The 60,948-nt window shown below is 46.6% G+C and overlaps 2 protein-coding genes and 1 pseudogene across 11 annotated transcripts in view; 1 reads left to right on the top strand and 2 right to left on the bottom strand.

Moving 5' to 3' along the window:
- Positions 1-2,391: 2,391 nt before the first annotated feature.
- On the bottom strand, positions 2,392-40,276 carry ENOPH1 (enolase-phosphatase 1). Of its 5 annotated transcripts, none has more exons than XM_084760571.1 (6): positions 30,893-31,184; positions 13,555-13,656; positions 11,580-11,782; positions 8,962-9,094; positions 7,598-7,721; positions 2,392-2,462 (listed from the first exon to the last, which is right to left on the bottom strand). In XM_084760571.1, the coding sequence occupies exons 1-6, from the start codon at positions 30,974-30,976 to the stop codon at positions 2,407-2,409; spliced, it is 702 nt and encodes a 233-aa protein (XP_084616697.1). In that variant the 5' UTR covers positions 30,977-31,184; the 3' UTR covers positions 2,392-2,406. The 5 variants fall into 5 exon arrangements, with proteins under 5 accessions (XP_084616697.1, XP_084616700.1, XP_084616696.1 ...); XM_084760574.1 differs by lacking the exons at positions 2,392-2,462; positions 30,893-31,184 and adding exons at positions 2,464-3,378; positions 40,151-40,276; XM_084760570.1 differs by lacking the exon at positions 2,392-2,462 and adding an exon at positions 2,464-3,378 and having other exon boundaries at positions 30,893-31,173.
- Positions 31,886-36,429, top strand: HNRNPDL (heterogeneous nuclear ribonucleoprotein D like). 5 transcript variants are annotated; one of them, XR_014775217.1, is made up of 9 exons: positions 31,886-32,468; positions 33,183-33,351; positions 33,438-33,599; positions 33,899-34,030; positions 34,144-34,258; positions 34,481-34,651; positions 34,953-35,044; positions 35,415-35,519; positions 36,177-36,429. XR_014775217.1 is itself a non-coding variant. In XM_084760558.1 (8 exons), exons 1-7 carry the CDS (start codon positions 32,029-32,031, stop codon positions 35,021-35,023), a joined length of 1,260 nt encoding a protein of 419 aa, XP_084616684.1. In that variant the 5' UTR covers positions 31,886-32,028; the 3' UTR covers positions 35,024-35,044; positions 36,177-36,429. The 5 variants fall into 5 exon arrangements, 3 of the variants coding, with proteins under 3 accessions (XP_084616684.1, XP_084616685.1, XP_084616686.1); XR_014775216.1 differs by lacking the exon at positions 34,481-34,651; XM_084760558.1 differs by lacking the exon at positions 35,415-35,519.
- A 20,131-nt stretch (positions 40,277-60,407) lies between the features above and the next one.
- Positions 60,408-60,948, bottom strand: part of LOC311585417 (large ribosomal subunit protein eL28-like) — a 608-nt pseudogene continuing 67 nt past the window's right edge. Inside the window, exon 1 of the transcript in view lies at positions 60,408-60,948. This exon is cut by the window's right edge and continues 67 nt beyond it. The product of the transcript in view is annotated as a large ribosomal subunit protein eL28-like (transcript).

Genomic DNA, 60,948 nt, shown 5'->3' with positions numbered 1-60,948 from the left:
CTAGGTCTCCATCTCCTCCAAATACGACCTGAGTCACCAGAATCCTCTCCTCAGAAGTCTCCAGCAACTCCCTTCTCACCGCATTTATGATTAAAGTCTAATCATTTTATAAGGTTCCTAATGACCAGGCGACTTTTACACCTCTCTGTATCCAGCCACTGGGGCCCCTGACTCCCTGATCTGAGTGAGAACCACCTAAATCTCCAGTTTTACGTATAGTCTTTTGTGGTTGGATTCCAAGCTGCAGCCCCACGCCTTATTTTGTGTTGTCTTTGTTTAGAGTTCTCACATCTCCAAACATCTCCAGACTATGTGCATTCTGGCCATACGGAAAATATGTTCCTCACATCGAGAAGATGTTCCTCACATCTAACTCAGGACTCATATCTTGACAGAATAAATCTGAGTGAAACCCAGGGATTATTTTAATTCGCAAGACCTGCAGGATTTTTGCTGTTTTGAGACAGAGTCCTTGTAGCCCTAGCTGCCAGCCTGGAACTCCCAGTGTAAGCCAGGCTGGCCTCTACCTTCAGGGATTATAGATGTAAACCACCAGGCCAGCCCTGCACATTACCGCTGGGCACTGCTGAAGATAGTGTAATTTTGACATCACGGGACATATTATACTTAATGATTTTTCTTTGATAGGAATGAGAAACAGCTGAAACAAGCCCCTTTAAAAACACTGCTAGGTAAACTGTGGTTGGCATTACTGCCAAGCTTGCCCAACTACTCCGCTCTTGTAACAGCATGCTATTGGCTTAAAAATAAAAGAACTAGTAATTCATCTCCCCTCTCTCTCCCTGTTGCATCTGATGGGAAGGCTTACTTTTCACAAGGTCTGTGGGGAAACAGCACCACCTGCTGGGCAGAGCCTGTTCTGCACCTACGTAGGCATTTAAGACCCTGCTGTACAACTTCCTTTAGGCAACTCTATAAATCAGTCACTCGGAGCAACCAAGGCCAGCTTCAACAGCAAACCTCTCTGCTCCAGAATTACTGATTAGAGAATCAGCTTTTGAGATTTCTCTCCCTAAAACAACTTGGAAGTCAGTGCTACTGAGGGAGAAACAACCAAATTATATCTGGCTTGACACAGGCATAAAAAGCTACTTTTCCCAGAGTTCCTTGCCCCATCCTCTCTACGAAGAGGGGGTGACATTTTAATTTTATTATACATATATGAGTGTTCTACCTGCATGTATGGCTGTGGACCACATGCATGCTAATGCATCAAACCTCCTGGGATTGGAGTGACATGGCTGTGAGCCACCATGTGAGTGCTGGGAATCAACCCCCCCCCCCCATCCTCTGCAAGGGCAGCCAATGCTCTTAATCACTGAGCTGTCTCTAACCCTTTAAAGATGTTTTTGTGTGCTTTTTGTTTTGATGGCTGGTTGTTTGTTTACTTTGAGATTCTATGTAGCCTTGACTGTCCTAGAAGTCCTCAATACGTAGCCAGGCTGGCCTGGAACTCAGTGACCCTATTTCCACTGGGATTAAAGGCTTTTACCCTGGGCTAGGAAGCTCTGGGATTACAGGGCCGTGCCACACGCCGGGCTCGGTCTCTCAATCCCTTACTCTTCTAATCACTGTAACAAAAGGAAAATCTGCTCTGCCATCTGCCCGTGACCTTGTCTACAAATACATATATGAAGTCAATCCATTCATTAGTTTGTGACTTTATCATCATTTATAAATTATTCCCTTTTCTGACTTATATGAATTTGATTCTATTACCTGATGGAAAATGTCAATCATTACCTAACATTTTTTTCTATCCCCTTCTCTCTAGTATTCACAAGATTTTCCCCCTTATTCAGTGCATCCCCCAAATTACTCCTCCAGGGTTTTCTCAATTAATTAGAAAAATAACTGTTTCCTTCAAGTATTATCTTAGATACCTTTTTAAAAAATGAGATGGTAGTGATGGCGCATGACTTTAATCCCAGCACTCAAGAGGCAGAGGCAGGTGGATCTCTGAGTTGTGGTCAGCCTGGTCTACAGAGCAAGTTCCAGGCCAGCTGGGGTTTCACAGAAAACCCCTGTCTCAAAAATCAAAAACAGCAACAACAAAGAGATGGCTCAGTGCACAAAGACTCCTCCCACCACCAAGACTCGCAAGCAGAGTTTGACCCCTGGGCCCCAGCAGGTGTTAGAAGGAGAGAACCAGCTATCACGAACTGTGCGGTGTCACTCACACACGCACACCAAGTAGAATGTGGGGTGAAAAAACATGGTGATCAAAATTCCAAGAAACTTCGCTCATGCACTGATTGCTTACTGTCTGCATTCAGGAGCACTCAAATCCAAGTTCAAGCTGGGCAACGATGATGCTCATCTCTATTGTGTTAAAACAGACACGCATATTACACGCTCAAAGCAAAATGAGATAAAGTTCAATTCTCACTTTGCTTTTGCTTCTGGCAGTATGAGGTACAACCCAACACATCTATATGAAACTGGAAGAAGAAATGCCTTTATTAATGATTACGCAAAACTGACATGAAATCCTGTCAGAACCGTGTCAGGATAAACAATGCTGTTATAAAGTTTACACCTTCACATCTACTTCAGAGGAAACATTACACACTAGCGTTCTCTGTGGTGTTATACTGGTTTCAATAAAACATTTTTTTAAAAATAGTCATTAACATATAATCTCAAACTGTGCTAAGACATAAAAAGGCAACTATAAAACGGCACTAACACTGGCAGAGTTCCTGGAGCCCATCACCACATTAGTGTTCCACCAGCACTGCTCCAGAGGCTGGCGAGCGCCAGCGCCTGACTCATCAGAGCCACCTTTCCCCGGTTTACTCACTTCCACCGTTCAGGGGACAGGGACAGGGACAGTGGGCTCCTCACACAGGTGCCTTTGAAGCACTTCCAGTTCTTAAAATAAGGTCTCTGAATAATAATTTCTTAAAACTAGCTTTTCATCTTGGTAATAAATTTGATAAACATCACACATTTGATCTGTATTTTTGCAGTTTCTTCTATCAAACACACTGTGGCCTCGTAAGACTTAGATTTATGGTTTACACACAAAGCATCTTTACATGAACTTGGTCCTCACGGAACTGACAAATTTACTCACGTATGTGCCCACGGAAATTACTCTGAGCACACATACATTATATGCACTTGTATCTGTCTGTGTGTATACCTAAGTAAGTTACTTTGACAATTAGAATAAAGCTAGACACTAGGGGACAGTTCCTCGTCCTCAGAAGCTGCTCTATGTTGATGGCAGGTAGAGCTCGCTGAAGGACGTGATGAGGTTGTAATATGTTTTCTCGTCATCTGTTAGTCCTGCATTGCCAGGTCTCACCACCACAGCCACATGCACATCTGCTTCCTCAGCAGCGCTGGCCTCTGTGAAAATCAAAGTACAGGTGAGACCCACCAAGCCCGGGAGCCTGAGGTGACAGCTAAGGCATCAGGGAAAAGAGTACAAGGAGCAAGTCTGGCCTGGCTTTTATTGCAGCTGAAAGACAGGCACAGCAAGGAAGAGTGTAGCATTCTTCATATATATAAACTCTATGCTAGGAAGCACTTAACTGTATGCGGCAGGCAGACAGAAAACACAGCCGGTCCTATCCTGGGCTTTAATTAGAGCTACCGATGAATGCAGCACAGGCCGGCTCTGGCCCACGCCCTTTGTCCATTCTTGCAAATTAGCCCCAGAGAGCTGAGTTGCTTCTCAAAGGGCAGGCTGTGGGGTCTGACACCAACTGTTAAATAGATTAGAGCAAAGGAGGCCTATGATCTAATCTAGCTAAAGTATATGCTCTCACCTCAGGCCCCAACATGGCACGCCCCTGCCCACACTCCATATCTTTTTTATAAAAGGAGCTTTTATTCTCCTGAGCTAATTGTAGTCTTGGAGTTTTACCGCTTCCTTCTGCTAGCTACCCTAGGCCTAGTCCTGGAAGCTTCTAGCCTCCGTACGATCTAACCCAGGCCTAGAATGTTTTGACACTTAACTGCTTAATGAGGTCACTCGTACTGGTTCTTTCTGAGCCCTGGCCTGGCTGGTTCAACTCAGCTGTTGTGGCTCAAACTCCTCTCCTAGCTGACTTACTCAATCTGGCTTCTCTCTCAGCCCCTGAACTGCTCTGCTTGAACTCTAACTCAGCATCTGCTCTAATCTTCTGGCCTTTTCTCGTTCTTTGGCCTGTTCTGTCGTCACTTGTGTCTAGCTTGTTCTCTCATTCAACCTCTCTCTGTAAACCTCTCCCAGTAAAACTGTCTCCTCCCCCCCATCTCTCCCCTCCCCCCCCCTCTCTCCACTGCCCCTTAAGTAGCTTCTCTTCCGCTCTCTTCCCATGAGAGTTGGGCATATCCTACTCTTTCAATTTTTTCTTTGATTGATCACTTTTTCTGTCACTCAATTAGAAATCACTTTCAAACATGCGTGCTTCCCTCTATGAACTAACTTTTACCTTCACTGTTTGGGATTAAAGGTGTGTGCCACCACGCCTTGACCTAAGCTTTTCTTTACCTGAAACTTGCTCTATACCAGGCTGGCCTTGAACTCAGATCTGCTTGCCTCTGTCTCTTTAATCTCTGGATTAAAGGCTTGTTTGTACTCCAGCCAGATCACACAGACCTAGAAGATGTGATCTCTTGCCAGAGCAGCCATGTTCTGAATTAAAATTCCTCTATACCTACTCTTCAAGATTCCACTCAAAACACGCAGCACCATCCCTCTATCAGGAGCACACGACACCTGTACCTAGCTGCCGTAACAATATGCTTTATTACTGTTCACCCCCTCCTTAGACTGTGAGTACGTTATAATCAGTGACTGGGATGGTGTTGGGTGGAAAAGAGTGGAAACAAGACCAGTCATATTAAAGTAGGTAAGTTTGGCAATTATAGGAGCCATCTCTAATATACCTTGGGTTATAGTCATCTTTCCATTGTGTTTTTTATTTGAAAAACAGCAGCTAATATCATCTCTAAAAACATCTACTATGTGCTAGGAACCATTCTTGGACAAAAGGTATGTAAACAGCATGTGGCTCCAACCCCCAACCCTCCCCCTCCCACCCCCCAGTCTACAGATGTGGAAACAGTTAAGCAAGCAGCAGGCCTAAACCATGCAACAGTCAGCCTGACACAATACCCAATGCTCTAAAACAAAGGCTGGCAATCACAGCATGCCACTTTTGTCAAGTTCTTTTGGCACACTGCTACACCCGTTCATTTGCATCCTGTTTTGCACTGTGAAGACAGGGCTGAACGGCGGTGACAGAGACTCTGCACTGAAAGGTGCACATTTACCACCTGGTCTTTAGAGAAAGGGCTTGCTCACTCTTAATCTAGACACCAATACTCCAGTATGTTCTACAGACACTATGTGCTACAATCCCAACAAGTTTCTTCTTTCATATTATAGAATCATTTGAAACATCAGCTTGGTTTTCTGCCCTGCCTTTGTAGTGAAGGGATCGACACTTGGTACAAAAAGCCACAGGACCAGAGATGACAGAAGAGTAAAGCAAGCAACCTCTTACCTTTTCCATCCCAGCAACAGATCACGCATGCTCTGGCCCTCCTGACTAAAGGGAGGGGTCCTTGTTGAACACCCAGATACAGCTCTTTTCATTTGAGGCAACTGATCCTACTCTTTAGCGCTGGGACTAGAGCCAGGCATGGCTTATCGTCCACGCCTTTAATCTCAGCATTTGGGTGGCAGAAGCAAATGCTAGGCCCTGTCTCAAGACAGTGAACAAAAACAGAGTTGGGACTGTATACTCTGATCTCTTCAGACGGTATATGTCTCCTTTTACTCAGGTTAGAGATTAATTTCTAGAACTTCAGCCCTAGGGAATGGCACAAGTTAAACAAGAAAGACTTGGAAACTGCAGGTGTACACAATTTTAAAAGTACCTAAAGACAAAGAACATGAAGAAAGCCTAAGTAGTCTTAGAGGAGTTGTGGACCAGAGCGCTAGCTCAGCCAAAATTGACGTCAAACCTGATGACACTACCCAAAACTCACATGGTAGAAGGAAAAAGTGATGCCCCATCTCCACCTCACACATTGTCTTCTATTCTGTGTGCAAGTACCACGTGTCCCCACTCCCATGATATGTATACAAATGTACAAGTGACTAGGAGTTAGAATTATTGTATGTGCATACCTGTGTGGATGCATGTGCATGGAGACAAGAGGACAACCTTGAGTGTCATTGCTCAGACACAGATGACACAGAGTATAGTGCAGGTGACATAGCTGTTGATTTCAATGGTCTGGCTATCTGTTCTAAAATAAGCCTTGGGCTTGAGAAAGGCTCAGTAGTTAAGAGCACTGGATGTTTTTCCAGAGGACCTGGGTTCAGTTCCCAGCACATAAATGGGGATTCACAACCACGTGAAATTCCGGTCAGACGGCCCAGCAAGCTCATCTGCCTTCCACAAGCACCAAGCATGCATATGGCAGACATTCACGCAGCCAAATCATCCATGAATATAAAATATAAAATAAAAAACACATCTTTAAAGAATAAAATAAGTCTTTGCTTGCTTTGTGCATGTTTCTCTTCCAGTGCAACCTTTCCAGAAGGGGAAGAATATAAGAAGTTTACAGAAGTCCAGCCCAGACAGACATGCAAGAGAGACCCTGGCCCTCACTAAGTCTACTGCTTCCAAACTCCAGAGTAACAAGCCACTGTGAATGGTGCTATCTGCCCAGACTACAATTTTTCTACCAAGCTACCAAGGACTGAAAATGTACTTTTCTTCTTATCTATATTAATTGTACATGGTACCAGGATCACTGTGCCAGGCTCATGCATGCATATAACCATTTAATCGTGTTCTTATGATCTGGCCTGTCTGTCTTGAAACAGAGGCTCTTCTCACTGAACTACAGCTGCTTGTCTGGGTTAGGCTGGGTGGCCAGGAAGCTCCTACAACACACCTCTCTTCACTAAGACTAGGATGTCAGCTAGGTGCAGTTATGGCTATTATGTTGGTGCTGGGGATTTGAACTCAGGTTCTCACGGCTGTACAGCAAGCACTCTTACCCACTGAGCCTTCTCCCTGGCCTAGAACCCTTCCATAATGGTCCCTTGGAGTGGCGAAACAGATATCCAATTATGTCACGTTAAGACAGCACACATGCTGGGCGGTGGTGGCTCAGGCCTTTAATCCTAGCACTTGGGAGGCAGAGGCTGGTGGATTGCTGTGAGTTTAAGGCCAGCCTGGTCTATAAAGCGAGTCCAAGACAGTCAAAGTTACATGAAGAAACCAAAAATAAATAAATAAGTAAATAAAAAGACAGCACACATAAGAAAACTGCCATGGTGAGATTCTGAACTGTCCCCTGCACACTTAGGTACTTCTCTGGGCTCTATAAGGTGATGCTGAGGCTGGGGAAGCTTCAGGAAACAGGGCCTACATGGCACATGTGGGCAGTAGAGGGTTATAGCCCATGCGTGACTATGTGAGGTAGTGCCACGCCTCTCCCCACCATGATGGCTCCATCCTCTGCACTGAAAGTCAAAACAAACCTCCCTTAAAGCTGCTACCCCAGTACTGCATCACAGTGACACAAGAAAACAAGCAAACAGCCTACTACTCACCTACAGTAACATCTGTGAGAAACAAGATGTTGTTGGTTGAGCAGCCAATGCTATCTGCGATCTTTCGGTAACTCTCACTCTCCACTTTGTGTCCAATCTTGGTATCAAAGTGGCCGTCAATAAGCTAAACAAGGAGAATGGAAAGGAACACTCAGTACAAACGCACCTGCAATCTACCATGTCTGTTCTTCCTCTGAAATGCACGCCAGCCACAGTGACTCCATCCCATAAACATTTATGGAAATATACCTAACAGAGTATTTTATAGAAGCTTCAAAAAACAAAGACACTATGGTAAAAATACTTGGAAGAAATCTACTAATTAAACATAAGCTCTATTTGATTGTCATTAGCATTGTTTTATGCCCAAAATCACTTCAAACATGCATGCCTGACATTCTAGCCTTAAAACACCATTCACATCCAAACTACTTGGACTGAGTTTTGCTCCGATGAAAAGGCTAGCCAGTGTGTTAGTGCATGCCTACCACCCCAGCAGCTGGGATGTGCTTGCCAACGGGTTTGCTGCCAAGGCCAGCCAGGGCTCCACACAGACCCTGCCTCAAAGGACTTATGGTTTCTGATCCTGAGAACTCGCCCGCCCAAGAGTTCTCACTTACCCCAGGGTTGCCGTGTTCAGTCTGTGGCACACTTGAGATATCACACGGTCCCCTTGTGCGATATTGCTTACTCTGTCCCATTTTCCATGCAAGTTGTATATAAGATGCTCTATTTCTTAATAAACTTGCTTTGCATGAGCCATCAGCTTGTGTATGCCAAACACCCCTGTCTTCTCCATCTTCTCTCAGGATCCTGACACTGAAGAATGACTCAGGCCACTCTCCCCTCTGTATAAGGTACCCTCAGTTTTCCCAAGTCTTTCTACAACAGTGAGTACTACTGTCTGGATGTTAATCTAGCTTATTTAGTAAATGTCTTTTACTATTTAAGATGCCATGTTTTGACAGTATCAAACAAAATAATGCAGTGTACTGGTTAGTTTTTTTCAACAAATTAGAGTCACCTTAAAAGAAAAAAAAAAAAGCTCAATTGAGGAACTGTCTCCCTCAGACTAGCCTCTGGGCATATCTGTGGGGCGTTTTCTGGAATAATGAGTAATGTGGGTGGTGCCACCCTCAGGCAGGTGGCCCTTGGTCTCATGAAAAAGCAGACTGAGCAAGCCAAGGAGAGAAAACCAATCAAGCAGCCCTCCTTTGTGGTCTCGGCATCAGTTCCTGCCTCCAGGTTCCTGTCTGAGTTCCTGCCCTAACTTCCCCAAATGACTTGATGGGGACCTATAGCCAAATACGTCCATAGGACTTGTCACAGCAATAGCAAGCCAAGTAGGACACCAAGTAACCTACCTCAAGAATGTCTCCCTCTGTGGAATGCCCAAAGAGCAGCTTCTGTGCCTCCACGCTCCCTGAGGAGTAGATATAGACCTTCATTCCAGCCTCTCTCCACCTTCTGACTGCCGGCACCACATCTGCAAAGAACCTGGAGGGAAACCAGGCGAGTGACAAGGCAGAAGAAACACACCATCGAGCCAGGCGGAAGTCAGACAACGTACAGATGCCATGTACTCCTCTGCCTGGTCTGAATGGTGAGCTGAGAAGCAACTCCACAAGACCGGGGATTCCTGTGGTTCTAATAAACAGGCCACTGGACCTGATCATCACAGGTCCAGGGCCAGGACCACAAATGAGAAGCAGCAAGTTTGGTGGAAAGAAGAGTACTTGGCGACAAGAAATGAAGGGGTGAAATAAGGAAGTGACTAGTGGGTGGAGCCAGAGCCCCGGCTGCTCTTGCAGAGGACCCAGGTTCTGTCCACACAGCTCACGGCTGCTCCTAACTCCAGGTCCAGGAGATCCAACGCCCCTTCTGACCACCCTGGGCACCAAGCACGTAAGTGGTGCACTTACATCTACGCAGACTAAAGGAGTATACAAATAAACAAATCTAAGGAGTGAGTAAGTTTAATTCTCAAGGAGCTAAAGTAAGAGTGGCACAAACAGTATTGTATTGTTATTATTGTTGAAGTGATGTAAATTACGAGAAAAGGCTAATTTACCTTCATTATGCTTCAAGAAACACGGAAATGCTTTCCACCCATTTTTAAAAGATTCATTTTCAAGTTTAGTGTTTTGCTTGTATATATGTAAGAGTGCTTCTTGCATATATGTAAAAACATACTGTGAAATTCCAATGCTTCCTTTAAAAGGCAGATCCTTGTAGGGCTGGAGAGATGGCTCAGAGGTTAAGAGCACTGGCTGCTCTTCCAGGGGTCCTGAGTTCAATTCCCAGCAACCACATGGTAGCTCACAAGCATCTATAATGAGATCTGGTGCCCTCTTCTGGTGTGCAGGTATACATGCAGGCAGAACACTGTATATGTAATAAATAAATAAATTTTTTTTAAAAAAGGCAGATCCTTGTAGCAACATAAAAAAATGACTTAACAAAACACATGACACACAAAACAAACACAGACAGCTGAGAATGGCCTTGAATCGACTTACATAAGGCAACTGACTAAAATCTTTTAAAAAACAAACAAACAAAAAAGATCAAAAGAGTCTCTAAGGTGAGTTAGGTGTGCAAGCACACATCTACAAATGCCAGCACTGAGAAGAGTGACATGGGAAACTCCATGAAGCCAGGCCGGGCCACACGAAAGGTCCAGGTCAGCCTGGGATACATATATATAGAGAGACCTTATCTTTAAATTTTGTTTTGTTAAGACAGGGTTTTTCTCTGTAGCCTTAGCTGTCCTGGATTCACTCTGTAGACCAGCCTGCCTCCACCTCCCTGGGTGCTGGGAGTGCTGGAATTACAGGCATGCAGCACAGTCCTCGGCTGTAAAACTTTTTTTTACATCATATTGTGTGTTGGGGGGGGGGGTGAGGTGCATGTGTACGTATGTATGTGCATGTGTTCTCAAGTGCACCCACACACCTGTACACACAAGCACATGCCACAGCACAAATATCGAAGCCAGAGGCTGTTTATCTCCTCCCACAATGTGAATCCCAGGGCTTAAACTCAAGTTGTCAGGCTTGGTGGCATTTGCCCTTACTCACTAAGCCATCAAAAGAGTGTTGTCTTATTTTTAAATCTCAGCAATACAATGCTCAGCAGGGGAGGCATCAGAAATTCCATACCCAATACTCTGAGATTATGACGGTGCGCAGGGGAGCAGAGGAAGTGACAATGCTAGCAACCTCAAAACAACAAACAGGGGCCTGGCCTCACAGCAGTCTTACTCTCTTTTTCTGGTTTTATTTATTATTTTACATGTATGAGTGCTTTGCACGCCTATATGTCCATATGTGCACTACCCGTGTGCCTAGTGCCCGAGTTCAGAAGAGGACACTGGGTCTCCTAGGAATGCAGCTATGGGTGCTGGGAATCAAGCCTGGGTCCTCTGTAAGAGCTACAAGTGCTCTTAACTGCTGAGCCATCTCTTCTCACTTCTCTTATCAGCAAAAAGCATGGCGGTTGTGGGAAGCAGACCAACAGTGCTGTCACTGGGTCACAGAAGGCTCAGCCAATCCAGCCCCAAGTGCTGGTATCACGCACGTACAACACCACACTAGGCTGAAGCTGCCACTTTCTAGGAAGCTGTTTTAAAATAGAACTAAAAGTCTTCCAACCAACCACCCACAAAGCCCCACATGCAGATCTTGGGGACTAAGCAGAGGAAAACGCTTATGAAAAAAGAAAACAACTCATTTGCTAACAAAAAACAAACCCAATACCAGTCTTCTCTTTTTTGAGACCAAGTCTCTTTAGTTAACCTTGGCTCACCTGGAACTCAAGAGATCTGCCTCTCTGCCCTATAAGTCCTAGGATTCAAGCTGTTCACCACTGTGCCTGCTACTTTCTCAATTCTTACTAACTGTGCAACTAACAGAGAGAGTGGATAGCAAGGGGTGCACGTGCATTTGCGGCCTGTGACATGCTCTGTCACTGCAGCACATACTCTGCCTTCACGCGGCCAGCTGTGAAAGCCGCCTTCCACATGTGGCCCTGCAGCTGTTTGAGCGCTGTGGTCTTGCGGTCATGAGACATCTGCCAGTAAACATTATCAACCACAGCCTGGATCATCTGCTGTAGGTCATCCACTGCGGGTCCAGATGCCACAGGGATTGGAACAGCCCCATCCAGGTGTGCATCTTCTTCAGCCTTTAAATCAGAAACAAATCAAGAAACAAACACATTTTAAAAGCATTATATACAAATATGCTTGCGCTTGCGTGCACATACATATATCCATGCATATAAGTGTTTTAAAAAAGATAAAGCAAAACCAGGCAGATCAATTTTCTCCAACTATCAATTTTCCTGAGAGCTGCTAAAAATTACTCTTAAGGGAATAATGTGGCAAAATGGACTGGTAGGTAAAAGTGCTGGCCACCAAGCCTGATGGCCTGAACTCAATCTCTGGGACACAGACAACCAAAAGCAAAGAAACGACTCTCTCAACTGTGCTCTGACCGTCACACATGCACCATGGCACAAGTATTTGCACATGCGTGCACACATGTGCACACACACAATAAATTAAAATAAACGATTATAAATATAGTTTGTATTGCCTTTCTTAAGATTACTAACCCAAAAGGTATGCTATATAAGAGAAAGCATGCAATGGTTATAAGACCTGGTTTGTTTAGTCAGTCGATAGCATAAACAACCCAGAACTTCAATTAATTAGATATCATTAATTAGTTCATGGCTAATGGAAAGAAACCCAGACAGTAACAGTACTGTTCTCTCCTGCCTCTCAGGCACGAGGCTGGAGACGTGGTTGGTGGTTAAGAGCACACGCTGCTCTTGTGGAGGACCCAAGTTCAGTAGCCACTATAGAAGATCCAAGCTGAAGCCAGCACAGTGGCGCATGCCTTTAATGCCAGCACTTGGGAGGCAGACGCAGGCAGATCTCTGAGTTCAAGACCAGCCTGGTCTACAATGCAAGTTCCATGACAGCCAAGGCTACACAGAGAAACCCTGTCTTGGGGGGAAAAAAAAGAAAAAAGAAAGAAAAACTCAAGTTCAGTTTCCAGCAGCCATGTGAGATGGCTGACAACTGCCTGTAAATACAGCTCCGGGGGTATCTGACACCCTCCTCTGGCTTCTGCAGGTAATGCATTCATGTGCAAGCATATCATTATAACAAATACATAAAAATTAAAAATAATATATTTACAAGTACCTTGTAACAACGCAATGCATTACCTGAACATAAAACATGTATGAACAGAACCTGTGTTGAGATAATAAAAAGATAACCTCAGGTTATCCAGAGAACTCGGAAAACCCAAACACTGCATGACTCAGAGGCCATTACGATCATCTCTAATCCAAACTTCTCGCCAAAAGTAGAAGACCTGTAGATAGCAGACTGCATCCTACAGCCCAGCGTGGGAGCTGCTGGGACATGCTACAGACATGGAAGAGCTCTGCCGCTGAAGACGGGCTACACAGCACGCCGTGTGGAAGAAGGAGAGAGGGTGCAGCCTGGCTACAGTGCAGAGAGCAGTCTGAAGCCTGAGCCGAGGAAACACTGTGGAGAAGTCTGTCGGGTATCAGGATGTGAGGACCTGCGAGCACTATAGATGGGGCAGTTTCATGCCATGAGGTGGGAGAGTAGAAAACGACAAGGGCTGTGTCACCTGGTGACATTAGTGAAATGTGACGAGACTGCACAAAACCTTTTGTATTCCACCAGAAAGGCTTGATTTCACAAACACATGAGGCTTTTACGCAATTTAAACAGTTGCTGGAAGAAGCAATTCTGCAGACACAAATTGCTATGACTTGCTTGTCTTATTACACGCTGTGAATTCCTAGGCAGGCAAGTCAGTGCAGTCGTCTATGAGAACCCAGGGCACTGATTTGCAACACGCTCGCAGCATGCTCTAACCCCAGGGACCTTGGAAGAAGATGGTCCTGACCTGCTTCCTCAGCAGGCTGACATCCTGCTGACACTCCTCCTCGTCCCAGTGTGCCTGCAGGTACTCTTTAACATTGTCTTTGATGTAAGGAAATAAAATGTCCTGAGGGGAGAATAAAACAAGAATTAAAAACAAGGGTTAGTTATTTTTTTTAACTGCACCAATGATCTGCGTCTTTTACAATCTTACTTTAACTAATAAAAAGTCTCAATGGGAATTGCTGCTGTGGGTCTACCAGAGGGACACAAAGAGAGGCAGGTTCACCAACCCAGGAACTGGCTGTGTTTGCAGTATTTTATTGGAATACAACCACAATTGTTCACTTCCGTAGCGTCGGGCTATTCTGGGGTCACAATGGTAGAGTTGAGACTGTTTAGCCCAGAAAGCCTAAAACCCATTCCCCAGCCATTTATGCGAACCTAACTCGCAGACTACATTGTCAGACCGCAGCTTTTCTTGTTTGCTTGATTTGTCTTTGTTTTTTAACTACCTGTTCTTATTTTATGTGTGTGAGTGTTTATCTTTGCACATATACCCACAGAGGATGTCAGAGCCCCGGGAACTGAAGGAGCCACCACGTGGATGCCTGGATGCTAGGGACTGCACATGGGTTAGCAAGAGCAGCAAGTGCTTTTAACCCTGGATCCTGGGGACATGGAATGGCAGTGCCTTACTCAAAGCACAGCACAGTATATGACTCGATATCTGCTGGAGGGTACCTATATGACGTTAACTGTGAAGTAGAGCAAGAAACTTGGTAGTCAGACTTCCTACAGAGCATCCTATGGCAGATGTGCAGGTAGGCACAGGCCTTAGACTTGTGAACAAGCACTCAGACACTAAGGCAAAAGCAATGCCTCAAGACAGACTTAATATGTGAGTTCCAGGCCAGTTTTGGCTACAAAGTAAGACCCTGTCTCAAAAAGAAGTGAGACAGAAGAGTAACTCATGCACTAAGAGCATAAGCTCTCATTTATCCAATATATTTGGGGACTACAGAAACGGCTCAACGGTTAAGAGAACTGGCTGCTCTTGAAGACCCAGACTGGATTCTCAGGACAGACTAGGTTGCTCACAACTATCTACTCCACACCCTCTTATCTTCCTAGAGTATTTGCAAACATATGGTGCACAGACATTCAAAAACACCCATACAAATAATTTCTTAATATTGTTTGGTGCCCAGGACTGAACTCAGGGCTGTTTGTCACCACCTTATCTTTTTATAAGATTTATTTTTACTATTTTAACAATGGATGGAGGTATCTGCACATAAATGCAAGTACCCACAGAGGTCAGAGGTTACCAAGATTCCCCTAGAGTTGGGGTTACAGGCAGTTGTAAACCACCTGACCGGGATGCTGGGAATTAAACTCAGGCCCCCAAAACAGCAATCTGCGCTCTAACTACTGAGCTATCCCTCTAGCCCTTTGCTTTCTAAGCTTACTCTACTGATGCACTAAACTCTTGGCTTCTCTTCAGTCAGAATCTCCAAGTGTGCATACCTCTCAAATTATATGGTACATTTAAAAGTTTCTCTTAAACATTTCCTGTGTATCAAGACACGGTAGCTGGTACTTACGTAAGGAGTGGAGAAGTGAGCTACCATAATTTTCAGACCATGAGAAATTAGGGTGCGCCTTATGGTCCGATTGCTGTTTTTACTGATTTTCTTGTTTTACTGCTCTAAAAACTGGGTGTATTTTACAGCCCGAAAAATATGATAAAAAGAGAAGTCCCAGTCAGTGTGGGTGGGAAAACACATTTCACTGCAGTGAAGTGTGGAACAAGCAAAGTGCAGGGTTCTGAGCAGGTTCAGGATGTACTGGTTGAGCCAGTCTTAGGAATAAATCTTAAAAACTTGAAAATAGATTTGTGCTTGAGTGTAGAACCCATGCACACACTGCCGAGGTCCTACATTTTAAGTGAAATTATAAATTATGAATCAAATTCAAGAACCATGCTTAAAATTTGTTCTCTCTACTTATTTAAATCTGCTGAATGCCTCCTCTTTTGTGAGATGGATTCCATTCAGCCTAGATTGGCCTCACACTTGCAATCCTTATGCCTCAGCCTCCCAGATTACAAGCATACACTCTATGCCTGACTAAAAGGTTCGTTAATTTAATAAATGCTGTAAACATTAAGATATACATAGGTTTGGGGTTTTTTGTTTTTCTGTTTGTTTGCTATGTCATCGAGGCTAGCCTATAACCCCCACCCTGCTGCCTCAGCCTTCTGAGGAACAACTGTATTACAAGCATAAGCTACCACACCTAGTTCACATGCTTTTATTTTGGCCCAGAAAAAGAACTGAAGGAAAGCTTGGGAAAATAGTAACAGAACCAACCAAAGGTTCTAAGACTGTAACTCACAACCCTTGATAGAATGTTCTGGACCCTTCTAGGGTCCAAAAAGTCAAAGTACTTTCAGAGGACACTAAGTGTTGATATTGTCAATGCTAATAAAGACGTCTTTTTGTTGTTATTGTTTTGGCTTGGTTTATTTTTTTGTTTTTGTTTTTCAAGACAGGGTTTTCTGTGTAGCCTTAGCTGTCCTAGACTCTCTTTGTAGACCAGGCTGGCCTCACAGAGATCCACCTGCCTCTGCCTCCCCGAGTACTGGGATTAAAGGCCAGTGCACCCGGCTGATAAAGACATCTTTATAGGGAAGTTAGCAGAGTGACTTTGAAACAAGAATCATTAGTTTCTGATAAATGTTGCCACTGCCCTCTTCCTTTCCTTCCTTTCTTTGCAGTGAGAGTATTCAATGGGGTTTTCCACAGGCCATCTCCACAAATACCAAATACAGACTTAAGAATGTGGACATTGGGGCTAGGGAGGTTGAGAGCTCTGGCTGCTCTTGGAGGGGACCCAGGTTCCATTTCCAGGTTTTTGTTGTTGTTGTTGTTTTGAATTACAAAAGTTTATAACAACGTACAATAGGTTTCAGGATAACACTTCATTCTAGCTGTAGGTGACAAAGATGTTATTATGGTGGGGAATCAAGATGTTTAAATAGGAATGGAAGAGGCCACCATCTGGGGAATCAAGATGTTTAAATAGGAATGGAAGAGGCCACCATCACCTCAGACATGAGGCACAGCTTACTTAATTCTTTCTACCCGTGGCCAGGGACCCTTCCCTGTGGCCTCGGCTTTCAGCTCCTCGAGTCTCTTCTGCTCCTCCTGTTTCTGCTTGAAAGCCTCATCTTCCTCATCCATCTCCTTGGCCTGCTTCTTGGGCTGTTTCAAGGGCATCCTTTTGCCACCTTTGTGGCCCAACATGGAGCCTACCAGATTCCCAGCTCTTACACAGTGGTTCACCAGCATCTCTAACCCAATTCCAGGGATACAGTGCCATTTCAGAACTCTGCTGGGCACTGCATGCACATTGTGCACATACACGGCATGTAAGCAAAACACCCATATACAGAAAACAAGTAAAAATTAAGAAATATAGATGTCTTCAATAGTAGATGTTCAAGGGATGTACAAAGACGCATTCCTTTTCCTGGCTTTAAATGGCGTGTTTAAACCAACCCCATTTCCTCCAGGTACAGGGAGCACGTCATGGAAGAGGAGGCAGAAGGTGGAAGGAGGGCTGTGAAATTGACATTGGACTCACAGCAGCAGTAGTTAGCTGTACAAGATCACGCCAGCCAAAATTCCAGCAAGAATGAGAAAAGGGTACGCAGAACCCACACCTAAGAGAGGACATACCGGCTGCTGCTGGCTGCTGGGGGTGGGGAGGGGTCATTTTTCCCTGAGGACATAACCAGGGGCAGGTTGCCCATTGTTCTAATTTCAATTGCTGCGATAAACCATCCTGATGAAAACCGAGTAAGAGAGGAAAGGATTTATTTGGCTTATAGTTCTAGGTCACAGTCTACCATTGTGCTGGTTAGTTTTATGTCCACTTGACACAGGCTAGAGTCAAGAGGAAGGAACCTGAACTGAGAAAACGCCTCCACAAGTCTAGGCTGTAGGCTGTCTACAGGGCTTTTTCTTATGAGTGATTTATGGGTGAGGGACCAGCCCACTAAGGGTGGTGCCATGCCTGGGCTGGGGGTCCTGTGTTCTATTAAAAGACGGGCTGAGCAAGCGAATAAGCAGCACCCTCCATGGCGTCTGCATCAGCTCCTGCCTCCAGGTTCCTGTTCTGATTTCCTTTGATGATGAACTATGATGGGGAAGTGTAAGCCGAATAGACCCTTTCCTCCCCAACTTGCTTTGGCCATGGTGTTTCAAACTAAGACAGGCACCGAGGTGAGGGCAGGAATTCAAGCAGCGTTTCCTGAAGCAAACCCTGAAAGGCAGCTGCTTGCTGGCTAACTTAGGCTCACAGCCAGCTAGCTTCCTTATCCAGGCCAGGATCACTGCCAATGATGGTGCTGTCCACAGTGGGCTGGACCCCCTGCATCAATTAATAATCAAGATGGTACCCTACAGATACAGCCATCAGCCAATCTGACCTAAGAATTAATCAAGGCTTTTCCTTGCTGAGGACTCCAAGCTATGCCAAGCTGATAACCCATCTAGGGACACTGTTATAGGATATTAGTGATTGCACACAGAAAACCTAGCTGTTAGCAGGATGTAAGGGCTAAACAGATACTGTGTCAGATGCAGTTAGGAGTGTCCGGAAGAGATGCTGCTCAGGGTGCCTCCGAAAGCCTCCATAGACAAGACTGCCACAGAATGGAAAGTCCCTGCCTATTTAAGGTCTCTGCTTGTGGTCTCTGCTCTATGACCTGAGGCAAAGTCAGCTGGGTGGTCTCCAGCTACCCCACCATACCGGTGAAATGTTTCTCGGGCCCCTACTAACTTGGCTTGGAGCACCAGCACCAGCATCAGCACCACTGCGATGACATGGCTGAGCCTGCCAAAGGTGTAGAGGAAGAGCTAGAAACTTCTTTTAAGTAACTGGACTTTATAATAGCACACTCTCCCCCCCCCCTCTTTTTTTTTAGGCTGCTGAGAGCCTTCTTGAGGAGCTCTGGGTAAGGGCTCTTTTGGGGCTTTCAGGAACAATAGAGAGGCAGCTGGCAGGATGCAGGTAAAACAGAATTTTAGGAAAGAGAGAGAAGGAGCCCTCGGGTTCGGAGGAGCTCAAGAGAAAGGCAGGTTAGCCAGGTAAAAGGACACAGATAGAAGGAGACTTCTACAGAGGTGGCAGTTTAGATGTAGAGTCAGGCTTGTAAATAGGTATCTTGTATATAGTACAGAAAACAGATCACCCGCAGAGCTGGCAGGGTTCTGGCTCAGTTTATACCTCACATGTCTTCACTGGCACAAATGCGAGATACATTAAACAGTAACACATGAAGGGGCCACATAAGGACTGGAAGGGAGGTAGAGGTATAAGAACACAATAAGATAGATTTTAAAATACGCCTACAGGACCCAGCTCCAGAGGCTGGCCCACCCACTGACCTCGCCACACCCACAGGACATCAGCTCCAGAGGCTGGCCCACCCACTGACCACGCCACACCCACAGGACATCAGCTCCAGAGGCTAGCCCACCCACTGACCACGCCACACCCACAGGACATCAGCTCCAGAGGCTGGCCCACCCACTGACCACGCCACACCCACAGGACATCAGCTCCAGAGGCTGGCCCACCCACTGACCACGCCACACCCACAGGACATCAGCTCCAGAGGCTGGCCCACCCACTGACCACACCACACCCACAGGACACCAGCTCCAGAGGCTGGCCCACCCACTGACCATGCCACACCCACAGGACACCAGCTCCAGAGGCTGGCCCACCCCACTGACCACGCCACACCCACAGGACATCAGCTCCAGAGGCTGGCCCACCCACTGACCACACCACACCCACAGGACACCAGCTCCAGAGGCTGGCCCACCCACTGACCACGCCACACCCACAGGACACCAGCTCCAGAGGCTGGCCCACCCACTGACCACGCCACCCCCACAGGACACCAGCTCCAGAGGCTGGCCCACCCACTGACCACGCCACCCCCACAGGACACCAGCTCCAGAGGCTGGCCCACCCACTGACCACGCCACCCCCACAGGACACCAGCTCCAGAGGCTGGCCCACCCACTGACCACGCCACCCCCACAGGACACCAGCTCCAGAGGCTGGCCCACCCACTGACCACGCCACACCCACAGGACACCAGCTCCAGAGGCTGGCCCACCCACTGACCACGCCACCCCCACAGGACACCAGCTCCAGAGGCTGGCCCACCCACTGACCCTGCCACACCCACAGGACACCAGCTCCAGAGGCTGGCCCACCCACTGACCACGCCACCCCCACAGGACATCAGCTCCAGAGGCTGGCCCACCCACTGACCCTGCCACACCCACAGGACACCAGCTCCAGAGGCTGGCCCACCCACTGACCACGCCACACATGGACCCAAGAGGATATTACATTTAAGAGAAGAGGATAAAGTTGGGAAGGACAAGTGTTGGGGGAGTAGGGTCTGGAGGAGCTGAAGAGAAGTGGTAGGTGGTATGGGGAGCCCGGATGAAAGGACAAAGGGAACTTTAGTCCTGTGTCCTTGACCAGGAGTGGACTTGGCAAGGCCGGTCTGGGGCTGGAGCCAATGCCTCAGAGGAACCAAGGTTGCCTTCTGGGGCCCACTCTGCCCTCTGGGCTGGGTTATCAGTCCTAAGGCAGCTGAGTCTGGAGTGTCCTCTCTGCTCTTTGCCAACACTGCCTGATATGGCTCTCTGCTGAGCTTGGCCATCTTCCCCTTGCAAACAGTGTATATGATGCTGTACCCTTTTTTTTCCCCCTTTTCAAGACAGGGGCTCTCTATATAGCCTTGGTTGTCCTGGACTCGCTTTGTAGACAAGGCTGGCCTCGAACTCACAGCAATCTGGCTGCCTCGGCCTCCTGAATGTGAGGATTACAGGCTTGCGCCATGGCTCCTGGCACCTATGGATCTCTTTGGTACACCAAACATCTAAGGGGTTTAGACTTAGCAGTACATAGAGCAAAGGGTTATGTGCAGGGCTACAGCGCAGTGGCAGAGTGCTTGCCTAGCATGTACAGGGACCTAGGATTACTCTGGGGGGGGGGGGGGGAAGGCTAGAAAACTAAATGAGAGTGTTTGCTTTTCAGGGAACTATGATTAAATTCCACTAAGTGCTGGCGGGGATATCATGAAAGTGGCAATTTATATTACTCCACACAGCTCAATGATAGCTCACGGAGAGAGGCGGTTAAGACGTTTCTGCCAATGTAACTGTAAAAGCTGCCACATAAATGTTTAGAAGTCAAAATATGGCTGTGTTTTATGGCTGTAGTTGTTTTAATGAGAAAAATCACAGAATCAATAAAAATAAAATAGTGGCTGCAATATTTACCTAAGTTCCCTTTGAAGAAAATGGGGATGAAAGATCCCTCCTAAGAACAGAGCTCAGCTACTTAAAAGTCTTTCGGGAGAACCACAGAGTGCAAGTGATAGTAAGTGAAACCTTAAAATTTTTTTACCCAGAAAAATAAAAGAATACAGAGGCAATACAAAGAGGTTACTATCCCACTAACCTCAAAGGAAAAGAAAATGGAAATTAAATGGCTTAATGCTTCGTAAAAATAAATAAAATTTAAAGCAAGAAATAAGAATCAATATTAAACAGTTTGCAAGGCAACGCCCTGTTGTGGGCAATACAGAAGGAAATGGAGGACACAGCCCTAACAAGACTCTGCTGGGTGGTCACACTGCACCAGGAGACACTTCATTCCACCTTCCATGAGGCTCTAAAAGCAGTTAATGGCATCTATTCAGTGCTGCAGCCACCTCCTGGGTCACCAAAGAGAGACACGACAAGCATAGGAAGGTGGCAAGAAGGGGCCACGGGGGCGAAGGCGATCAAAACACTCACAGGCATGTGGGAACCCATCGCAACGCAGCCTATCACTTATCACAGATAGGCTGTCTGTCTTTCTAGGCGAAGGTCTCGGTCTAGCTCAGGCCGGCATGGAGCGCACGCTGCTTCCCGCTCCTGTCCGACTTCCTAACTTGGTCTACAAGCTGAGCCACCATAACACGCTTTGCTTTCTGCCGAGTGTGTGTGTGTGTGTGTGTGTGTGTGTGTGTGTGTTTGTGTGTGTGTTTATACGCATGCGCACACACATATGTATGACGTGTGCATTCCACTGCATGTATGTATATGTGAACGTAAGGACTCAGTTCTTTCATTCTACCATGTGGGTCCTGAGAGTGACTTCAGGTCAAGAGGCTTGGCAGCAAGTGCCTTTACCATCTCACTAGCCCAAAAACATATAATTACAGTACAGCACAAAATTGACAAAATTTGCCAGGCGTGGTGGCGCAGGCCTTAATCCCAGCACTTGGGACACAGAGGCAGGTGGATCACTGTGAGTTCAAGGCCAGCCTGGTCTACAAAGCAAGCCCAGGATAACCGAAGCTACACAGAGAAACCCTGCCTCGAAAAAGCAAAACAAAACAAAAAAAGTCAACCCACGTGTGACAGCAACAGGACTATCATCCCAGAACTTGGGTGAAGGTAAACAAATCAGGAGTTTATAGTCATCCTTGGCTACATAGGAAGTTTGAGGCCAGCCTGAGATACGTGTGACCCTATGTCAGCAACAAAATCAGATTTCCCGGTGTGAGACAGACTCTTACCACAGAGCCCGGGCTGGCCTGAAACTCCTATGCCTCAAGCTGAGTGTTGGCTTTCCAGGCATGTGCTACCACCCTGGGCTTGCTGGTGTGTTTTAAATAAGCCACCCACTATACAAACAATTAGAAGACATTTGCCCTGAATGAAATTAGGAGAAAATAAGTGCCAGGGACAAGAGGAGCTAGGCATACATAACTATGGCTAAAGAGTTCAGTAAAACCCAAATTCCAATCAAAACGGTCAGACTGTGGACTCAAGAGAGCAAAGCCGCATCAACACAGGCAGAGAGCCGCTGGCCACTGTGAGTCTGAAGACACTTTGCTCACCACTTAGCACCTTCTGTGACTAAGACAGATGGACCTTCATATGTAATATCCCCACAGGGTAGTGTCACATATTGTGACAGTATAGTGGAACTTAGGAAAACCTGCTTTAGGTTACACTCTCTCTTTCAGGGATTGCGTAATGATAAAGTGAACGCCAGGAGCCATTCCCAAGCTCTTGTTTCCGAGAATCCTGGCTCTAGACCAGACTTGTTTCCCTAGAAGGAGACAAGAGGGCAGCTGTACAGATGCCATGGGTGGCCTTGCCAAGTCACCCCTGAGCAGTGAGGAGCCTCTTGTCTGCGTGCTATGTTTGCTGAGGCTTCCTGGGCAGGGGGACACCTGCACTTTCTTCTCCAGGATGAGTTCATTATGAATCATCCTGGCTCTTCCCAGTGTGTGCAGTCAGCAGAAGGCAAAGGGGGCAGATGACAAGCCATGGCAGCTAAACAGTCCTGTCATGTCAGAACAGTGAGGTTACACATTCTTCTTCTTCTTCTTTTTCTTTCTTCTTCTTTTTCTTTCTTCTTCTTCTTCTTCTTCTTCTTCTTCTTCTTCCTCCTCCCCCTCCTCCTCCTTGGTTTTTCAAGACAGGGTTTCTCTGTGTAGCCTTGGCTATCCTAGACTCGCTTTGTAGACCAGGATGGCCTCAAACTCACCTCTGCCTCCCAAGTGCTGGGATTGCTTGCCCCACCAGTGCTCAGTTTTTGTTTTTGTTTTTTTTAAGATTTATTTATTATGTATGCAGTGTCTTGCCTGCGTGTACACCTGCATGCCAGAAGAGGGCACCAGATCTCACTATAGATGGTTATGAGCCACCATGTGGTTGCTGGGCAGGGCAGACAGTGCTCTTAACCTCTGAGCCATCTCTCTAACCCCTAAAATTTTTTAAGAGTCATCTATTTATTATCGTGAATACATTGTTCTGCCCACAAACACAACTGCACCGCCAGAAAAGGGCATCACATCGCATTATAGATGGTTGTGAGCCACCATGTGGTTGCTGGGAATTGAACTCAGGACCTCTGTCAGAACAGCCAGTGCTCTTAACCTCTGAGCCATCTCTCCAGCCTTTAGACCTTCTTGACCAAGCAAGTAGAATGTGTTTTGTAAGACAGACAGAGCTCCTGCACACTGGTGTGATGACAAGCTTCTCAAAGAGGTTGTTGCCTTTAGCAAGCACAGCAAGAGTTGTCATAGAGGACAGTGTCACACAGAACAGATAAAAGAATTCCTGTGACTTTAGAGAAAGCTACCCACCCCTGCCAAAACCAGTTAGCTCTTTCATAGACGTAGGGTATAGTGTTGCCCGTCTCTCCCTTCAGGATTAGCTAGCTCTGTGGGCTGAGGGCACAGCTCAAGGGCAGGGAGTGGGATGGGCCTGTGTATCATATGCCCACACAGTTTCATCCCCAGCAGATGAAAGGAGGAAGATGGGAGAGATCCAACCACAGGCCTCAGAGCCTCACTTAATTCACTGATAATATTCAGCCCACAGAGCGGCTGGAAGGCTTATATCGGACAACTTACATCTTTGTACTCTCCGGCTCCCTAAGGTCTATTTAGCCTAACCATCTGACTCTGCAATAGGGATGCATGCCACTGAAAACCGAAGTCTATAGAAATGGTGGAGGCTGGCTCTAATCAGTGAGGAGTGAGACACCCATTACCTATTCTGCCGGGCACCTTCCTTGGTCCAAGGCAGTGTGACTCACCGGCAAAGGCAGCTCGGCTTTGACTGTGATTTTTGTTTTTATCATTGGAATTTTTAAAGGCAGGGACTAATGCGTATCCTACACTGCCCTCAAGAGCATCTGCCTCCAGGAGAGCAGGGATGCGCCACCATACCAGGCTAAAATACCTCTTAAGCAGCCTCCAAAACGTTGGACACTTGTAGCAATGTGCTTCACTTCATAGAACGGTCCATTCCTTCTGCCAGAACCATTCAGTTACAGTACCGAATACTAAACATCTTTCCTGAGGACACCAGAAACTAAGTCTGACTGTTTCTGTGCTCTGGGGGGCCAGAGGCTCTGTACTGTCTCTCTCTGTCCCTCTCTCCATGAGGCGAGTGAGGCAGAACCCAAACAACGGGTGTTCCCTTTGGAAAATGCCATCTGTGCTCCAAATCAATCAAGAAATGTGCTCATCTTGTAAATCCCATTAAGGAGGTTAATTGTAACTGAAGGAAGATAAATTCTGATATAATTAAGTGTGATAAATCTCAATGAACAAGGGCGGGTTAACATTACAACTCTCCTGGGACTAAGCAAGGTTTTAAAGGAAGCTCAGAAGACAGAATGTCAGACTCTCATGAGTTCCTGAGAGCCGGCCAGGGCAGGGTCCTAGTGGGGAAATAATTCACATTTATTGAAAGGAAACAAACGTCTTTTTAGTAGATGAAGAAGCTGAGGCTCAAAAAAATTTAAGAGTCAAATCTTTCTAGAAGATTATAGATGACGCTGGAAGCAGTGGCACATACTTATAACCCCAACACTCAGGGAGGCAGAGGCAGGTGGATCTCTGTGAGTTTGAGGCCAGCCTGGTCTACAGAGTGAGTCCAGGACAGCCAAGGCTACACAGAGAAACCCCGTCTCAAAAGAAAACAAAAAGATTACAGATCAGATTCAATACCATAAAAAATAACCGTTACATTTAACTGGGTACAGCCAAGACCTGAACTGTAATCTTGAACCATATGGTCCAAGCCCTTTCCTGAAATTATTACATTACATGGATAGCTAATTCTCCTCCTTGGAGAGAAAGAGTCTCTCTATGTAGCTTAGCCTGAGCTAAAACTCTCAATCCTCCTGCCTCAGTCCGTCCACTGCTTGGACATTACAGGCTTGTTATCAAGTTTAGAAAACAAAACAAACAAACAAAAAGCTGTTTTAAGCTTTCCAAGGTGCCCACATCAGTCGGGGATGAGCAAAGGATGCCTACTGAAGCTCCTCCCACACAGTAAACAATTAGCCTTTCCACAGTTTGTTGGCAGCTCTGCTTCATAAACGGCCCTGCAAGTGAGTGCTCACGTGCTGGTCAGCGCTTCCTCAATTCGAGGTAACTATGATGTAGCTTGTGGACAAGACACGAATAGCTGCACTGCAATATTAATGAATATATATACGTAGTATAATAACACATATGTATGTATTAAATAAGGAAAGCAGAAACATATAAGTCTGTGCATTGATCATTGATAAAAATAGGACCAGGGCTTGCAGGATTGAACCGTGTCGGGGTTCTGACCCAGCACTCACTAATGTGGCTATGCAGAAGGGAGCTATCACAACATGCAAGGACAACAGCAAGCATTTTATCAAATGCGAACATTCCTGCAGCTCGGAGGTGATAGCTGGGTCTCAAGGAGGAGACCACAAGGACTGCTGGCTGCCGCTAGTTTGCAACGTGAGCACAATGCCCAAGGAAATGCCCATTATATCACCACAGATTAAAAAAAAAAAAGACCAAGCGGTCATTCTATAGTAGTGTGTGCCCTAACATTCCAACAGGATAAAACATTTATACAAACCATTAATTATCAGTTAATTCAACTACATTAAATTACTCTTTTAAAACTTAATAGTACAGAAATGTGCAAATAGATTTTGTACTGGCAATGCGTACACAATTCTGCTGATGTACCTGACCAAAAATGTTGACAGATGAGAAACGCAGAAGATCAGTCTGATAGTTTGAGGGGGGGTGGGGGGGGCGTTGGTTTCCAGAGGCAAGGAGGGGCGGAGCTGGTGGCATTCAGGACAAAGAAGCCGTGGGAAACTAGGGGCTGCAGCTGCCAGGTGCCCAACCAGCTGTATGGCCCTTACCCAGGACAGCTCACTGGGGTCCATGTCTCCTAGAAATTATCAGGCCGCTGCACCATTCTCAAGACGTCATGCTCCAGAACTATTGTGAACTCAGGAAAATCAGACCGAAGAGCTGGTGACCAAAACTGCTCTGTGACACTGCCTGTTTTCTCCGTGCAGAAGCAACAGAGACCCAGCAGGAGAAATACTAATTCCCAAGCCAGGATGGTGGGGTCACACATCCAGGACTGTTGACACTGTATAGACATTTACAAGAATTTATATACAACAAGTTGGGTTTTGGTTTGTTTGGGGTTTTTTTTGTTTGATTGTTTTGTTTTGTTTTTCTTTTTCAAGACAGGGTTTCTCTGTGTAGCCTTGGCTGTCCTAGATTCGCTTTGTAGATCAGACTGGCCTCAAATTCACATCAATCCGCTTGGGCCTCCCACGTGCACACTGCCCAGCAAGTTCAACAAGGAGGAGGGGAAAACAGTAAGAGTGCCAGCAATCGGCTGCCATTCCACTCAGTGAGGGTGCTCAGCTCCCAAGCTAATCTCAGTTCCCCGGAATCTCTTACAGTGAGTGGCTCAGTGTAAGGCCAAAAATAACATGGTGTCACCCAAACCTCCAAACAGGTCTCCACCGATGATGCTCAAAGAGGGAAGCAGAGGTGTGCTTTAACCGAAGACAAATGGCTGCATTCGCCTTTCTTAAAAAAGGGCTGGGGAGATGGCTCAGAGGTTAAGAGCACTGTCTGTTCTTCCAAAGGTCCTGAGTTCAATTCCCAGCAACCACGTGGTGCCTCACAACCATTTATAATGAGATCTGATGCCTTCTTCTGGCGTGCAGGCACACATATGGGCAGAATACCATATAAATAATAAATTAATCTAAAAAGAAAAAAGAAAAAGAAATGGAAAATAAGGCTGGGTGTGCTTGCTCAGGCCTTTATCCCAGCTCTAGGGAGGCAGAGGCAAGCTAATCTCAGGAGTTTGAGGCCACCCTGGTTTATATACAGAGCTCAAGGACAGTCAGGACTACATAGAGAGACCTTGACTCAACAAAACAAAACAAAACAAAATTTGTAAGAAAAAAAGGAAAAATGAGTCTTTCCAAAGAGTACTGCCAAACTCCATTTTCTCAGTCCACAATAACCATAGAACCAACTATGCAAACAAAGACTACTTACTTGTTCTGGTCTAAGGGTTCACGTCATCAAACAGCAATATAAACTCACTTTTTTAGCCACATATGTTCACGGTATTTCATAGTAATTAAAGTGTTCCTTTATCAACTGTTACAATTTAATTAGTATAATAACCACTCAAAAGAGACGGGTAGAGGTCAAGAGTAGGTGCCGCTTTGGTAGAGCCCAGGTTCATTTCCCATCAGCCACTCCTAACTCCAGTTCCGTTATCTCCTTTGCCTCCATCGGCATCAAGAACACACGTACCATACACATACTATTGCACATAAATAAATACAGCTAATTAAATAATTTCTAGAGATGAGATAAAATACTTTTTCAAATGCAAGGTTCAATAACAGAAATAATAAGAGGGTGGCTTTGTTTTTTTTTTTTTTAAGAGAAGGTCTCATGTAGCCCAGACTGGCCTCAAAGTTGTTCTGTAGCCAAGGATAATCTTGAAATTCTGATTCTCCTATGTCTACACCCTTAGTGATGGGTTTACATACAGACCTCCAACGCCTCGCCTGACTTCATGCCTGGTTTTCTGCCATGGAACCTAGACCCTCACGTGTGTTGGGTGAGCTCCCACCCACTGAACCACATCGCAGCAGCCGTCACCACAACTTTAGCATACTCTCACCCCTCTCCCTAAGAACTTACCAGCAACTCAACTGTCTCTGTCTGCTCTCCCCAGTCCTGAGCATGACGATTTCGGTTAAAGTCCCAGGCACTTTATACAACTTTTTGAAGCCTTATTAAATTCAGATAGTACATACATCTTAGACAAGCTCAGTATCTTATATGTAAGCAGCACTCAAATTTCCTAGGAAATACGACAAGCTCCTAAGTAATGATAATGCTCAAAGTGGTTTTGAAACAGTGTCTCTAAGCACCCCTGGACGTCCTGAAAGCCACACTTTACAGACATCCACCTACTCCCGCCTCCTAGGGCTGGGATTACAGGTGTGTCAACATGCCCAGCCCTTAGTCTTTTAAAAAGGATTTTTTTTAAAAATTCTTTTAATGTGTATGAGTGTTTTGCCTGCACATATGTCCACGCACCACTTGTGTGACCGACGCCTACCCGAACCAAAACAGGGCATCTGTTCCCCTGGAACTTGGGTTATGGACTGTTGTAAGCCACCATGTAGGTGCTGGGAATTGAATGGGGTCCTCTAGAAATGCACCCAATGCTCTTAACTGCTGAGCCACATCTCTAGGCTCTATATTTAGCTACTTTTGAGATGAGGTCACATTATGTTGCCCTAGATGAGTTCAAATTAGCAATCCCCCTGCTAGCACCACACTTGGTTGCTAAAAGCTATACTTTAAAAGAGATTCCCAAATCAGGATTCTGTAGCTAGCCTTGAATGTGCATATATTCTGGTATCAAGCTGTTTTTTGGGGTCACTAGAGCATTTTTGTTACAAGACTTCAGAATAAAACTGCCCAAGGATTAAGAAATGGCTCATAGCCAGGCATGGTGGCACATGCCTTTAATCCCAGCACTCAGGCAGAGGCAGGCAGATTGCTGTGAGTTTGAGGCCAGCCTGGTCTACAAAGTAAGTCCAGGACAGCCAAGGCTACACAGAGAGACCCTGTCTCAAAAAACCAAAAAAAGAAAAAAGAAAAAAGAAAAAAAGAAAGAAAGAAATGGCTCATAGTCACCTACTGGAAGGCAGGGCAAAAACGGGTTTACTTTTTACAGGAGGAGAGGTATTACTGTTTCTAAGCTCACTTGTATGAGGTTATTCAACAAATCAACTTTCCAAAGTGGTTTGTATCTAATGCAAGCCACATCATGACCTCTGCTGCCACCAGTCCTGGTACCCAAAGGGACAACAGTCAGAAAGAGAAGAGAGCTAGTGAACGCCGCCCCCCCCCCACAGAGCAATTAATTATGTAACAAGAAAAACAAAGTAGACACAATTATCAGCATTTAGTCAGTCTTGAAAATTTCCACTGTAATTAAAATCCTGGGGAAATGGCCTACTAGACTTTTTCAGGACCTCTGCTACGTGTCCAAAGTACGGTAATTCTTCTGAGAAAAAGAGATGGCTCAGAGGTTAAGAGCACTGTCTACTCTTCCAGAGGTTCTGAGTTCAATTCCTAGCAACCACATGGTGGCTCACAACCATCTAAACCCTATAATCCCCTCTTCTGGCATGCAGGTATACATGTAGATAGAGCACTCATATACATAAAAATAAATTAAAAAAAAAAAAGAAAAGAAAACAACAAGAAGTAAACAGTTGCCAGGATTGGTGGCACATGTGGCGGTTGAGGCAGGATTACTGGGAGTTCAAGGCTAACGTGGGTTATACACAGAGGTAGAGTGACCATGTCTTAAAAATAAATAAATAAAAATGAAATCGCTGTTACATTTGGAGACCTAAAGTTGTGTACAAACATTATGACCTACACCTACAAAAATCAGGAAATTGTAAAAAGTAAACAATCAAAATAAAACTTAAAACAGGTTGCACAATTTACTGGACAGTGGGTTTTCCAACTCTTTTCCTATACTATCTCAAGTACTCTACATAAATATCTGCAGTTATTATGGGTGCTTAAGCCAGGCGGTGGTAGCGCATGCCTTTAATCCCAGCATTTGGGAGGCAGAGGCAGGTGGATCTCCTGTGAGTTCGAGGCCAGCCTGGACTACAGAGCGAGTTCCAGGACAGCCAGGGCTACACAGAGAAATCTGTCTCAAAAAACCAAAAACAAAAAAAAACCAAAAAGGGTGCTTAAATTGAGTACATGGAAGAAAGCAAAGCCCTGACCCTGTCAAACAGTGTTAACGGGACAGAGACTTCAAAGCGTCAAGATCTCATGCTTTTCCAAGGAAAATGAATGGAATTTGGGTGTGATAGCCTAGTAACCAGCCAAGTGAGATGGTGTGAAAACCAACTGCTATTCTGCACAAGGTACCAGAGCCACCTGAAAACTCCTCTCTTTCACTTTAGTCTTTGCATTGGGACGTACTAAACCTCAAGGACCACTAAATCAAGGCCAACACCTCTCCAGGCGACAAGGTACACACCAACCAGCCAGGCCTCCTGTCACCCTAACTCTTCCCAGTTCACCTGCCCCTCCCCAAGCCATTTCTGAGAACACGTCCACTTCTTCCTACTCTTCTCCACCTAACCAAAAGCAGAGACGGGGAGGGAGAAGATGGTGGCACGAGGAAAAGCACCCCACCCCCATCCCCACCCACCCCCCGCAAACCGCTGCAGCGTCTCTCCCCGGTTCCGGAGACGCAAAGCCACACCACCTCTCCTGAGCCTCGGGTCTCTAAGGCAAAATCTGCAACACTTAAAACTTCTTTTTCAGACGCTTTTAGGCACAAACAACTTCCCCGCTCCCTTCCGCCCCTCACCTTCACGAAAGCAATCGGGGTTGTGGTACCTTCGATATCTAACAGGATTACGGTGACTTCGGCGGGCACCGAAACCACGACCATTTCCCTGCCGGATGCTACCACGGGCTTGACCTTGCTGGATAAAGAGGGCTACACCGCCTGCGCCTCAGGACGACCCAACAACAATCGGGGCGCTGGCAACCGCGAGCGTAGGGAGGCGCGGAGTCCGGTAGGCTCCGCGGACCCGCAATTGCAGAGGAAGCCGCAGGAGGAGGTACAGCACCCGACCAGCGAGCGAGTGGCGCAGGCCCAGACCACGTGGGCAGCCGGAGGGGCGTGGCCCCAGGTGCCGAGGGGGCGGGGCACAGCAGGGCGCGCGCGCCTATTGGCCGCCTGCGAGCCGCGAACGCGATCCGTCAAAATGGGCCTGGCGTGGGCGGGAACAAAGAAGCGAACGCCGGAGCCCGGGAGCCTGGGAGCCCCGAGCGCGGGCGCCAGCCCTCCGCAGCCTAGTGGAGCGGGCGCGAGAGGCCCGGGGCACGTGCAGACCGCAGCCCCTTGCGTGGCGTGGCGTGGCGCGCCCGGGACGTGAGTGCCCCTTGCCTTCTCCTGCACCTGACCCCCCCTTCCCCGCCCACCGCGTGCGCTTTGGCGCTGCTCCAAGACTTCCGAGCAGGCCCCGCCCTCCGCCGCGGCCCCAGCCAGCCCGGGAGGCCGCCCGGACGAGGTGCGGAGATCCTGCAGCCAAAGCCCCCTGCGCTGACGCCGCCCCGAGGCGACGGCGGAAGGGCCGCCCCCTCCAGGACGGAGGGGGGTGGGTCATCGCGCTCCCGCCTTCTGTTCGGCTGGTTCCAGCCGGCACGGGGACACAACACGCGTGCGCCAGGCGGGCGGGCGCGCTGCGGCTTCAAGCAAGCAGCAGCTCCGGTGCACGCCGCCTTTCTACCGGAGCAGCCGTGCGGTAACAGCAGCAGCTCCGCGCTGAAGGACTGGGAGCGCAGCAAGGCGGTGAGCCGGACCGGGACGCGCGACACAAAAGACTTCTCAAGGCAAGAGGGACCGTGGTCCTGCGGCAGCGGTGCGCGGGATTGTCTGGCTGATTTCTCCTGTTATCTCCGCCTGGCGCGACTTGGCTTCTCCCCCGGAGCGCCGCGATGGAGGTCCCGCCCCGGCTTTCCCATGCGCCGCCGCCATTGTTCCCCTCGGCTCCCGCTACTTTAGCCTCCCGCAGCCTCTCCCATTGGCGGCCCCGGGCTCCACGGCAGCTCGCCCCGCTCCTCCCTTCGCTCGCTTCCAGCGCCTCCCGGCAGGGGGCGCGCCGGACCCAGCGCCACGTCACCGCCCAGCAGCCCACCCGATTGGCGGGCGGGGCGGCTATAAAGGGAGGGCGCAGGCGGCGGCCGGATCTCTTCCGCCGCCATTTTAAATCTAGCTCCTTACAACGCTCCGCCGCCACTACCGCCGGGACCCGAACCGCGCGCCAGCCCCTCGCCGACGGCTCCGCCACCATGGAGGACATGAATGAGTACAGCAACATAGAGGAATTCGCAGAAGGATCCAAGATCAACGCGAGCAAGAATCAGCAGGATGACGGGTACCGCACGCTCCGCTCTTCCCCTCCCCCAGAGCCCCGCGCGCGCCCTTCGTCCCTCTGGAGCCCCGCGCGCTGCCCCCAGTCTTTCCCCGAGTCGATTCTCCGCGCGCCCGCTGGACCCCAGTAGCTTCCCCACTAGTGGAAAGTAAGACCGGGTGACTCGAGAAGGCCCGCCGAGGGTGGGGGAAGGGAGAAGGGGGTTGGTGGAGGAGGGCGGTGCCGTCGGTGTCCCGAATGCGCAGGCGCCGCGGGGGAGGGGCCGGGTTCTGTGCGCCACTTGCTGCAGCTGCCGCCGCCTCTTCATTGTGTGTGTTGCTGCCCGGGCGTCTTGGCCTGGAGGTTTGGGGAACTTTTGGTTTAGGTACTAGCAGGCGACTGGTGATAAAAGTTCTTTAGGTGGCAAGTTGGCTGTAGAGCTGTGGACGGAAGTCTACGGAAGTTGTGGAGGATTCGGTGTAAAAGTTGAGCTTTACAACCCAAAGTAATGGGAGCAGAACCTCTACTAGATTATATTGGTTCCTTTCAAGCTTTATGTTTGCATAGTAGAAAGCAACCTGTCAGCTGGTTTGAGAAAGCGATCTTAACGATTTTCCTGGTCAATTGTTAGTGTTTGTAATCAAAACAGATGGCTTGCACTTGGTGAATAAGTTACTTTGTACTTAAGTCAGAAACCTACTGTTAAGCCTTTTTTTTTCTAAATGATTTTATTTCTAGTAAAATGTTTATTGGAGGCTTGAGCTGGGATACAAGCAAGAAAGATCTGACCGAATATTTGTCTCGATTTGGGGAAGTTGTAGACTGCACAATTAAGACAGATCCAGTTACTGGAAGATCAAGAGGATTTGGATTTGTGCTTTTCAAAGATGCTGCTAGTGTGGATAAGGTAGGGCTGGTTTTGCATTGTACCTATTGTGTTGCTTGCAAATCCTTCTAGGCTTTTAAGTGCTGTCAAACTAACTTGTCTTCTAGGTGTTGGAACTGAAAGAACACAAACTGGATGGCAAATTGATAGACCCCAAAAGGGCCAAAGCTTTAAAGGGGAAGGAACCCCCTAAAAAGGTTTTTGTGGGTGGACTGAGTCCAGATACGTCAGAAGAACAAATCAAAGAATATTTTGGCGCCTTTGGAGAGGTGGGCTGTGTTTGTATACGTGTGTCTGATTGTGCTCACACTTGGTCAAGTTGCATAGGGTTCACGTTAATGTTTCGCAGGCTAGGACTGGGTTACTCCTCAGTGTCTTCCACTGACTACATCTTGATTGCTGCTTTCTATGCTGCAGTAGAAACCAGCATCTGATCCCTTTAGCCAAATCCCAGGGGTTTACAGTGGTGGCCAGTAGACGGTCTGAGGGCATTTGTAGAGAGTCTGTGGCGTTCTCTGCTCCTCCGCTGATTGGTGGGTGGTTGTTTCGATTGTGCACCTGCTTTTAGATAGAGAACATTGAGCTCCCCATGGATACGAAAACCAATGAGAGAAGAGGGTTCTGCTTCATCACCTACACAGACGAAGAGCCGGTGAAGAAGCTGCTGGAGAGCAGATACCACCAGATAGGTTCTGGGAAGGTAAATCAGTGCAATGTGTGGAGATGGGGGGGGGTGCGGTGTGAAGCCTACTTGAAAAGACTGGTTTTGTGTTCAGAATGTAGAATGTCAGCAAAAATTCTGCTTGTTTTTAGTGCGAAATCAAAGTTGCACAACCCAAAGAGGTGTACAGGCAGCAGCAGCAGCAACAAAAAGGTGGAAGAGGTGCGACAGCTGGCGGAAGAGGCGGTGCTAGGGGACGTGGAAGAGGTGAGACAGCTCTGGGGAATGGTGTTTTTACACTGGAGCAGTGAGCTGCTGGGTGTCATGAGACAGCTGGCTAGGCCGACGCTTTTACAGTGGTTCCCACGTGGTGGCAGCTGGTGTGTGGGGAGGTTTTAAGCTGTAGTGTAGGGGACAGGAATGCATCGGTTTGTGTTAGGATTGGGACAATCCGAAGTGTTTCCTAACAATCATTGTGCATTGTTTCAGGTCAGGGCCAAAACTGGAACCAAGGATTTAATAACTATTATGATCAAGGATATGGAAATTATAATAGTGCCTATGGTGGTGATCAAAACTATAGTGGCTATGGCGGCTATGATTATACTGGGTATAACTATGGGAACTATGGATATGGACAGGGATATGCAGACTACAGCGGTAAGAATACTTAACTTAATTCTATAAACCAGTGGTGCTAAAGTTCCGTTTTGAAGTTGTGTGTATGAGATTTTTCTTAAGATGCTTGAGTTAAGTCATGTTGTGTAGTCATAGGAAAGTAACAGTGATGATGATTTTAAAATACAGTTCACAGCTATTGATTATTGCTGGGTATTACGTTGGTTTATTTCAGTGTTGAGCATGCACAGTTGTGTTTTGTTTTGTTTTTACACACAGGGTGCTTTTAACAATTTTATAGAGAACTTTCTCAGTAAATAAAATTTCTATCCTTTCAAAATAGGTCAACAGAGCACTTACGGCAAGGCATCCCGAGGGGGTGGCAATCACCAGAATAATTACCAGCCCTACTAAAGGAGGAAGTGGAGAAAGCAGGTGTGTGTGAGAGTGCAAGAAAACATTGGCAATGTCTAATTTAATTTAAAGATCAATAGACAAAATGAAAAATGCGAGTAACTCATATATTGCCTAGTCTTTACTAAATTGTTAATTTTTAATTGCTTTTATAAGCCTGTTTTGCCTAAAGTGTCTATAGATCTTTAACTTTAAAGTCTTACCTCACCTTTTTTAGAATTACAGAAAAACTTAAGAGTTTTTCTGTTTGCTTTGTGTACCAGGAGGTGTAGAGGAATAATTAAACTTTTTTAGAACTATTAACAGGTAAAGTACTGAAATGGGTACAACTTAAAGAAAACAAGAATGTTGTCTTCTAACTCTGACATTATACCTTGTTTGTACCCGCCAGCGGGAACTTCATTGCAGGCCGTGTGTCACCCTGACCACGTCTATCTCTGGGGGTCGCACGTTGCGGGCAGAGCGCAAGGCATACACCAGAAAACGCTGTCCTGTGGTATGGTCTCTTCCAACTTCATGTACCAGCGTAAAGATTAAAGTGGAAAACTTCAGACTTTGGCTTCTTTTTTAATCTTTTTGGAGATTAAGTGTCTAAACTTAACTTAAATGGTTTTTTACAGGAGTAAAAGTACATAAATGCCTTTTTACAGCTTAATCATTTTTGGTCTTCTGTTTAGTGTTGTATTTCAATTGTGGAGCCTCATTTTAAGTGTTCATTCTTTAAGATTTAATGCTTGCTTTTTCTTTTTATAGCTAATAGTGAAATCTACAAACCAAAACAACTTTTAAATCTGGGATATCAGTTAAAGATCATATGCACAAAGCAATTGTCATACTAATATTGTGGCCCTGCCTGAAGTCTGTTTGGTAGTTCTGCCTGGCTCACTAGAGGTGCTGCTAGTTTGCCTTCATCTGCTAGGCTGGCAACTGGGGAGATCAAATTCCCATGTTCTAAATTAAATCCATCTTGCACATCATTTGGGGACTCCAGTGAGTTTCAATTCCCAAATTCTATTTTGCTAATGACTATGCATGTGATCTTTAATTATTGAAGAAAAGGATAAAGTGAGGACTTAAAACAATTCATGAAAGTGGACCTTTGCACGCTTGTGAGGATTGCACACATCTAATGGTTGTTTTGTTTTTGTTTTAGGATGTGTAAAGAAACCATCTTACAGGACGACAACGAAGATTGCTTCATCTTCTGTTGACCTAAGATGACTATTTTGTAAAAGACTTTGTAGTGTATGTGACACAATTGTGTCCCTGTACATAGCTGCCAATTAGTTTCTTTGTTTTTACTTTGTCCTTTGCTATCTGTGTTACGACTCTGTGGATTTGTGTTTATACAAATTTTTATTTGTATGCTTTCATGTTAAACCTCAAATAAATGCTTCCTTATGTGATTGTTTTTCTGCGTCAGGTACTACATAGTTCTGTGGAAATGTAATTTTATTTTTTAAAAAAAAGCAATAATTAAGGCGCAGTTTATTTTGTAGGGGGTTTGGTGCACAGGAAGAAAATGGTCCTGGTATCCCCTTGCTCCTGGTTTCTGTGGTTGTTACTCTGTGCTTAAAGTCTAGTGCTTCATCTCTCTGTTATGTGAGATTCCTTCCACAGCTTTTGAACGATGTTTCCCCAGGTATCTGGAGATGGACACTCAGTCTGTTATTGGTTGGTGAATCTTTGTGCCACCTGGCATGCTTTCAGACTACAGTTCTAAGGAACGCGCCTTGCTGGGCTAGGCCTGTGCCTCCCTGGCAGTGTTCTTTATCACAGAAGATGGAAACTTGTTAGCACAATGCCTAATAATTGGCTTTTTTTGCTTTGTGCCTATCTGACAAACCATGTATAATTTAAAGATTACTTAATGGCTTGTCAGCTAGAAAAGCTTTAGCTGATCACCATGGCTGTTGGGTTTCAAGAAAGTACTATAGGTAAGTGTAAGGGAAAGGACGCTCTTAGCTGGTAACGAGTTTCATCAGATACATCTGGGATTGTCCACTAAAGCTTGGGTGCAGCGGGGTGAGTCTTTAGGAAGCTCAACATTAGTCCATCCCACCATAGTGCTTGAGCTAATTAAATTTAAGCAGTTCCATATTCAGGCAGAGAAGGGAGCAGTGGGGGGTAAATGTCATTGGTCTATCTTCTGGTGTGTTGAGAACTTTGTAGGATTCAAGGGTAATACAAGCTTTGAGTTTTCTACTGAATGCTTGGACTTAGAGATGGTGTCTCCATGGTTTCATGGGAGCTTCTGAGTTTGAGATATGTGTTAAAGAGTACCTGTTCTTACACCAGTGTAAGCTTTTTATACTGATAACTTTTTTTTTAATGCCTACAACTTTGTTCCAATGATACTTGTACATGCTAGGCTGTCGGGTCACCGTGCCTTGGCCTTGTTTTCCTCTGGCTGAACGCTGGTGTTGGTGATTAAAAAGAACTGTTTGGACACAGCAGCCAGTAAATGGGAGGGAGAACCTGTCAACGTGTTAGTAGGTACAGCATCCAGGATAAGACATACTGTGAGTTCAAGCTTGCAGGTGACAAGTTGACACTGAGATTGTCATTTCCCCTGATCAAAATGAATAAAGTCTTTTCAAAATAAAACCTCAATTAAGCCTTTATGTATGACTTTATAATTAGAGATGGTTTACTAAGGATTGAAGGGGTAAGTAAGGATGTACTTGGTCACTAAGGTACCTTGAACTTTGGAGATTCTTTGAGAAATGTGAGGCTGCCATGGTTAAATAGGAAATAATCTAGGCATTTCTTAGTTGGTTTAGCAGAGGTTGGTGCCAGCTCAGCTGACGTGAGTGAATGCTGAAGTAAGATGAGGACTATGTCATTGTTGGGCTGCTGAACTTGAGTAAGCAGCGCCTCCTACTGCTAGGTGTGTTTTACATATAAAATGGCGGCAGGGAGGCATTAGTAAGAGAATACAACACATTTTAAGTTATTACTAGGCGTCCACCACCACGCATAGTTTAAAATTAGCTTGGTTTGGTGGCTCACAATTTTAATCCTAGCACTCAGGATGCATAGGCTGATTGATGGCTCTCTGAATGGAAGGCCAACCTGGTCTATAAATGGAGGTTAGGCAGAGCTACATAGTGAGACCCTGTCTCAAAACCTATAAACAAATAAAAAAATACAAGTTAAAATTAAAGCTGGGTAGTGGTGATGGCACATGCCTTTAATCCCAGCACTTGGGAGGCAGAGGCAGGAGGATCTCTGTGAGTTCGAGGCCAGCGTGATCTACAAAAGTGAGTCCAGGACAGCCTAGGCTACACAAAGAAACCCTGTCTCATAAAACCAAACAAAGTTAAAATTCAAGTGACTCACTCTAGTTGCAATTCTCTGTTGCAGATGGAATAATTGGGGTGGGGGGGTTGGTTTGGTTTTTTGAGACAAAGGTTTCTCTGTAGCTCTGGCTATCTTGGAACTTCCTCTATAGGCAAGACTGGCCTTGAACTCAGAAATCCCTCTGCCTCTGCCTCCCGAGTGCTGGCATTGAAGGCGAGCGTGTGCCACCACTGCCTAGCAGGGATTAGTTTAATGTGCTGGGCCCCCAAAAGAATTTCATGATAGATTTTCCAGTGATGTTGCTACTCATCCTTTTGGCTAAGGTAGGTGTGGATTTTCCAGTGACACAGAGCCAGCACCGTGAGCTTAGCAGGCTGGAATATTTTACCTTTTTGCATTATTTTTGAGGGGGCTTTATATGTATATATGTATAAAAGCCAGAAGGTACTGACCCAGCCTCTATTGGTGCTGAAGGCCCTCCTATTTTGGGGGCAAGCCCTTTACTGGTTGAGCTATGTCTACAACCTCCAGTTTACTACTTTAAAATTACCTAAACCTTTCTCTCTTTCCCCCACCCCCCTTGGACATAAATATTCACCACTTGATAAACACATTCTCTACCTAAAGGATATCAAAGAGGAAGGAAGTGTCTAGCTTTGTTTGCAACAACCAAGTAGTGAGTCAACCAGAAAATATAGTCACTATTGATAATTTGGAGAACGTATGCAAGCAGGTAGTATAACCTGATTAAAAATGGTGGTTTAGGGCTGGAGAAATGGTTCAGAGGTTAAGAGCACTGACCGCTCCTCCAAAGGTCCTGAGTTCAATTCCCAGCAACCACATGATGGCTCACAACCATCTATAATGAGATCTGGTGCCCTCTTCTGGCATGCAGGTGTACATGCAGACATAACATTGTATACAAATAAAGAAAAAAATAATTTATTAAGAAAAAAAAAAAGCATAGTGGGCTGGAGATGTAGCTCAGAGGTTAAGAGCACTGACTGCTCTTGCAGAGGTCCTGAGTTCAATTCCCGGAAACCATAGAGTGGCTCACAAACATCTATAATGTGATCTAATGCCTTCTGGCCTGCACACGTACATGCAGGCAGAGCACTGTATACATAATAAATTTTTAAAAAGAATTGTGGGTTGGGCTGGAGACATAGCTCAGATGGTAGCATGGGTAGCATCTAGCTGAAGCCCTGGGTTCAGTTCCTGACATCTCATAAATAGTGTGGTGGTACTCCAGGAAGCTGAAGCAGGAGATCAGAAGTCGAAGGTCATCCTCAGCCACGTTATGAGTTTGAGGCCAGTGTGGGATACATGAGACCCTATCTATAATAGTACAGCTAGCTGTCACATTTTAACTATTGCCAGAAGTTGGCCTTTCCTCAAAATGTCAAAAGTCCTCAGAATTAGCCCAGAATTCACTATTTATGTTTAGAACTACATATTGTCCGTATCCGGTGTGATTTTAGGATCGGTCCTTAAGGCTTTGTTATTTACACAATGAAATACTACTCAGCTATTAAAAAACAAGGAAATCATGAGAGAGAAAAAAAAACTACATATTCACATTCACATACATTAGAGTTGCCCAGTATATATATACTTTTAAGAGTATGTGTGTAGGCGTACTGCACACATACACACATCTTCATATCATTAGATATCGGATCTTTTCAAGAGAATGAATATATGTGGCTCTACATTTAGAAGCTGTGGTCTAGGTTCAACTCTTTGCAAACAGAATGAAATAGTCAAAACAAAAACAAAACAACCCTGAAAGCCCTGGAGAATTAAGCAGATACTGGGACTCACCTGGCAAGCCTCGGGGCCAGGCACAGGGCCACACTCTTGCTTTCCCACGGTACAGGAGGAGGTTTCTGTGGATGTCTCAGGTTCCGGCCAACATGCGGAATTTAGGAAGACACTTCTCACGGTTTGTCTGCCAAAGAAGTTAGTTCCGTTACTTTTGAATCCAGCCCCACTCGGGTTCCCAGGATAAGTGCGGAAGGCAGCCAGACTCGCCGGTCACAGTGTAACGCGAGCGGCCTCCAGCCGGTCCGCTCGAAAACCAGCCTGTGCAGCATTTCTGTTGGCATTCCAGTCTCCCAGACTCCCAGCAGAATAACCCGCTCACTCAGTTCTTCTGACAACATTCTAGAGCTTTTCTAAATGCTTTGACATTCCTTCTGTAAACCAAGTGCAAAGGCCCACAGACCACGTGGTCAGTTTTGTCAAGGCTTTAGCCCACTCTTGATACCAGTTTTCCGTGTTTTACTGTTCTTGGTGCTATGCCAAATTTCCCAGCAAAAACAGCTTAAGAAACAGTGAGTAGTTAAGAGCACTTGCCACACCTGTAATCTCAGCGCTATGGAGGCAGAGGCAGGTGGATCTCTTTGAGTTCGAGGCCAGCCTGGTCTACAAGGAGAGTCCAAGACAACAAAAGCTACTCAGAGAAACCGTGTCTTGAAACAACAACAATAATAAAAACCACACAAACACAAAAAAGACGCACTTGCTACTGCTACAAAGGATCTGAATTTGGTTCCTAGCACTCACAGGGTGGCTCACAAGCCTAGTTCCAGTTGCAGAGGATCTGACACCGCCCTCTACTGGCCTCTGTGAGCACTGCACAAACGTGGTGCATAGACATATACACAGACACACATTCATACACATTTTTTAAAAAGGGTTTTTCTATGTAGCTCTTGCTGTCCTTGAACTCTGTGTAGACCAGGCTGGTTTCAAACTCACAGAGATCCACCTGCTTCTGCCTTCAGAATGTAAGGATTAAAGGGGTGCGCCACTCAAAAAGAAAAAAGAAAGAAGAAACTAAAAGAAGGATTTGTTTTGGCTTACAGTTTGAGGGTGCAGCCCACCACGGCAGGGAAATGACAGCAAAGGGATAAGCAGCTTGTTGCAGTAACCAGCAGACAGGAAGCAGAGATGAATGCTGTCTCTGTTTATTTTCTCTTTATTCAGCCCAGGACTCCAGCCCATGGATGGGGCCACCTACATTTTGAGTGGGTACTTCCCTCTTGAAGTTAGACCTTTCTAGAAACACCCGTACAGACACACTCAGAAGTGTGTTTCTATGGCCGTTTTCAGTCCAGTGTGATTACAATCAAGATTACTCGGCACGGAGCTGGAGAGTTGGCTCAGTGGTTAAGAGCACCGGCTGTTCTTCCAAAGGTCCCGGGTTCAATTCCCAGCACCCACGTGGCAGCTCACAACTGTCTGTAACTCCAAGATCTGACACTCTCACGCCGATGCACATAAATTTAAAAATTAAATAAAAATATTTCAAAAATAATTACTTGCCACATAAACATTTAGCCCATAGTAAGTATTGCTGGAATCTGAATGTGGTCTGAGCGTGTTCTCGGAAAGGATTCCTGCACGGGAAACCTGGTCCTCAGTGTGCGATGTTGAGGGCAGGGGATCTGTAGGGAGGGAAATTTATGCTGCAAGTGCTGCAAGTCTTTCTACCCACTGCCCCTCTCCAGCCCTCATGAGCGCTTCACTGTGACACTGTGTGTACATCGTAGTTTTGTTATGGGAAGGTTTTCATTTTGGAGGCTTAGTGAGAAACAGTGTGCCACACAATATAGAGAGGAAAGAGTCACCCTCCTGGACTTCTTTACACCAGAACCCAGATGTGTGAGGCCAGCTCTATCAGAAATCTCTCAGGCCAGGGCCTTGAGCAAAGTGATGGTGAGACAAAGAAAGAATGCTCTGGAACCAGTGCTGGGACAGGACAGTCATGGTGTGGCAACCACTGTTCAGAAAGCCCAGGGGCTGGCTTGCTTGCTTTCCTTTTTTCTTTTTTAAGATTTATTTATTATATATCCAGTATTCTGCCTGCAGGCCAGAAAAGGGCACCAGATCTCATTATAGAAGGTTATGAGCCACTATATGGTTGCTGGGAATTGAACTAAAGACCTTTTGGAAGCACAGTCAGCCCTCTTAGCCCCTGAGCTATCTCTCCAGCTCCCTCACAGAAGCTTTCTTTCTTTCTTTCTTTGTTGGTGGTGTCGTTCTTTTGTTTTGAGAGACAGGGTTTCTCTATGTAGCCTTGGCTGTCCTGGACTCACTTTGTAGACCAGGCTGACCTTGAACTCACAGTGATCCGCCTGCCTCTGCCTCCTGAGTGCTGGGATTAAAGATGTGTGCCACCACTCCTGGCTTCTTCTTCTTCTTCTTCTTCTTCTTCTTCTTCTTCTTCTTCTTCTTCTTCTTTTCTTCTTCTTCCTTTCTTCTTTCTTTCTTTCTTTCTTTTTAAGGTTTATTTACTTATTATTTATACAGTATGCCTGTATGCCAGAAGAGGGCACCAAATCCCAGTACAGATGGTTGTGAGCCACCTACCATGTGCTTGCTGGGAATTGAACTCAGGACCTTTAGAAAAACAGATAGTGCTCTTAAACTCTGAGCCATTTCTCCAGCCCCCACAGTAGCTTTTTTAACGACACCCTGTATTCAGCCTTGATGATGTCAGGGCTGAAAGCGGTGTCACCTTTTTGTAGCAAGAACAACAGCCACAGTAGAGACTGCCATGTGTGCAGAGCCCCTACTGTGTGGTTTTGAAAATAGTTCCTGCATGAGGATGACCAGATATGGTTTCCCAACTCCTTTTGAAAGTCTGAGATACCAAAATAGCCCCCCTCCTCTCCCTCTCCTTTTGAAATAAGCTTTCTCTTTCATGGAAATATGAGAAGCCTGTCCAGGATGGAAAGGTTCTAAGGTGTTCTAAGGTTCTAATGGTTCTGAGCCCTTTGTGTGCTAAGGTGGCTCAGGCTTTTGCTCTGGGTCTGGCCCTCTCAGGTGGCACTTGCAGCTGTGACAGTGACCATTAATAACCCCACAGTGTGCAGAGCGTAGCAGCTAGCTGACAGAAGCCAGTGAGTAGGCAGTGCCAGAGACCTCCTGCAAGCGGAGCGGCTGCACAGTCAGACCACAAGGGATCATGGTTGCCCTTGCCCTCTAAAAGTGCCGGTCCCCTAATGATTTGTCCAAGGCTCTTCCTCAACTCACAGTGTAGCCAAGAGTGGCCCTGAACTCCTGATCCTTCTGCCTCCACCTTCCAAGTGCTGGGGTCACAGGCGTGTGCCACCACAGCCAGTGCTGGGGACTGAATGTGTTCTGCGAATCCAGCCACATCCCCGGGCCTGTCATGGTCACTATGACAGCATTCCCACTGCGTTCACAGACCCAACTACACAGCATAGCCATGTTGTGGAATTCATTCGCAACCCCAGAAAATAAACAACTGGGGAAGGAAGACTGGAAACGTCATAAATTATAATTCAGTGACATTTCTAGGGGCTGGAGAGATGGCTCTGTGGTTAAGGGCATGTACAGCAGAGGACCCAAGTTCAGTTCCCAACACCCATGGCAAGTAGTACACTTCCTATGTCTCCAGCGCCAGGGGAATCCTCATACAACAACTTAAAAAATAAAAATAAATCATTAAAAACAAAAAAGCATTTTCATGAGAACAACAGTGTGGATGCAAAACTTGACTCCACACAAATGCAGAGGACAAATAGAGAAAATGCCCAAACCAGGAGTTTTCAGAAGCCTGAAAAGCCTTACAATCTGAAAAATATTTGCTTTAAATTTTTTTTAAATTTGATTTTATTTCAGCAGGAAACATGAGCTTTGTGACACTTTCAATGTCTATTGCTCTGGTCTCCCTTCTGAAGGTCCATCAGTGGCCTGGAGACTCACAACATCTCAGTACAGTAGATGAAAAGCGGGTACCAGCAGGCTCCTCCTCAGCATCCCATCCCTGCAGGTCCTCCTCAGCATCCCTTCCCTGCAGCTCCTCCTCAGCATCCCATCCCTGCAGCTCCTCCTCAGCATCCCTTCCCTGCAGCTCCTCCTCAGCATCCCTTCCCTGCAGCTCCTCCTCAGCATCCCTTCCCTGCAGCTCCTCCTCAGCATCCCTTCCCTGCAGCTCCTCCTCAGCATCCCTTCCCTGCAGCTCCTGCTCAGCATCCCTTCCCTGCAGCTCCTCCTCAGCATCCCTTCCCTGCAGCTCCTCCTCAGCATCCCTTCCCTGCAGCTCCTGCTCAGCATCCCTTCCCTGCAGCTCCTCCTCAGCATCCCTTCCCTGCAGCTCCTGCTCAGCATCCCTTCCCTGCAGCTCCTGCTCAGCATCCCTTCCCTGCAGCTCCTCCTCAGCATCCCTTCCCTGCAGCTCCTCCTCAGCATCCCTTCCCTGCAGCTCCTCCTCAGCATCCCTTCCCTGCAGCTCCTCCTCAGCATCCCTTCCCTGCAGCTCCTGCTCAGCATCCCTTCCCTGCAGCTCCTCCTCAGCATCCCTTCCCTGCAGCTCCTGCTCAGCATCCATTCCCTGCAGCTCCTCCTCAGCATCCCTTCCCTGCAGGCTTCTCCTCAGCATCCCTTCCCTGCAGCTCCTCCTCAGCATCCCTTCCCTGCAGCTCCTCCTCAGCATCCCTTCCCTGCAGCTCCTCAGCACCCCTTCCCTGCAGCTCCTCCTCAGCATCCCTTCCCTGCAGCTCCTCAGCAGCCCTTCCCTGCAGCTCCTGCTCAGCATCCCTTCCCTGCAGCTCCTCCTCAGCATCCCTTCCCTGCAGGCTCCTCCTCAGTATCCCTTCCCTGCAGCTCCTCCTCAGCATCCCTTCCCTGCAGGCTTCTCCTCAGCATCCCTTCCCTGCAGCTCCTGCTCAGCATCCCTTCCCTGCAGCTCCTCCTCAGCATCCCTTCCCTGCAGCTCCTGCTCAGCATCCCTTCCCTGCAGCTCCTCCTCAGCATCCCTTCCCTGCAGGCTTCTCCTCAGCATCCCTTCCCTGCAGCTCCTCCTCAGCATCCCTTCCCTGCAGCTCCTCCTCAGCATCCCTTCCCTGCAGCTCCTCCTCAGCATCCCTTCCCTGCAGGCTTCTCCTCAGCATCCCTTCCCTGCAGCTCCTCCTCAGCATCCCTTCCCTGCAGCTCCTGCTCAGCATCCCTTCCCTGCAGCTCCTCCTCAGCATCCCTTCCCTGCAGCTCCTGCTCAGCATCCCTTCCCTGCAGCTCCTCCTCAGCATCCCTTCCCTGCAGCTCCTCCTCAGCATCCCTTCCCTGCAGCTCCTCCTCAGCATCCCTTCCCTGCAGGCTTCTCCTCAGCATCCCTTCCCTGCAGCTCCTCCTCAGCATCCCTTCCCTGCAGCTCCTCCTCAGCATCCCTTCCCTGCAGCTCCTCCTCAGCATCCCTTCCCTGCAGCTCCTCCTCAGCATCCCTTCCCTGCAGCTCCTCCTCAGCATCCCTTCCCTGCAACTCCTGCTCAGCATCCCTTCCCTGCAGCTCCTCCTCAGCATCCCTTCCCTGCAGCTCCTGCTCAGCATCCCTTCCCTGCAGCTCCTGCTCAGCATCCCTTCCCTGCAGCTCCTCCTCAGCATCCCTTCCCTGCAGCTCCTCCTCAGCATCCCTTCCCTGCAGCTCCTTCGCCCAGACACAGCTCTCCTTCTTTACAAACACATACCCTGAGGCCCTTTCTCTCTCACACACAGCTGCCCTAACAAGGCAAAAGTATAGGGCTAATTACATGCTGTCAAAAAAATGAAGAAGAAATGAGCCAGTGAGGGCTTTTAAAAGCTTTCATAGAGAGAGGCCTTGAACCCTAGAAGGTCACATGGGTAGGGGAAGCCATACAGATGTCCAGAAAACAGAAAATAGAAAATAGCAGAGGATACTTTTTCTTTTCTTTTTCGTTTTTTCTCTTTCTTTTTCTTCTTTTTGGTTTTTCCAGACAGGGTTTCCCTGTGTAGCCTTGGCTGTCCTCGACTTGCTTTGTAGACCAGGCTGGCCTGGAACTCACAGTGATCCACCTGCCTCTGCCTCCCGAGTGCTGGGATTAAAGGTGTGCACCACCACTCCCAGTCTGATTTTTTTTTTTTTTTGGTTTTTGTTTTTAAGTTAAAACACAAAGTAATAGACTTGAAACATGAGTCATTATATTTTGCTTTAATTCTTTTCCCAGCCTAATTTACATCTCTACCAGGATTCTAAGTCCATGTTTAAGTCTAGGGGGAGGTACCCGGCCTCAAGAATAACTTCTCAAGTCAGAGAACTCCTGAGCACTGAGGAGACAGCATGGGCTGCATAACGAAAGATTCTGGCAGAAAAGCAGTTGGGGCTGGGCAGTGGTGGCTCACGCCTTTAATCCCAGCACTTGAGAGGCAGAGGCAGGCGGATCACTATGAGTTCAAGACCAGCCTGGTCTACAAAAGCAAGTCCAGGACAGTCAAGGCTACACAGAGAAACCCTGTCTTAAAAAAGAAAGAAAGAAAGAAAAAAGCAGTCGGGCCTGGGATGTAGCTATTGGTAGGGTACTTACTTGCCTTGTGTACACAGAGACTTGGCTTAGCTCCTCAACATCATATAGGGGTGTGGTGGTGCACACCTGCAATCCCAGAACGGTGAAGGCAGGAAGATCAGTAATTCTAGGCCAACCTGGCCTATATGAGAGTATGTCTCTTTGAACAGTTGTACCAAGTGAAAAAAAAAAAACAAACAAGAACTCTCAGTGCAGAAATAAAGGTGATCATCTTGATGTAGCTGGAACAGGATGACAGCTGTCAAGTAAGTCAAGCACTGTAACAGAGAGAGGGGCTCCAAACAGCCATGGGTAATGTTAGGTCTCAAAGCCGGGATCAGTGGCTAACTGAGGTGCCTAATTAATAGGTAGTTGAGCTTTAATCTGCAATTGGTGACTTTTCTATTATGGTCCTTCCATAGTAATTTTCCTGAACTCTGGCTCCGGCAAAATAAGTGTTGGAACTATAAAATAAAAAGTACATCACGGCGGATGTGTTGGCACACACCTTTAATTGGGAGGCAGAGGCAGGCAGATCTCTGAGTTCAAACCCAACCTGGTCTATGGAGAAAATTCTGGGCCAGCCAGGGCTACATAGTAAGACCAAGTCTAAATGTGTTCCAACAAACATATTTAGCCCATTGATCGACTCTGTCCTGCCTCACTTTTCTTTTTCTTTTTCTTTTTTTTTTTTTTTTGTTGTTGTTTGTTTGTTTGTTTGGGTTTTTCCAGACAGGGTCTCTCTGTGTTACACTTTTCTTATATTGGGTGCCAAAACATGGGACCCGTTTAGGATCGGTCCTCAGTGCAGGAAGTCCTTCCTCCCTGATTAGGAGCATGAACACCCTCTGAGCTCACCACACAAACCAAACAGCCACCAGTTGCCATCTGCGGTGCAACTACCAGAGGCAGAACCCTGGAATTGTACCGGTGCTCTGTGTAAACCCAGCCTGGCCCCAAATCCCTGCTCTCCTGTGGTCCTCCCACTCCATCTTCCTCCCAGAGTCTTTGAGAGTCTGAGCGGCCACTGTCAGCTGTGCACCCAAATTCTTCAGGCCAAGTCAAATCCCTGGGCTTGACGCCCCCTGACCAAACCCCAGAAGCCCAGGGGGGTCTCATTCATTCTTTCTCCAAATCACAAACTTGGAGGTCCTGGGGATCTCCCAAGTTTAACTGTGTGATTTCCCTGGGGTCTTACAGTTGGGGAGACGTCTCCTCCTAATACTCAGGTCTATCTTCCTCCTCTCCCGTTTGAACCTGAGAGGCCCCTCAGGTCGTGGGATTCGACTCTCCACCATCCCTATCAGTCATTTCAAATTTGAATCAAATTTTACAAAACTGGGCTCTAAATTATCATTCCCAAAAGACATACACACACTCTCTCTCTCCCTCTCCCTCTCAGCTTGTCTCTGAGGTAACCTTTATTTTTTTTTTTTTTTTTTTTTTTATTTCTTTGGTTTTTTGAGACAGGATCTCTCTGTGTAGCCTTGGCTGTCCTGGACTCACTTTGTAGACCAGGCTGGCCTCGAACCCACAGTGATCCACCTGCCTCTGCCTCCCAAGTGCTGGAACTAAAGGCGTGCGCCACCACTGCCTGGCTGAGGTAACCTTTAAAAGCTCCATCTTAGCGAGTTCAGCACATCAAACTCATTCTATTATCTACTCAAATTGTCCCTAACTCAGAACTTTAGATGTTGACGTTTTTACAGACCTAGACAAGTTTCTCAAACGAAGCGACAAGTGGTCTGAGGCGCCCAAGGCCTTTTCCACCCTTCACCTCTCCCCATCTTTCTGCAGCCACTAGGTCCTCCTTTGTCACCAAAAGCCTGAAGCCCAGCCCAACCTCCCCCCCGCCCCCCACCTCCAGTTTCTGGGTCTTTTGAATCCACTGATGAGCCTTCTCCCTATAACCGCCCCTTTCAGAAACAGCCACCACCACCACCCCCTACACACACACACACACACACACACACACACACACACACACACTGCACTGCCCCACCCTCATCCTCATCCTCCGTGCTGTTCCTACTCCTCCTGCTACCCTGGCTCCTTGCTTCTCAATTCCTGTTCATTGTCAGCCACTCCAACTTCCGATCTACCAGGACCTACAGACACAGCCCCACAGCCCCGCCCCACCACCACCTCACCTTTGCCCTCCCCTCTCCTCAGGGAAGCAGGAAAGGATGGCCCCGCCAAAGTCCACCAGCCCTTCATACTGCTAGAAATGGACAAATGAAATCTTGTGTTGTTCTCTGAAAACCTGCTCCATTTAGAAAACAATTCACCCAAATAACTCAAATCTATGACCTCATCTGGCATGGTTCCTCTCTCTCTCTCTCTCTCTCTCTCTCTCTCTCTCTCTCTCTCTCTCTCTCTCTTCCCTCAGGCGGGCTGAGTTCTGGGATTAAAGGCATGGACCACCACACCTGGTTATAATACATCACTAACTCTGCCCTCACTCAAGATGAAAAGGACTGTATATGGAAGGCAGCCAGGCACCATGCTGATAAACTCCATTAACAAAATGACACTTCCTCCTTTTAGGAGGAGGATAATCCCTTTAAAGTACTCAAATTAGAATTACCAGCACACAGGCATCAGGGTAGAACACCTGCTGTTAACGGTAATTTATTTAGCTGAGGGCGTGCAACAACGCCCAGTCCAGAGTTAACTTGGGCAAACTGAAAGAGGTCACTCAGGGATCCTGTGGAAACTCTGCTTTCCTCACCCGGCTTCACGGAGGAAATAAAGTATCAATGTGGACGATGACTCCACCCGGAACATGAGTAGAGACCACTCTGAAGACTACAAAAGGGACCAGAGCATCTCAGAACCAACTTCTAGTTACAGCCTTCGAGGTTTTCAACAAGAGAAGAGGAAGCTGAAAAGGAAAAAGCAAGCGATAGCAAGATGCTAGGCCAGAAGATGGTGCCTGCTTCCAGTTCAAGGAATGGCATTTCCGACCCAGCAAAACCCACTGCCCCAGGAAGGCGGCCTAAGGCGTCCACCCTCCATCCTTGTGTTCAATGCAATCAGACCAGCCACCAGACTAAGGGGTGTTCCGAGCCATGGCCACCCTCCAGGGATTGTCCCAGCTGAGCACAGTGGGGCCATTGGAAGAGTCGGGTTGCGCCAGTGCCCCACGCTCTGACCTCCGCGGACATTCCTCAACCAATGTCTTGGTCTACCGAAGGGGTCCTGAGTTCTGGACCTCCTAACACAGTCCCAGCTCTTCTCATCAGAACCCAGCATGAGAGCCAGGTGTGGTGGCGCACGCCTTTAGTCCCAGCACTTGGGCGGCAGAGGCAGGCAGTTTGCTGTGAGTTCGAGGCCAGCTGGTCTACAAAGTGTGTCTAGGACAGCCAAGGCTACACAGAAGAAAACAAACAAACAAACAAAAACCTAGCATGGATGCATGGATGGTACAGTGGCTAGAGGAAAGACTTTTGTTTGTTTGTTTGTTTGGTTGGTTTGGTTTGGTTTGGTTTTTCGAGACAGGGCTTCTCTGTGTAGCCTTGGCTGTCCTGGACTCACTTTATAGACTCACAGCAATCCACCTACCTTTGCCTCCTTAGTGTTGGGATTAAAGGTGTTCACCACCACACCTGGTGACCATGACAATTCTTATAAAGGAAAACATTTCATTGGGGTTGGCTTACAGTGCCGAGGTTTAGTCCATTGTCATCATGGCAGGGAAAAACAGCAGCATGCAGGTCGACATGGTGCTGGAGAGGGAGCTGAGAAATTTACATCTAGCGCTGAAGGCAGCAGGAAGAGCAACACTGGGCCTGGCTTGAGCATATGAAACCTCAAAGCTAGATGCCAGTGACACACATCCTCCATCAAGGCCACACCTACTCAAGGAAGACCATACCTCTTAATAGTGCCACTCCCTAGGGGCCTAAGGGGGTCATTTTTCATTGAAACCACCACAATACAATATATTCTGACTATAGTTTACCCTCCCCCAACTCCTACAAGACCTTCCCTGCCTCCCTGCCTCTCTGAACCCATACTCTTTCTGTCTCTCCTTAGAAAATAAACAGGCATAAAAAAAATAGCATAATAGAATAAAACAAAACCAAAATAGAACATGAAAAACAAACAAAAGAGAAATAGAGTCAAGTGAAAAACACAAGAAACATATACAGACACACATATACACACGATCATTCAGACAGGACTCCTGTACAATTACAAAACCAGAATCCATCATACATACCCAAGTGACCTGTAAGATATAAAAAAAAAAAAAAAAAAAAAAAAGAAAAAAATGTTCCGACTTGACATTGTGAAACAAAGAACCTCCAAAGATGCCACTGAGTTCTTTTTGTGTTAGTCCTCTACTTCCGGGCATGGGGCCTGCCCTTAAGAGTGATGGTGGCACATGCCTTTAATCCCAGCACTCGGGAGGCAAAGGCAGACGGATCGATGTGAGTTCGAGACCAGCCTGGTCTACAAAGTGAGTCTAGAACAGCCAAGGCTACACAGAGAAACCCTATTGAGGGGTGGGGGTGGGGAGACTGATTTGTTTCCCCAGTGAGACTCCATTGGAGAAATAGTTTTTTGTTTGTGAGCGGTTTGAATAGGACCCCATCCCCATAGGCTCATAGGTTTGAATCTTGGTCACCAGGGAGTGGCTTTGTTGGAGGAAGTGTGTAACTGGGGACTTTGAGGCCCCAAATGCTCAAGCCAGGTGAGCTCTCGCTCTCTTTCTCCCCCTCTCTCCCTCTCTCCCTCTCTCCCTCTCTCCCTCTCTCTCTATCCAGAGATGTTGAACTCTTGGCTCCTCTAGCACCTTGTCTGCCTGCATGCTGGCACACTTCCCACCATGATGATAATAGACTAAACCTCTGACCCTGTAAGCCAGTCCAAATTAACTGCTTTACTTTGTAAGGTTGCTTTTGGTGTCTTTCCACTTCTCCTCTCAGCCCAAGAGCTCCATCTGCTGCAGACCCGAGCAGACTCTTCCATGTTACCTCTGCGTTTAGAAGGCCTTGTTTCTTTTTCTTTCTTATTTTTTGGTTTTGTTTTGGGTTTTTTTGTTTTGTTTTGTTTTGTTTTGTTTTTGGTTTTTTGAGATAGAGTTTCTCTGTGTAGCCTTGGCTGTCCTGGACTCACTTTGTAGACCAGGCTGGCCTCGAACTTACAATGATCTGCCTGCCTCTGCCTCCCGAGTGCTGGGATTAAAGGCGTGCGCCACCACCGCCCTGCTGAAGGCCTTGTTTCTTTGTGTCTTCCATCCCCTCTGGATCTTACACACTTTCCACCTCCTCTTCGGCTGGGTTCCCTGAGCCCTGGGGGGAGGGGATTGATGGAGACATCCCATTTGCCATACTGTCTGGCTGCGGGTCTCTGTATTTGGTCCCATCTGCTGCAGGAGGAAGCTTCTCCGATGATGGCTGAGCAAGACACTGATCTATGGGTGTAGCAGAAGGTGGTTAGGATCTGTCCCTTGGTGTCCCCCTCCCGTATGTAGATGAACTTTAGTCAATTCTTTCCACAGGCTAACTACTGTCCAGTGCTCCATAGCCCTACTTCCGTCTCTGGCGGCTTGGTGCTCTAGGCTCTCTAACCATCAGTCACCTATGTAGGCCTTTCAGTCTCGCAAGAACGGAGACCTGTATCCTGAGCCAAGATAAAGGAACCCCTCACCTACCCATCCTACAAGCCCCAAAATGTGAGCTGCTCGCATGATGAGGCCTCTTTGGTTTCTTTAGCGTATGGATTCCCAATTTCTCCCTCACTGCTCAGCCTCTTTCTGAAGCCACTAGAGGTCCCTAGAAGAGTCACTCTTGTCCCAGCAATCCCTCCTTTCTCCCAGAAACCTCCTGAAGTCCACCCTCTGTTGTGCCTCTTTGCTAGCACTTCCAGACCTACACAAACCCTCCCTCATCGTACATGCTAACCAAAGACAAGCCCCTGTAATAAGTAACTTCTATTCGCTTGACCTGCCTGTCATATCGGAGATTTACTGCCTTTGCCTGTTAACCTAGGCTTAGTCCTAGGTTATGGAGGTTAGCCTCCATAAAATCGAATTTAGGCCTAGAATGTTTCAGCCTCCAAGACTTCTTTCTGAGATCTGGCTGGGTGGTCTACTCAGCTGTTCTGGCTTAAACTCCTCTCTGAGCTGATTGACTGCTTCTCGGTTTCTCACTGAATTGCTCTGCTTTGCTTCGTACTAACTCTAGTGATCTGCTCTAATCTTCTGGCTCCTTCTCATTCTCTGGCTCGTTCTGTCTTTACAAGCTTGTGTCTACCTTGTTCTTTGTTCAACCTGTCTCTAAAATCTCCTGGTAAAACTGCCTCCTCTCGAAATCTAGGATAGCCAAGGCTACACAGAGAAACCCTGTCTCAAAAAAAAAAAAACTGCCTCCTCTCTCTCTCTCTCTCTCTCTCTCTCTCTCTCTCTCTCTCTCTCTCTCTCCCCCTCCCCCCCCCCCCGCACTGTTTTCTTAAATCCTCTCTCTCCTAGTGAGAGTTGAGTATATCCTATTCTGTCAAATCTTTCTCTGATTTGCCACTTTGTCTCTCCATTAAATGTCACTTTCAAACATGGGTGCTTTCTTCTACAAACTAACTTTAGTTTCATCGTTAGGAATTAAAGGTGTGTACTAAGGATGTGTCTGTATTTCAGCCAAAGGGATTAAAGGTGTGTGCTCAGGGGGTTCTGTGTTCCAGCCAAAGTAGCCTTGTTGCTGGATTAAAATCCCTCCACAAGCCCTCACAATGCTCTGACACATTATCACCACATAGCCCATTTCTCCAAACAGCTGAACGTGGCCACCAGAGGCTGGCCACCCTGCCTCCAGTCCCTGGCCACAATGGCACTGCTTGTCCCAGAGGCAAACAAAATCCTGAGCCACACATCCTCACTACACTCTCACTCTGGGATCTCATCAATTACCATGACTCCCTGACTCTCCCCCTGTCTGGTCCAGCTTCCCCATGTTTACTTACTAAATCTCAACCTCCTCTTTGAGCCATTGCCACCCTCAACCCCACATTTCTCCCCACTAACCCTTCCTTCTAGCGGGGAGGTGGTGGACCACTCCTTTAATCCCAGCACTCAGGAGGCGGAGGCAGGCAGATCTTTGTGAGTTGGAGGCCAGCCTGGTCTACAGAGTGATTCCAGGCCAGCCAAGGCTACATAGAGAAAGCCTGTCTCAAAAAACAAAACAAAGCAAAAAACAAAAAAACAAAAAAACAAAAAAACAAACAACCCCCTAAAACAAACAAACAAACAAAAAGCAAAAACAAAACAAAACCCACCTTTCCTTGTCCTCACATCTCCTTCACTCTTGCTCTGAGACACCTGACCCCTCTTCTAACCCATTTGCCCATATCTTGGGTTACTCCCCAAAAAGCTCCAGAATGCTTTACAGACAGCAGCACCCTAAAACAAGCCCCTAACACAACAGGAGATGCTATACTTTAGGGGATCTGACGACCCCCACAAGCCTACACGTACCAGAAGGAGTCAAGACTCCTTCCCACAATGTCCCTCAGGCAGAGGTAGTTCTCTCTCTCTTTTATTTTTATTTTTTAAGATTTATTTATTTATTTATCATATACACACAGTGTTTTGCCTGCATGTACACCAGAAGAGGGCACCAGATCTCGTGATAGATGACTGTGAGCCATCATGTGGTTGCTAGGAATTGAACTCAGGACCTTTGGAAGAGCAGGTAGTGCTCTTAACCTCTAAGCCATTGCTCCAGCCCTAGAGTTCTCTTAAAATAGCTCTTACACTTGCTTCCAGCCTTACAGTCAACATACACTAAGACTCCAAATACATAATACACTCCAGCCATCTTTTTAAAGCTTTTTGCTGAATTTTAGTAAATTTCCCATCATGTACCCTAGTCCTATTCATTTCTCCAACCCTCTTATCCATCCCCCGCCCTTGCAACCTCCCCTCCAAAAGAAAATTAAAAACACATGAACAAAAATAAACAAGCTGGGCACGGTGGCACACTCCTAGAATCGCAGCACTTGGGAGGCAGAGGCAGGTGGATCGCTGTGAGTTGAAGGGCAGCCTGGTCTACAAAGTTAGTCCAGGACAGCCAAGGCTACACAGAGAAACCCTGCCTCAAAAAACTAACCAACCAACCAACAAAACAAAGTATAGAAAACATCTAATTGTAGTGTGTCACCGTGTGTCCCACAGCATACCCCTGTATTGACACATCTTCACTTGCTAATGCTCATTGCAATGAGTCATTGATCTGGTTGGAGGTCTCTGGCTTCTGTGACACCATCAATATTGGATCCTTATCGGGACACTTCCTGGTTATCCTGCTGTTGCCCTGTGTAGATAGTCTTTTCTACTTTGTGGCTTCTTCTTTTCTCAACCTTTATCCTCTGGTTTCAACCTCCTATCATTAGATAGGAGAGAAACAAGGATAGAGGGGAGAGAGGAATTAGGAAAACCGCTGAATCTATTTTCTTTCCTTTTGTTGCTTCTTTGGCCACAGCTACTAACAAACCACAACCAACCTCCTTCAACGACCAACAACCGCCGACCCTGCGTCTCGGGGGCCCTTCTATTTACGTTCCCTCTGAAAAGTTGCCAGAATTCCAAGTGCCGCTCAGCCTGCAGCAGCCCCACACCTGGGATTAAAGTGAAAGCCCATTCTTACCAATATTTCCCTGTTTCTTAAAGACACCAAAACTCCAGAATTCTTACAAATGTCACTACAACCCTGTGTCACAGAGACCCTGCAGCTTTGATCAGCAAGACCAGCCCTTTCACAAGCTCCTCCAGTTCATAGATGATGTAGGTTTTGGGTGGGTCGACTATCATCAAACTATAGAATTAAAACAAGGTGAAACTCCTACCCTAGGGTCTAACCAAACTCCAAGGCTTGTGAAAGAAATCCCTCTCCCTAATCAGTCGCTTTGAACTCATGTACAAGAGACCCCCATACCCCAGGGAGTCAAAGCAGATGCAGCCCGACTTCTGTTCCTAGATCACAGCCTCTGTCTTTTCTCTGTACACAATACAGAACTCTGGGAACATACTGACTCTGCCATATCCTCTGCTCTATAGCACATGTGCTATAAACACACTGACTCCGACTCTGCCCTATAGCACATGTGCTATAAACACACTGACTCTGACTCTGCCCTATAGCACATGTGACAGAAACATACCGATTCTGTCCCCTGACAGATTCAATCATTATATTCGTTCTAACTTTATTCTTTGGTTCCTGTCCTTTGATCTGCCTCACCACGTTCGTTCCTCCAACAAACACTACAAGCTTTTTACCACCCAGAAGGACATTGAATTCTTCACGGCTGAAAACTACCAGACCAAATCCAAATTGGAAGCCACTCTCTCTGCCTAGCAGGAAGCAGCCTTCCCAAAACTCCCGCCCCTCTCCTTTTTCCCTTTATCCTTCCAGAGTCAGGGGTATATTGAGTAATAAGTAGCCTCAGGCAGTGAGGAGTTGAGTCAGGCTGTATTGAGTGATAGGAGTAGGCCATGACGAATTGCTTAAGCCCAGCCTGAACTATCTGGTCCACCTGCAAAAACAGTATTCCTTGGAGGAAGATAAAAACGCACCCTGTCCTCATAAAAAACAGCTGTAACTTTCCGATAGCTCTGTGTGTGCGTCCCTCAGCCTTGTCAATATGTCAACTTCCATCCTGAGGAAAGGTTGTGGCCCATCATTGTTCCAGTGAATAGTCTCAGCCAAATGAGATGGGATTTGTCTGCTCTCTCCCTAACTTTTCTTTCTTCTTTTTTTCAGATTTATTTATTTATTCTTATGTATACGGTGCTCTGTCTGCATGTACACCTACATGCCAGAAGAGGGCATTAGATCACATTATAGATGGTTGTGAGCCACCATGTGGTTGCTGGGAATTGAACTCGGGACCTCTGGAAGAGCAGTCAGTGCTCTTAACCTCTGAGCCATCTCTCTAGCCCCTCCCTCACTTTTCTTACATCAGGCTCTTTTTTTTTTTTTTTTTTTTAGACAAGGTTTCTCTGTGTAATGGCCCTGGCTGTCCTGGACTCACTTTGTATAACTCACATTGATCTGACTGCCTCTGCCTCCTCCGGAGTGCTGGGATTAAAGGCCTACCAGGCTGTTCCACCAGGGTCTTATCGCTTTGGAACTGCAAACTCAGATTAACCCTTCCTTTTTATACATTGCCCTAACCGTGATGCTTTATCACAGAAGCAGAAAAATAACTAATACAGTTTTGCTAGAAACGATTGTCTTTGTGTATGTGTTGTGTGCATGATGTCTGCATGTGGACACATAACCTGGAGGTCAGAGGTCAGCTTCCTGGCATTACTTCCAGCTTTTACATAGGTGTCAGACACCTTTGCCTGCTGAGCCATCTCATTATCCCCTTTAATATGGTTTTAAATATGCATTTTAATATATGTGTTATATACATCTTCAACATACACACAAAATCTGATTTTTGTCATATTTCTCCCATCGTCCTTCTTATCCACTCTGTGTGTGTGTGTGTGTGTATGTGTGTGTGTGTCCTACTGCATTTAATTAGGATCACTTGCATGAACATGGGTGGAGGGTTGTTTATCCAAACAGGAGCAACTTACCAGCGACTACACCACTGAGGAATATGGCTCTCTTGCCTCCAGCAACCATTCATTAGCTGCCTATAGAGCTTCAGGGAGGGGGAGGGGTTAGTAAAGCTCCTCCTCCATTGGAGGTGGTGTTATCGTGACATAACTAGAGAGAGAAGCAACAGATCTGATATGGAGAGATTTATTTGAGGGAAGGGAAGGGGAAATGACTTAGGGTCTGAGTGGGCCATGAGGGTAGAAAGAGACAGAAACAGAGGCAGTGTGTGTGTGTGTGTGTGTGGAGAGAGAGAGAGAGAGAGAGAGAGAGAGAGAGAGAGAGAGAGAGAGAGGTGTAACCCTTAGAGTGCAACACAGGTAAGAGAGTCAAGGTGGCAGGTTGGCCCTTTAATATCTGCTACCCAAGTGAAGGGCACCTGGCAGGCACCTGGCACACACCTGGCAGTGGCGGCAGGCGATAATGTCATAGGTTGTTAAATAACCTAGAGGCAGCTGCCTATATGCTAATAGGCAATCTTATGCAGGTTTCACAGCTTTATTGTGTTCAGCTTGCTTACTTTTTTTTTTTTTTCAAGATAAGATATTGTGATAACCAGGCTTGGTGGCACTGGCCTTTAATTCCAGCACTTTGGAGACAGAGGCAGGTGGATCTCTGTTAGTTGGAGGCCAGCCTGATTTACAAAAGTGAGTCCAGAATAGCCAGGACGGCAGAGAAACTCTGTCTTGATAAACAAAACAAACAAACAAACAAACAAACAAAATAATTGTTATACATGTGTCTGGAGAGATGGCTCAGAGGTTAAGAACATTGCTGGTTCTTCCAAAGGTCCTGAGTTCAATTCCCAGTAACCCCATGGTGGCTCACAATCATCTATAATGAGATCTGGTGCCCTCTTCTGGAATGCAGGCACACATTCAGGCAGAGTACTGTATAAATAATAAGTAAATAAATCTTTGAAAAGAAAGACGATGTTATACACTCTAATGATTAGTCTCAAATTCACGAATTCAAATGATCCACCTGCCTCATCCCCCAGAGCTGCTAGGATTGCAAACAATCTTCTTCACACGGGGTGAAAGCATTTATTTATCCACTCATTTATTTGAGATAAGGCTCAGCCAGCACAGTCTGGCCTCAAACCCACTATAACTTCTGACTATCCTGCCTCTGTCTCCCGACTGCTGGGGTTGTAAGTGGTGTGTCAGTATGTCCAGTTTATGCAGTGCTAGGAGTGATCCCAGGCTCTACGCACTCTACCAACTGAGCCACATCCTTGGCCCTTCACATCGTCAATCTGCCTGCCTGTCTGCTGTATAAGTACTGGGATTAAAAGTATGCATGCCTATATACATACATACATACATACATACATACATACATATATATATATATATATATGCATGCCACCAGGCCTAGCTTAAGTCGTATTTTTAATGTCATTAAAATGTGCTTTTCTGAGCAGATAATAGCATTCAGAAGAATTAAAAGCCTCATATAAACAATATTGGTTTCCATTGACAGAAGAAATCATCCAAGGGGCTAAAATAGTCAAGATATGACAGTAACACTTTAATTCATCGCTCTAATGCCTTTCCCATAGTACACTGTCTACACAGCATCTGTAATGACCCATTTAAAAGTTTAAGGAAGTCGGGCACTGTGGTGCCCACCTGTAATCCCAGCACTCAGGGAGGCAGAGGCAGGCAGATCTCTGTGAGTTCTAGGCCAGCCTGGTCTACAAAGTAAGTCCAGGAAAGCCAAGGTTATAGAGAGAAACCCTGTCTTGAAAAAACCAAAAAATAAATAAAATAAATAAATACCCAAACTTTTTATTTTACCAATAAAAATTCAGGAGCCAGATGCTGGTGTGAACACCTGCTAGCTCGGAGAGGCAGAGAAAGCACCCGGCTGACCTTCCTTATTCAGCTCATGTTACCTAATGGAAATGCCCAAAAGGCTCACTTGCTCAGCTGACAGCCCAGGAAGAAAAGGCCAAAAGAACCCACAGCCAAGGGCTTGCTAGCTCAAAGCTCATAAAGCTCCAAAAACCAAAGACCATGAAGCTCAAGACCTAAAGAGCTAAAACCCCAAGAGTACCTTCTACATCTACATGCTGTTTAAATACCCCTCAACTCACAGTTTCTTCTACTCTTTAATCTCTGTCAGCTGGTTTCTTGCTCTGCCTCTTGACCCAAGGTTAACTTTATTAAATCCTGTGTACAGGCCCGGGTGGTGTTGGCACTTGCCTTTAATCCCAGCACTCAGGGAGGCGGAGGCTGTTGGATCTCTGTGAATTAGAGGCCAGCCTGGTCTACAAAGTGAGTTCCAAGATAGCCAGGGCTACACAGAGAAACCCTGTCTCGAAAAACAAAAACAAGTAAGCAAACAAAAATATCCTGTGCACAGAAAGCTCTTGGATTAAAGGTGTTAGGGCTGACTGAACCACACCTTAGCCACCTGTTTACAATAAACTGAAAGTTCTTGGGTTAAAGGGCTCAATCATGTCAAACAAAAGACAGGTTTTTACAATTCACAATCTCGGGGATCACAATGGAATCAAATATCTTGTAACATTTAGCAGCTTAAAAAAAGAGAGATTATACATGTGTTAAATGCATGTATGTATGTGTACTACGTAAATGCTTAGCACACTTTTGGAGGGCAGAAGACGGATTCAGATCTTCTGGAACTGGACTTATAGGCAGCTGTGAGCTGCCAGGTGTTGGGAACCCAGTCCTGTGCAAGGGTAATACGCGCTAACTGATGAGGCATCTCTCCAGTCCCCATGGCATCTTATTTTCCTGGCACTACCTGAAATTACATCATCGACTGGTTATTCGTCTTGCCCACTAAAACGTCAGGTCCAGTGACTGGACACTTTTTGTTTCAGACACTTATATTCCAAACCCCATGCCATGTCTTACATGGCTGATGTGAGGAAATCTAGCTAGAAACGATGTCAGTATTTAAGAAACATTATTTTTTGTTTTGTTTTTGTTTTTCGAGACAGAGTTTCTCTGTGTAGCCTTGGCTGTCCTGGACTCACTTTGTAGACCAGGCTGGCCTCGATTCACAGCGATCCACCCACCTTTGCCTCCTGAGTGCTGGGATAAAAGGCATGTGCCACCATGCCATGCCCTGTTTCTAAAAAAATTTAAAAGTAAGATATCACCCTGTAGCCGAGGCTGGCCTCAGAGTCAAGGCTGCCCTCCTGCCACAGCCTCTCAGTGCTGGACATCAGAGGTACACATCCACACACCAGCTTATAAAAACAGTGAATCTAGATGTTTTGTTTGGCTTTTTTTTTTTTTTTTTTTTTTGGTTGAAAGGTCAGCAGACTCTTTATTTGCTTCTGGGAAATGGGGCTCAGGAGTTCTTCGTGGGGCAGGTCCGTTTCCTCTTCACCACCACAGGCTTCTGGCTTCGCAGGATGGCACTGGCACCACGGATGGCTGCCATCTGAAGATCAGGGCGGTACTTGCTCTTTCGGATCATGTGCCTGATGCTGCAGAGGGTGGCCCGAGCGTTCTTGTTGATGGTGGTCCTCACCTAAGAAAGAGTGGGTTTTTGCTGACCGGATCTGCGTTTCACGACCACCACAACCCCATTGCCATCGGCCGCAGGCTCCACTCCCACACTCTTGCGATGAACCATATCGTTGTGGCTTGAAGGAATTGAGAGCTGCCTTCAGATTATTGGGCTCGCTGCTATGCGCCTG

This window comes from Acomys minous (genome assembly GCF_964271855.1).
Source record: "Acomys minous genome assembly, chromosome: 15".
NCBI lineage: Eukaryota > Metazoa > Chordata > Mammalia > Rodentia > Muridae > Acomys > Acomys minous.
Note: the sequence above shows the minus strand (reverse complement) of the source record. Positions and strands in the feature narration are given on the sequence as shown.

What these genes read in the sequence shown, in the direction of transcription:
- ENOPH1 (XM_084760570.1), bottom strand. Translation starts at nt 30,976, where the DNA reads ATGGTCGTGGTTTCGGTGCCCGCCGAAGTCACCGTAATCCTGTTAGAT. An exon ending in TCAGCCTGCTGAGGAAGCAG is followed by an intron (nt 11,783 to 13,554) that starts GTCAGGACCATC and finishes TCTGATTTAAAG; the next exon opens with GCTGAAGAAGATGCACACCT. An exon ending in CAGAGGGAGACATTCTTGAG is followed by an intron (nt 7,722 to 8,961) that starts GTAGGTTACTTG and finishes CTCCTTGTTTAG; the next exon opens with CTTATTGACGGCCACTTTGA.
- HNRNPDL (XM_084760558.1), top strand. Translation starts at nt 32,029, where the DNA reads ATGGAGGTCCCGCCCCGGCTTTCCCATGCGCCGCCGCCATTGTTCCCC. An exon ending in AAGAATCAGCAGGATGACGG is followed by an intron (nt 32,469 to 33,182) that starts GTACCGCACGCT and finishes TTTTATTTCTAG; the next exon opens with TAAAATGTTTATTGGAGGCT. An exon ending in ATTTTGGCGCCTTTGGAGAG is followed by an intron (nt 33,600 to 33,898) that starts GTGGGCTGTGTT and finishes ACCTGCTTTTAG; the next exon opens with ATAGAGAACATTGAGCTCCC.